At 41.9% G+C, this 72,089-nt stretch overlaps 1 protein-coding gene across 3 annotated transcripts; it reads right to left on the reverse strand.

The window, feature by feature from the left end:
- Positions 1-3,402: 3,402 nt before the first annotated feature.
- On the reverse strand, positions 3,403-47,609 carry CXADR (CXADR Ig-like cell adhesion molecule). Of its 3 annotated transcripts, none has more exons than XM_063347360.1 (8): positions 47,460-47,609; positions 30,158-30,327; positions 29,324-29,528; positions 28,807-28,962; positions 26,645-26,767; positions 26,167-26,305; positions 25,625-25,811; positions 3,403-3,420 (listed from the first exon to the last, which is right to left on the reverse strand). In XM_063347360.1, the coding sequence occupies exons 1-8, from the start codon at positions 47,506-47,508 to the stop codon at positions 3,418-3,420; spliced, it is 1,032 nt and encodes a 343-aa protein (XP_063203430.1). In that variant the 5' UTR covers positions 47,509-47,609; the 3' UTR covers positions 3,403-3,417. The 3 variants fall into 3 exon arrangements, with proteins under 3 accessions (XP_063203430.1, XP_063203422.1, XP_063203411.1); XM_063347352.1 differs by lacking the exon at positions 3,403-3,420 and adding an exon at positions 11,028-11,603; XM_063347341.1 differs by lacking the exon at positions 3,403-3,420 and having other exon boundaries at positions 21,777-25,811.
- Positions 47,610-72,089: the final 24,480 nt, after the last annotated feature.

Here is a 72,089-nt window from a genome sequence, read left to right on the forward strand (position 1 = left end):
TTTTCGATCCGTTGCATCTCACTTAACCAAGCCCTGTCTCCGTTCCCCCTCTGTAGAAGACAGACAACCATCTGCCCACCCTTCCATCTCCCAGCACTTGGTTGTCTTCACTGTTTAGACTATAAGGTCTATGTGGTAGGACGGGTTTTTTACTGTTTGCCTGTAGTGTCTAACACAGCCGGGCCAGTCTGGGTTGGAATATTTAGACTCGACCCTACCATAAGTATAGCAGTTGCACGTTATTTGCTAGTGGTAAGAGTAAACATGTTTAACGTTTTAACCGAATTAGCACCTGAAAGAAGAACATTAGTAGGTTTGTGTTTCACTACATTCCTATTCCTTAACTACATCATAAGGGGTAACAATATTGTACGTGTGTGTGAGGGTTTTGTATATAAAATCTTGTGGGTTTCTTTTACTTTTCATACTTGTTTCACCTTTTTAATCAAATATTCCCCCAATAAATTGCCCTTTTATTAAATAATTCCAGCAGTTAGAGACTAAAGTGGCAAAAATATCAAATATCATGAGATACATTAAGACTGCAGAATTTATCACTTTCTTCCTATTTGTATGTACCATGTCATAATCAAGAATGTATAACATCAAAATAAATGATTAGGGAGGAAAGTTTTGTCGTATGTTTTTTTTTTTCTCATCAGTTACGTAGATTAAGTTAACATTAACTAAGCCCATAAGATAAATCAGAATTACAAACTGAGAACAGAGGAGTACAGAGGACAGTAATATTTTCAGATTTCAGAAAGTTTTTGATTCACGGCTAGGACACTCTGCCATATCTAGCGAATACACAGGGTGCTGGTGTCCACTTGAGTTTCTGGATGAGGTACAGCAACAATATTAACAGTCATTTAAAAAACATTGATGTTACTAATTAGCTTGAGCCTAATTTTATGAAGCCTGTCAGATTTCTTAGATGGCTGTATGATACATCCAGCAGAACTGAATATTGGCAAGAGGCTATTAACGACATTTCTCTCTTCTGTGGCTGCCAAAATACATTGAAGAGTCGATGGAGATTCCTTACAGTAACTTCCAAAGAGCAGCAGAAATGCAAACCAGCTTCCCATTGCAAGCCTTGCTGCTTCTGTAGCGAAACTGACTGAAACTGATGCTTTCATAATGCACCCAGGTTAGATCTCAGAATCTGGTCAACACAGATTTCCATAGACAACTAGAGTACGTCCTTTGCATCGCTTTTAATGAAGCTGCAGTTTTCATTCTTAGCTACATCTCGTTGCCTGAGCAACAATGGTTTGGATTCGGCTTTCTTTGTTTTTCGATCCTACTCGATCAAATTAAATGGGGGGAAAAAAAAATCATCATGGAGTTCAGCAAAAAGGGGAGTGCTCTTCTAGCCTCGCCTCCCTTTGATTCGATGCCTATCCTGTCCACAAGTTGTGCCCCAACAGAAATAAAAAGGAAATGAAATGGGTACTTGCCACACAAGCTCACCGGCACAGGGCTTGATTAGCAGCATCCGTAAGTTATGGCATATGTTGACTCTAATAACGAAAGTCACTTGACCAGGAAAATTAAAAAAAGAGGAGAGAGACAGGAAGGTGAAGAGGGGAAAAGGAAAGGGGCCAGCAGGGAGAGCAGCAACAGGGTCCAGGAGGCTTAGGAGGCTCTCTCCCATGCAGCAGTTAGCAGTAATGGAGATGATGATGCTTTTTTTGACATGCTTTTCCTTTGGTACTATATGCCAGCTCTTACTAGCCCAGCACTCGTGACCAACAGTCACATTGAGGGATGTGCAGGGGCTGGAAGAAGGGGCCTCTCTGGTGAGGTTACCTGGCCTGTGGGAACCCAAATGAGAGGCATAAACAAGCTTCACGTAGGCTTCCAAGCAGTCTTCCATGAGCGCTTGCCTTTCATCCTCTTAGGCAGGAGTCAAACTGACAAGCTAAAGACAACCACAGTCTTATTTGTGGTTTTGCTTTGTAAATCTTATTTTTCAGGGCTTGTACACCAGAACCATTTTGTCATGCCTGGGTTGCTCACAATGAAGATGAGAGATGAAATCTGAGCAGAATAACTGTTTCTAGCTTTATGTTTGTGTACTGTCAATTTTTTTCTCTTTCTTTTTTTTTTTATTTTTCCTGAGGAGAGAGTTCAAATGGAGATTTTCTGAAAGTGTCTGTTTAAGATTAACATAACAAAATTAGGCCCATATATCCAAATGAAAATCTTTTAGAGAAGGCTTTCTACCGAGAAACATGTTAAGCTTGATGTTCCCTTTCACTTCAGAATAAATTAATTGTACAGAAAGAAAATCAGCCATACGCAAATGCAAAGCTTGTTACATCCTATGAATTTCCACTGTTCCTTAAAAAGACACAACAAGTAACAAACATAAAATGCATTTCCTACAGTGCTCACTGCTGGATAGAATTAATGCCAATTACAGGGTTATGTTAACATCTCTGGGAAAGCATGAATAATACTGAAGTTGGGAAACACTTTTATTTTGGTAAATATTAGCTAATACTTAGACATTCTTAGATAAAGGAAGAGACAGCTTGACATCCAGTTGCTGTTATACTAACTTTAAATATCCAGCCCTGTTCTAGTATTATGTAAGCGTTGATGCTCTCCTAAAGCAAAATCATATAATAAAATTGGGAAACCACCTCAGGGAGTACGTATTTGGGTTTATTATATAGCTATATAAGTATATATATATACACATCCATATAAAACAGAGTATCCAATATAAATAAATATGTATATATTTCCAAAAATCAAAGAGTAAGCTGTATATCTACAAAAAAAAAATTAAAAAATAATGAGGAACCACAACTTTAGCAGCAAAAATAGTCAGATAAGCAATCATAATTGCTTGAGATCTCAACTTGAGTTTAAATTTTTTTTTATTAAATTCTTTTTTCCCTGCTCAGCTATCAGTTTATTATTGATTCTTATCACAAGCCCCTCTTCAGTGATGTACTCTTGAAATCTCACTCTTCCTGAATATGCACATTCCCTGTACATGAATCATCTCGCAGCAGGACAAACCTAATCCTCATTCTTCTGCATGAAAGCGCAGTGCCAAGCCAGTACATTCAGGGGACACAACGGAAGGGAAGCCGCCACCAATAGCAACATACAATATATCGTTTACATTCTTCTATACATTTTCTTGCTTCAGGCAAACCACTGACATGCCAAAATCTGACTTTTTAGTGTAATAGAGCAGGACAATGATTTACTTGCGTACAATGCATTTCGTGAATAATAATAGCATTATTTTAGGTCAGATAGATAACAGTTGGGATTATTCTCTGGCTGAAGAGATCAGTGGAGCTAGTCCTAAGAGTCAGGCAAAGTGTCTCTGAAAGCCCACGCTTTCCCCTTGGTCTCCTGGAGCTCCATCCCGTGAGAGCCACTTTCCTGCTACTAAAGGGAAAAAAAGCAAAACACGAGTTTTCCATCTGCAGCACAGGTAGCCAGGGAGTCTGGGAAAGGTAAATAAGCACACTTTTACAGGAGACTGTGCCACCAGAGGGCATGCAAAAACCTCTCGTTCATGCCATCGGGATCCTCCCCTGGCCTATGCCACCGGTGTCCCCTCTGGCCCCAGCCGTGGGTGGCACAGGAGCCCAGCGTGCCCATCTGATGCCTTCCTGATGCTTCTGGCACCCCCAGAAGCGATCAGCAAGCCAGAAGGAAGCTGAGATTGCCAGGTCGCAGGGTACGTACGTACCACCAAGAAAGACAGGGCAAAGGTCCAGTCCCTGGACTACAGCTTGTCCACCTTGATTCCTTTTTATAACAAAGTTGTCTCGAAGATAACAACTGGAGCATTCAAAATTGTAGTAGAAAATTAGCTTCTCCCTGCCCCCATCCCAAGCAATCAGAGGTCCGGTGCTCAAGTTCATTTCTTGCTAGAAATATACATATAACCCAAGCTGCATGGGGGAAGCCATCATCCTCCCCTCCAGTCCCTCCGTGATTCCTTCTGGATGACCACTTTCACTCTTTCAAAAAATAATAATAATGTGCTACAGGAGACAAGAAGGCAGCTTTGGACAGACAGTGCTCTTGGTAGCATGGGTTTAAGAGTATGTGCAGAGAGGGATGTAGGCTGTCCGTGAGTGGCCATATTGCACCGGAAAGACAGAGAGAGAGGGCATTAGTTGCATACATGCTTCCTTAGTCCCCTGTGTGCAGTAAGCATTACTGCTGCACTCTAGAATAAGGTGCTTGGTCGACCCCTGAGCCCCTGAGCCCAAGTGTCCACTATGACGGATCACAGAGCATCTAAGTGTCTGCCAGTGGTACAATCAAGCCACTCAGTTGTGACTGAGCCCTGAACTATGAGCTGCTTGGCGCACACAAGAGTCAATGGGATTAAGTAATCAGGGGACTGCTGTTGCAAGCATATGTTAAAAAAAACCATATTCATCATCAAATAAGCTGATAAAACCTTAGTGAAAGAATTACAAAGTTTCTTTCTTACACGTCTCAAAACTTTATAAATAAAGATTAAATTCTTAAAATTTTCCCTTCTGGTTAGCTATGTAGAGAAAGATGCGTGGCTCTTTGTACTACAAATACGGATTTTTGTATGTTAGCATTTCCATTGCTTCCTACCATATAAACTAGGCCAACGGCAGCACTGCAGAGCTTATGCACAAGTCATTAGAATTTGTATCATGACATCAAGTCAGACCCATCGCTTATCACACCTTTGCTCTACACAGGTGCTTCTGTCCTGGTTTGAGGTAGAACAGAACCAACTTTCTGTTCAGTAATTTTTCTTCTCAGCTAGGCCTCTTCTAATTTTCTGCAATTAACAGCATATTGTGCAGAAAACTCTTTGTTCTCAGAGTGATAAGACCTGTGTTTATAGTTTATGCCAAGGAATGGTACGCAGAGAGGCTCTTGCTTATACTTATTGCTATAACAACCAAGGTCAGCTAACTTTGTTATTTGACCTGCTGGAGGGTTGGAAACAGAAAAGCACGGAGGGGTCGCACCTGCAGGGAGAAGCAGACAGGACAGGTCACCCAAAACTGACCAACAGGGTATTCCATCCCATCTGCCCCATGCTCAGTATAAAAGCTGAGGGACCGAAGGGGTCAGCCTCTTTCTTCACTGGCCGATGTCTGAGGAGAACTCTGTCTGTTCATCTGCCTTTCATTCTGATCCACACATTCCTGACTCCAGATCTGGAATCCAGTTCCCATCCATTGCCGAATCCAGTCTGGGACTTCCCCAGTGCCTGCCGGTGACATCATCCTGGGAGCTTGATAAGGTTTTGTATACATTGTACCTATTTTATTATTTTATTTTTATTTAATTATAAATATTTCATTAAAGTAGTTTAGTTCCTTCTAACCTTGTAAATCTCTGCCTGTGTCCTCCTTCTCCTTGGAGCGAGAGGTGGGGGAGAACATCTGTCCGTTGTCATTGGCCAATCTGGCCTAAAACACGACAGCTTCCTGACAGCATCTCCTCTTCCGTATCTAGATGGAGCAGCTGAAGATGTTGCCTCCCCACCAGCTCCTTTTCGCTGCCAGATAGTTCTGGTGGCATAGTAGAAATTGTATGCACACACCAAACTTAGTCCAGCAAAAATCTACCGCAGCTAATTTAATCCATCCTCAGTAGCTGAAGCCAAAGCAGAGGCCCTAGAATGATAAACAACCCTCAGACAATCAAACACTGGTCATTGAAATACAACCTTCAGAGATGACAAAAGACTTCTTTTGCTTTAAGAAAAGAAGAAAAAAGCCAAAGAAGAAAAAAAAAAAAGTTGAGCAAAATGTAGGATACCTGCTGTATGTCCTAGGAAAGTAGCCACCCCATCTCCCCAGGTCTCTGCAGCACATAGTCCAGGGCGAAAGACCAAGGGCTAGGAACTGCCTGGAAACCCAAAATTTCTTGTAAAAGGCCAAGATTTTGACTCAAGGGAGGGGCAGAAGGGCAGAGAAAAGAAGTCCCCCACCTCAGCTGTGGTTTCCCTGCCCAACAGCTCTCTCTGAGACTAAAACGGCCTGGGATGGCAGCCAGCGCTGCTGACTATAGAGGTTCAACTCTGTGGTTTGGGATTGCACGCTCACAGCTCATCCAGGGGACGACGGCTATGGACCAATGCTTTGCCTACACAGTGATGATGACTGGCAATGCTTATTGTTCATGGCAGTCAGTCTAGTAAAATTTTGCTCTAAGGCTTGAAACTAGTCTAGATTCTTCTGAGAACTCCCATCATGGAATTCTTTAGTTCCCAATTTAAATTATAAAATAACATGAAAATTTGAATTTGAAAGTATGAAACTTTTCTGTCTGTCATAGGACAGGCCTCAGTGTGTTAGGACTCTGTTTCTTAGTTTCAGCAACTCACATATAGCTTCCTTTAAGGAGTTCTGCAAGGCTCGCGCACACTTCACTTCCATGTTAGTGCATGATGTCAGATTTATTAAATTTTCCACCTTCTCTTCTGTTAACCTCAGGAGCAGGACTATCAGAGCCTTTGGAAAAGTTTGTTTTCTGGTAGGAGGACTGCATGGAAGAAAGTTCAAAGCTGAGAAAGATGTATGTAAAGGGAATATGATTTTTCTGCAAAGACAGGAAATTCTTGTTGTATTAATGGTGCCTCAATCACGAGGACAGAGAGAACAGCCATTGGCAAGCTAGACACTCAGAGATGGTAAAGTGCACCATGACCCAGTGTTAATGCAGAAGGCAGTAATGCCAGTATTATTTTCTTGTCAGACAAAACTTTCATGTCTGCTATTGTGATAATTGGAATTAATGACCTTTACTTTGTAACTGGGAAATCACTTAACCAAGAACACAGTACATCCCGTGCATTGTAAACATTTTTGCATATTCAGTATCAGCTCAGGCTCCTGCTCACGTCTAGCTGCTTCCTGAACATTAATGCAGCCTGCATTGTATTATATAAGGAAGCAATTCAAAATAAATTACTTGAGATCCCTAACGTATTACATTTTCCTGTAAACAATGAAAGTCACATGAGGAATACAAATGAACTGGAATGAACCCCACTAAAGTTGTAGTTACTCATGTTAAAATCCACTGAGATGGGCCTCGAGTATGAGGATTTCAGCAAGCAACCTTTGAACATGGCACCAAACTGTTGTGAAAAATGGTGGGTTTTCCTTTTAAGTAATGGTTTCCCTCTTTACCTTCCACATCTTACTGGAGTTGAGACTGAAGCAAGCTATTCCTCTTATTCAATCCATCTATATTTTCTAAGGAACACAGGAGACCTGGGGCCTGCAGAGAGAAATGCAGTGCCAGTGACCCACCTGCACGGCCACTGAAATCAGAAGTGATTTGCCCATGTGAACCTGTTTCACAAGGTGCCTTAGGGAGAGACTCGGAATTACTTCGGAATCACATAAAATAGCTGCGTATATTTTTGCAAGCTCATAGTTGAAGACAACATCAGCATTATCAACTACCATCTTCTCTAAGTAATAAAAGAAAAGTGGCAGCTGCTGCCCAGTCAGTGTGCTTTGTCCCATCACTGACTGGAGCAGGATGCCCTGGGAACACGCTCTGGATACCTGTGGACACCGGTGAGGGTTCGTATATGCGGTAACTAGCAGGATGCACGCGCAATACAACACACAACACAAGCTGTGCATCCTGTTCAGACCAAGGGGCAGGACAGGAAGCTAGAGGTGCCTGGAAACATCAGTCTCAAAAGCTGAGGTGCCTGTAGCCTTCCAGCACCTTCAACTTTACACGGCAGCTGAGGATCACCATTTTTTGACGCAGAGAGAATTTGGGCACGTGCATCGTTTTCACAGGATCGCAGAAGAGCTGAAGTTGGAAGCACCTTTGAGTTCACCCGAGTGCCTTGAGCCCTTTCAGTGCTGCTGCAGAAAGCAGTCCTCCGCCTCTTCCTTGTACTTTGATCCTTGTTCCCACTTTCACTCTGCCTCCTTCCCCTGTTGTCAGCACAAACACTGGTGCAGCCACCTGGTGAACCCAAATGACAAACGTACCTGAGCCAAAACTACACTACAGCGTATGTCAGTAATTTTAAACTATATCATGTCTCTGATGTGGCTCATGGCAGCTGCACCAGTGCTTATGCTGACAAGATAGGAGGTAGCCCAAGGCCAGGAAAGAAAAGCCAAGAGCCAGACAGGCTGGGCCAATTCTTTCCATAGTGTGCTGAACTCCGACATTCAAACTGCATATGCTAGAGTCACGGTTTGAGGCTTCTTAATTTTATGCAAATCCTTACGACGATATAAATTAAGGCATGGATACAGCTGGAGCGACGTGAAATTGCCTTGCGCTGGCATAGATTTTCCCATTTTGCATCCCTGTTGCCTGTAGGGCAAAGTTTGAATCTGAATCAGCCCCGAGACCATGGGAAAGTTCACCCGGTGAACTACCTGGCTCGCCCCAAACCCTAGCCAGCGAGCGAGACACCACCGGCGCAGCCTGAACCCACACAACCAAGCTCGGTAACAGCTTGCAACATACATTTTCCAAAGCCTACATGAAACCTAAAGGCCCACATGACTGCAAGGTTTGGTAATAACAAAGAGGGTGAGTGAGAACGGATGAGCACAGAGCCACTCTTCAGACGTCTGTAATTATATTGGCTTTTGGAGAAATGAAACTGAAGTGGTCTCAAGTAAATGGAGTAAGGTATCAGCTTGATCTAACAATTCGCATTTGACTGAACACCACATTACGCAGGGATGGCGGGAAAGCACTGCAAGTAGTTTATCTGCTTTGCGGGAAAGATGCAGGCTACTGAGTATCGGCGACATTTAGGCTTTGTCTGACTCTCTAGGTCCAGGCCAGTTAGCTTGCATATAAAACATCAGATGAGATACTTTTGGGTGTGGACTGGAGCACAGTTACCAAGTAAGTACCTGCTTGAACTTTCCTATGAAAAGCAAGCCCTGGCAAGAAGTTCAGGTATGCGAAATGCACTGCTGCTTCTCATTTAATAGCGTTGGCACAAAAGCCAGGGTGTTTTCCACGCACTGACCATGCATGGCCAAGCTATTATGCATATTAGATACAAAGGATAAACGGTTGAAAAATTCACCTATAACCAAGTAAAGATGCTTCCTGACATCTACGATCAGTCCTAAACAGCCACCAGGTCATGATAATCTATACGGGCACGACCTCCAGGCTTCATTATTGTACCTCCCAAGCCTGAGAAAGGTGGCAGAAAGCAGACTGAAGGACAGACTCAATCTTCAGACTTTCTGTGTGGCCTCAGAGAAGCTTTCAAACTTGTACCCCGCTTACACCACAGCAACACAAAGTTAACAACGCTTACTCGGTGACCTCACCGGGGCAGAGTTCTGGCCCAAATACCCAGCACACGGTACCTTTCAAAAGACTCAGTATTGGTATCAGGACACCTGGTAAGAACATGTGGATTAGCCACGCAACTCATTAGACAGATGACAAAGTAGTTGTCCAGTTACAAGTTTCTTGAAGAAAAACTATATGCAAATTCCTTTCCAAAATGGACACACATTTAACTTCAATGACAGCATTTGTGACTTACCTCTTTTTTACTTAAAATATATACACATTAAAAGCTAATTTAGGTAGGAATTTGAGTACAAAAAAGAGTTTATTTCACTTATTCCTTCAAGAACATACTTTGGTGCATCAAGTTTTGCAGATTTTTCTGCAAAAGAGAGTTCTTCTACAAAACTCATATTTTAAACAACACTATAAGCTTGCACAGTGATTCCTACCTTTTTCCTCCCTTCCTAAACAACCCGCAATTAAGCACTTAGCTGATGGTGATCATTAGGGGGGAAAAAGACACTTATTCATCTTATATGGAGCACACAGTAGCAAAACAGATAAGCTACATCTATAAATCACTACCTTCTGATTAAACAGGCAGTTGCTGGTTCTTGACCAGACAACTTTCATACTGATCCCAATGGAATTTTACCCTGATTAATTACTTGCCAGATTCACTCGCAGACAAGTTTAGGCAGCATTGGAGGCAAAGGAGAGAATGAGGAATGTAATCTTTTGGCATAAAAACAAGAGCTTCTTAAAGGCAAAGTATCTTCCCTGTAATTATAATATTGAACTGAAATTAGATTTGGAACGATATTTTTTTTTAAATTGGCTACTTAAAACATGTGACATTTAGAAAGCATCCACTCATTTTTACTAAGAAGATATTACCATATCCTTAGATGGTTTTACATGTTTTTTCATGTACAGGGACAAAACCAATCATATGGAACTTTTGGTCAAAAGCATCTGAGTTTGAATTTATTCTAGCATTAGCTGCGCACTTCTAAAAACCAGAAGCGAAATAAATTAATAAGTAGCATATTTTATCAGCATTATAACCACCAGTTTCACCGATGGATTATATGGTTGCCTTCAGAGCACAGCATAGCAGGTATGACTGGATTAACCTTTAAATTAGTATCTACAGATCTACAACAGCAAAAAACCCAGCCTGGTGTAGTGGGAGGTGTCCCTGCCCATGGCAGGGGGGTTGGAACTAGATGGTCTTTAAGGTCCCTTCCAACCCAAACCATTCTGTGATTCTATGTGCACATGTACCCATCATTTCTCAAGAACACAGAAAGATGTAGTTGATCAAAGACAGGTTTAATTTTGCATATGTTTGCTGTTAGTTCCTAAATGCTGGGGTGTCCTTCAGCGTGCTCGGATTTATGTGGACTGTGACAGATAAAAAAATGCCCGAGTACCAGCGGGGTACCAGGCTCCAAAAATTAATTACTATGCTCCCATCGACGGGATCAGTCTACAGTGGTCTCATCTTTACGTGGTTAGGTAGATCAGTGTTTTCATTCGGAAGTGAATCCCCAAAGTCTCCACGCAGGAGGAGGCAACAAGTAGCCCGTAAGTAGCCTGGTTTAAAGAGCGCGCTCTTCTTCCTCCGGTCTCCTGTCGGGTACGTTGGGGAGCAGAAGGCATGAGGCAGTGTACAGGCATGAGTTACCACAACACCTGCATTAACAGATTATGCTGAAGCGCGTGTGAACTGCAACATTCAAGTACTTTTTATTAAGTGTTATAAAATATACACAATCTCAAAATACAGCGCATTTCACACATGGGTTGTAAGACCTTGCTGGTATCGCTACAGCATCGAATAGGTGACACACTTCCCATCGAATCAGCAGGCCAGAAAGCTAGGAAAAAACAAAACTACTCTATTTCAGATTACAATCTTTTTCGAACGCCCCACTGCTTAAGGCTATATTTTCTACGACCTGAGTTGATTTTGTTAACCTCGTGAGCTTTTGAATCTCCGCGGCGGTGGGGCAGAGAGGAGTGATTGTGCACGCTTTTCACAGTACAGAACTAGCAAGAAAAACGCTGGTAGTCGCTTTGTAAACTCTGCATTAAAAACACGTGAAAGAAAAAAATTGGTACTTACAAAACCGAATACAGCCTACTTAAAAATCTTGACTCTAAAGTGAGAACAGGTAAAAAACCAGCACTTCATTTCATAATGTACTTCAGTTTCACCACACTTGAAAGTCATGCAAAACATGATGCCTGTTTCTTCATGTTTATACCACTGTTATGTCACCAATCTTGTGTGCGATGTCATACTATAAAAAGAAAGAATATCATTAAACTTTATTAAAAAGAGGCTAGCTACTGTAATAGAGAGTAATTAAATGCATGATTCCAATCATCACCCAAGTTATGGTCACTCAGATTAGTGTCTTGCAGAAAACCAGTGCAGTGGTGTAGCAAACTGACTCCATTTACCAGTGGACTTTAAATGACTGTATGCTTAACTTAATAGCAAATTTTCAGTATCTTCACATAGGTTATATGATAATCCTCATGGACTTTCCAGGGTGTACCTACTGCCATCAATTTTTCAAGTATCTGTTAAAGCCTGCTTAGATGTCTCTCTCCTCAGTTTCATACCAGTAACTCGAATTATCAAAGACCCACACATTTTTGTTGTTTACTACAAACACTCCGTGTTCTTAAAGAATCCTGTGACTCGCCCCAATCTGCCGCTTCATTGTTTCACTGTTTCCTTAGAAGTCAGTTCTAGTTCCTTGACTATTTTTGTTTACTTTTTCTGGGGATACTTTCTTGCAGAAAGATAGTAAAAAAATACGTCATCATTCCAGTTACAGTTCTTTATCAGCTCTGTGTTCTTTGACTCAATATTCCAAGACTGATATTGTAAAAAAAAAAGGGTAACTAAGCATTTTTGCTACCACTCCATGATGAAAAACTGCCTTTTCTATATGCTGCCTGTACTCAAACTCTGCTGACAGTCACCAATATTAATTTTCCAAACGTGAAATTAATTTTCCCAACAGAAAACAACTCTTCCTAATTAATAATCCACAAACATGTATGGATATGTTGCATTTACTGGAAACATCTCAATTTTCTTATTCCACCATTTCAGCTTATTACAGGCTTTTGCATTATTATACCAGTCCTCACAGATTTTTACAACATGCCTCAATGCCACAATAGTTTCTCCATAAGACCAGTAATTAAAAAAAACTGACTCAGGCTACCTCTGTAACATCGCACGTTCTTCCCTGCAAACTGTCACGTTGCAATTAGAATTACACATCAAATAAAACCTTCCAGTTGCACGTGACAGTAAAAATAATCGAGTACCTTCACAAAACCTTGCTTGGATGCATAACTCAAACCAGTACCGAGTACTGCTTAGCATTAAATCACCACATTTGCTTTCTATTTAAAGCTATTATCTAGCACGAGAATCTGTTCTACAACATTGTCCTGGCTATTTTTTATATACTTATTCTTTTAAGGAAGGTAACAATGTAAAAGTATATTTTCGGGATCAGTTATCTAACATTTCCTCCATTGTGGAAGATTTTGGCAGCTTTGCTTATTTTTTTTTATCCCCCCCGCCCCCCCCCCCCCCCCCGGAACTTATTTTCCACCCTAACCTAATACGTTTATCTTCAGCTCTAGTGTCACAGGAACAAGAACCCCAGTATCAGCCTGAAATTGTACTTGATCAAATTAACTGATACTCTGTAAGAAGCACATTAATTGGGACTGAACACTGAGGCGAGAGGTGTCCTTTCTGTCTGTACTCCCGTCTTTGCACCACAGCTACCGCAACATTCCTATTTCCGACCTCTTGCATCAATAGCTCTCGAACAGATAACTAGTTAATAATTAGCAAACATATGCCTTCCAAATAAAGATTAAGCTGCTCCCCTCACAGTTCATCCTAACCCATTCCATTGGGAAAGCCTGAAGAAACAGAGCTCTCACACGCCAAAACCTTTATAAATTTAGCTGTTCTCCAGGATAAGGCAGGCGGGTGAGTAGGGGCTCCCGTAACGACGGCTCTCCATCAAACACGTCCCGTTCGCTGCCTTTCATGAATGAGTCAAAAGACAATTAACATACCCTACTTAAAAAAAAATATCTGCTCTATGTCACACAGAGATGAGCTGGGATGGGGTGAGACCTTTCGATCCCCCAGATGTTTGGAAAAGCCCAATCTTTTTCAAATCGTATGCTTAAAGGAGTTAGAAGGGCAAAACGGAACAAACGCAACATAATCCATTCTCCTTCGCCTGCACTGCCCTCATACTTTCACTCTTGATTTTCTTCTTCTTTCCTTCTCATCTAAGCAAATCCCTACCCAAACAAACAAACAACAAACAAAAAAGTAAAGAAAAACGCAGCCTGGCAAGTGAACCCTAGCATGCAGCTAGAGGTTATGTATGCAACTGTGATAAAGAAAAAAAAGAAAAAAAAAAAAAATCCACCCACCAGTGTTGTAACTTATAAACAAGATGTGGTAACTCTTTTGGATCTCACAAGGAACAATATCAATTAATGAGAAACTGCTGTTTCCCCAGGTACTCACAATCATAACCTTATTACTTTTTAAGCTGGAAAAACAGGGGCCAGTCTGAAAAACAATGTATGGTGTATTTAGTTTAAAGTGCCTAATGACAGAATCACAGAATGGTGGGGGTTGGAAGGGACTTCTGGAGATCATCTAGTCCAACCCCCTGCCAGAGCAGAGACTCATAAATGAGTGAACTGGTTGGGAACAAAAACTGTGACAGAAGAGATCAGTAAAAGGAATAACCTTCCACAAAAGCATGTTCAATAACAACATGTACTATAGCCAGAAAAGGGATAAACTGTCTAAAAATCCATCCTGCTTCAGTGGCAATATAAATCCAGCGATCAGAAATAAAAAGGCAGCATGTAATAGAAAGAGGAAGATCAGCCGTGAATGTAAGAGGGAAGCTGCAGGCAGAGAAAAGTTGTATTAAAAAAAAAAAAGAGTAATAAGTAATTTGTTGCTGACAGGCCCAGTGCAATGAAGACAAGAAGGAGTTTTATATGTCTCTCTATATGCCTCAGCCTGCAGCATACACAACTAGGCACCTCCAATATCAGTAATGATGAAGAGGAGTACTCAACACATCTTGATTCTGCATTTGCAAAATAAATGGGATGAGTTCCCTCACCCTGAGAACACTTCCCAACGCGCTAGTAGCTGAGCAGCAGGGAACAACAGGGTGGCGAGGGAGCGCCGAGTGGCCCAGCTGAGTGACGAAGGACACCAGCCCGGGTGGACGCTCTCCTACGCGCCACTGAGAGGAAGGAGAGAGAAGCCGCCTCCTCCCGAGGTGATGGCAAGCTGGCGTCCGAGCTGGGATCTGCCACAAAGCCTGCGGAGGAAAGACGCTTCCCCTTGCACTGGCAGTGGGTTTTGGGGGATCTTTCACCCTCAAGAAGCTGCCTCATGAGATCTGCCCTACTGTCATTTTTACTACAACTTGAAATACCCAGGTAGTGCTAGAAGTACTGGAAGAGTAACTACCGTCAGGATAGTATCAAAAACCAGCAAGCAGCAGGGGAGGAAGACAGACAAAGATGTGCTGACCAAGGCAAGTATCTTCAAATACAGGTATTTGAAAGTCTTCTGTGGTTATGAAAGAAGTGAAAATAAGTACTAGATGGGCAGCTGGTGAAGACTGAAAAGACTCATCAAGGATCGCTTTAAAAAAAATGATAGTGCAATGGGAAACTCTAGTTCCAAAAGTCCCTGAAAGTCCACAGAACTATCTCCATTCTAACAGATGTGGAAGCCGAGGAATAAGGGGAAGATGCCAACATTTGAAACAAAACCAAACAACTCGCACAGCTAAACCATGACAGAGCCAGGACATCAATCCTTCACTTCGCTAACCAGACCCTCTTGCCTTGGCATTCTTTTGTTATTGTTATTATTGTAGGTGAGTGATTTTCTGTTAGCCATTTTGAACATTAAGGATGTCCTAAGCTTCCTTGCATGTTCAGTAACTTCCCCCCCGGCCGCCACGTACAAACTGTAAAGCCGGCAGCAAGTTAACTAGTTAATATGGTTGGCACAGACATGGAATGTTGTCAGAATAAAATTCACATGTGTAATATAATGACCCAATTTTCACTGTCAGTTGGATACCCCACTCGGAGCGCTGATTAAAATCCGAGCTGCCCAGGTAACACCAGGGGCAGGGAAATTACGCTAATTCAGGCAACAAAAAAGGACTGTTGAGCATAAAGGCTCTAACACCCCTTCCAGCTCTTTCATCTAGGAATAAAGGATTTTAGTGGGGTGTCTGAGATTCCTGCCTGCCCACCTAGTTCACGCACTATTAAAAAAAAAATCATACTGATACACATATATTTAAATAATACACCTAAAATACTTCAAGTAGCAACATAACCTTGATTTTAAAAACATGTAATTCATGTTTAGAACTTCGATGCCTTTCAAGTATGCAAGTCTAGCGTGATCAGAACTGTACGTTATCTGTACAAGAATCACAATTTTCATTGTCTTGTTACTAGAAGAAAACCAACAGATACAATTACGATGTGTTTGAGGAATGTTTTTTTCTTGAATGAAGTGCAAATGAAGCAGCGTCCTTGGTGACCTTCACTTCAGTCTGAGGAAAATAGACATTTTAATAATTAACTCTAAGCTCTGATTCATACAGGTCAATTAGGCTTCAGTTACACTTTTCTTTTGGTAAGTCAAGTGCTGGAGCATGTCCAGAGGAGAGCTACCAGGCTGGTGAGGGGTCTGGAGACCAGGTTATATGAGGAGAGGCTGAGGGAGCTGGGCATGTTCCGCTTGGAGAAGAGGAGGCTGAGGGGAGACCTCATTGCCCTCTACAACTACCTGAAAGGAGGTTGGAGAGAGGTGGGTGTTGGCCTCTTCTCCCAGGTGAATAATGACAGGACCAGAGGAAATGGTCTGAAGTTGCGGCAGGGGAGGTTTAGATTAGATATTAGGAAGAATTACTTTACTGAAAGAGTGGTCAGGCACTGGAACAGCCTGCCCAGGGAGGTGGTTGAGTCACCATCCCTAGAGGTATTTAAGAAACGTCTAGATGTGGCACTTCAGGGCATGCTCTAGTGACAGAGATTGTAGGGGTTTTTTGTGTGTGTGTGTATGGTTGGACTTGATGCTCTCAAAGGTCCCTTCCAACCATGAAGATTCTGTGATTCTATTCTAAATGAAAGGGATGTAGAAGTATGTACTTCCAGCCTAGCGATAGTGTGCGTATAGGTAATATAAATATAGCGTTCCTCACCGCAACTGGTAAAACCTATCAAAAACTACATTCATACCTCAGCAGTACATTTCCTTTAGTGATCTCTGTACAGTTCACAGCTTTTTGTCAGAGTTTATACAGAAAAACATCTTAAATATGATGCAGATTACAATAACCATTTTCTTACCTAAATTATTTTCCTGGATAAGCAATAAGGAAATAACTTTCCGGCACCTAAGAAAGTTATTTTGCTTTCTGTTGGAAAACCTAACATTTAGCAGAGCCGCTGGGTCGCGTTGAGCCGCAGAAGGGGACACAGGCCACCCAAGTGCCAGCTGCGCGAGGGTGGTCAGTATTGCCAAACACAAAATATATTGCTTCGTTTCAATACAAAGCACTCATATTTAGCCATAAAATGTTTTTTTCCCAAGTGGGCTGGAGACGGCATACATTTCTTTTGAAGTTCTGTGCTTTAAACGCAGCGAGTTCCCCCATCTTAAATAGGGATACACGGTCATTAAATTAAAAAGGTTACCTAAAGAGGTCACACAAGCCACAACTCAAGTCCAAAGCGAGAGAAAGAGACGTTGCAATTCTTAAGCAATTTCGTATTGAATTAAAGAATATAAAGACGAAACCAGGGCAGGATCAAACAGCTCATCTGAAGCTGTGTCCTTTTAGTAAGCTGTAAGTTTTCTTGTGTACCAACAAGAAACAAGGAAATACATATTAAATTGTAGTAATTGCAAGCTTTCTTTTGTATTTTACAGCTCTTACAGCTTAGATGAACTGTTTCTGCTCTTGACAGTTACAGGATTGGAAGTGACATGGAAGGGCATTTTATTTATCCGGATAAGAAGTTCAGTGCTAGCAGCCACAACATAAGCTTTTTGACATGTTCCACAAACCACCAGCTGTGCCCCAGAGTTGTCACCTTCTTTGGCAGTCACAAGCAATTCAGTAGCTTCATGGATTACCACCAGTTGCCTTTATTTCTGGTCTACGGGTAACAGTTCCCCCCCACCTGAGTTATTCTAGTAGTAAATGGAAATCTACAGTAATAATTTTATCTTGATTTCCTACAAGTAAGGTACAGCACAAGTGTTTTGACTTTGGCAAATTTCTTTCAGAGGAGGGCCACAAAGGTGATCAGAGGGCTGAAGCACCTCTCCTATGAAGACAGGCTGAGAGAGTTGGGGTTGTTCAGCCTGGAGAAGAGAAGGCTCTGGGGAGATCTCATAGCAGCCTTCCAATACCTAAAGGGGCCTACAGGAAAGCTGGGGAGGGGCTGTCTGCAAGGACATGTAGCGATAGGGCGAGGGGCGATGGTTTTAAATAGAGCAGGGTAGGGTTAGGTTAGACATTAGGAAGAAGTTCTTTACAATGAGGGTGGTGAGACACTGGGACAGGTTGCCCAGAGAGGTGGTGGAGGCCCCATCCCCGGAGACATTTAAGGCCAGGCTTGATGAGGCTCTCAGCAACCTGATCTAGTTGAAGATGTCCCTGCTTACTGCAAGCGGGGGGGGGGGGGGGGGGGGGTGGAAGGGTTGGACTAGATGACCTTTAAAGGTCCCTTCCAACCCAACACATTCTATGACTCTATGAAACACCACCCGTTGGGATGACTAGTGAGTGAGTCATCTGTGAGTCGCTGCTGGTGGCAATCAGGACACCTTAAACCCTGAGAATGGATGCTCTGCTGCACACCAATTTCTATGAAATTTGACTAATCCCGACTGCTGTTTCATGAGTAAAACATTACCAAGTGATATGAAATAAGGATTCAGGTTCCTGTATGGGACAATAGTTTCACTTAGAAATCACGGAGCAGGGCAAATCGTACACTCTGAAAAGGTGTTACTTCACTGTGCAACAGTGGCTGGCCACAAGAAACAAAACCTCAAGTCTCTTTCCTGTTCACACAGAACGTAATTTGCAAAATTGACATAATTGGAAGCTATTACACTAATGGTCCTAAATTACTTTTATAGCTCCTTACCATCTGATTTAGTATTCCTCGACACCACATTCTGAATGAGCTGGTACCTAACCTCAGTGCCCACTGCACCCCTGGAGATGTCTGTGCCCAGAGCACCAAGAAGCCGTGCTGTCACCACCTGCCCTGGCTGGGGCCTTCAGGAGACTTTAGTCTACAGTTTCTGTTTCTTTATATAGTAGTGTTAGCAATAATGTAACCAAAACCAACACATACAGAAATTACTTCATAGTAGGAAGAGTACAAAACCCTGCAATTTAAGCGATGAAGATATGCTGGCTACATATATGCGTGTATATATATATATATATATATATATATATATATAAGGAATTCGAAATGCAAAAAGGTTTTGCAGACTGCCTGAAACCCCCTACATCAGATGCTGCTGGAAACCAGACCAGAGAAATACTTCAAGGAGTTAGACAGTTCATTCGTGTTTCCAAAATACGGATCCCTTCTATAAAATTCCCCACTAACCCATTAGACTCGCCGTTTTCCCCTCCTCATTTCGCAATTTGGAAAAGTACTCCAGGAAAGAGAGTCCGATACCCTTCAGACACGGCACTCTGCTTCCGTCCTGCCTCCCTGCAGCTGGCAGAACCACAGCCTCCAGCCCTGAGAAGTGGGACGACTGTCACTGCATCACACAGCCTTTGGACATGCTGCCTCCAGAGGTTTTTCCCCCACCCCCAAAGAGAAAAAAAATTAGATCACCAAAAGTAAAACGATGTGCTTTCAGATGTTAATGTCTCTTCTAATATTGCCATGTTTTGAAATTGTTACATAATCAAATTGTGTAACCAACACGCTCAGCTTCTTTATAGAAGTTCTTCTACTCCCTTCCCCTCCCTCCTGCCATCTAGCAATCCTGACATCACACAGCGTTCCAGTGGAGGAGTTGTACAACTTTCTTAATGGTTCCTGAATAACGTGCTGGAGGCGTCCTTCATCTGGGTCAATGGTATTAAAAAAAAAAAAAAAAAAAAAAAAAGGAAATTTCAATGACTCCGCTGAAGCACTAGAAATGAGGACCCAACCCAGCTAGCAGCTTCTGCCACTAAACCCCGTTGACTTTGCATATTCAAAGCAACCTGAGCAGCACTCGACAGCCGAAAGTTGAAGTCTTTCAAACCTAGAGGGTGATACTAACATTGACTTACAACAGGAAAATCAAAGGATCCTTAAAGGATCCCTATTTTCAGAAACTTGACTTTGAATGGGAGTCAAAAGCAATCCTCAGGGCCAGTTTGCTGCCAGAGTGGTTATTTTATAAAATTAAAGGTTCATATTCTTCTCCTGATAGCTGAGCCTGTAACATTCTGCAAAAAGCAAGTTAAAAAAGCAACAGAATCATCGTAACATGAGCAAACACATTATTTTTTATATTAAGGAGCAATCACCTACAGTCATCCCACAAGTGTAAAGGTAATTTCAGAATAAGCTCAGACTTGGAAAGATAGGCAGCCTTCATAGCTTGGTTTTGCTCCTTGCTCAGCTATTTTCTTCACAAGATCTTTTGGCTTTGTTTTACACACGAGAAAGCAAAGCTAAGTCGCCGGCATTAACTGTTTTCTAAAACAGCCTAACAATTAATCGCCTATCAGCATTATCAGAGAGCTTGAAAGAACCCAAGTTTCTCCAGCTGAGAACAGAAAAACAGTAAGCTCAAAGTACACGGTCAAAGATGTTCAGAGAAAAAAAACAACCATCAAGACAGACCTTTTAAGAAGCTTTATCCAAGGCACTATCTAATACATATATAAAAAGACTGCAAAGGTTTTGTAGAACTAGCACACGATGAGTGCCTCTGTTCTTTCAGGACGCTCTCCAGAAAGCACTAGCTGATTTGCTGGAATTCCCACGGACAAGCTGGAGATACTCAGCTTCTCTGATTCACAATCATCTCATCTCCAAATAAAAGACCTGGGGCAGCTGAGACACAGCAGTGCCGCCTGTGACAAAACTGCCACCTTAGGAGAGGACAGAAGTCTTGAGCTTAAGTCTTGACATTCACGTTAAAAGGGTGTAGAAAGGTTTCTTAGAGCTCTACAAAGAGACAGACCTCAACCTTAATTTTTTATTAGGTTTCCTTTTGCATTTAAGCACAAATTTTAATTTGAAATAGAAAAAAATCCTAAAGGTTTTTCCACTGGTAGTCCATTTAATTTCATATGCTTGTGCACATATGTATCAAACAGATTTTTATATATACACAGAGAAGTGACTGAAACATCTAGCATGGCACAGGTACACATTAAAATATGAAAATATGCATACATCATAACATATAAAGATATGCATACATTATGAACAAATATAAGCTAATTAAGCCTCCAATGATACAGGTGGCATTAATGCAAACAGAGCCCGTGCCAGACTTTGTTACCTAAAACTATGTGCCCAAGACGACACTGGAGAGGTTGCATTAACCTCAGGCAAAATTACAAGGACAGTAATCAGTTGGTTTGCAAGGCCAAGGGGCACGGAGTATCTCAAGTCAACTTCGTTTGAATCAAAAAAGATGCCCATTAACTGACAGTACAGAACCAGGCAACAACACGCTTTGAGGGCTGTAAACCTGGTTGTTTGAATTTTAAAAGACAAGAATTTATCCCTTTCAGGAATTTTTGGTTCTACCCAAGATGAAGGGGGATGAAATTTAATCGGAAGTCCCTTTCCAGCCTTATGTTTCAGAATAACTGTTGAGATCACTCCATTATGTTTTCAATAGCAATCACTACATTTGTGTATCAACCATTAGAAACCACAAATAAGTGCATGTTTTAAAATACCTAAAGTTCTACTTCCCTTAGAAACTAACAGGGGGGAAAAAGCAAGAAATAAAATGATTAATGCCAGCGTGGTATACACAGCCATATTTATTAACTCACTTCCAATTACATAAAGAGAAAGCTGAAGCCATACACGGGTGCTACTTTAAAATAAAGACAGACTACTGTTTTCTCCAACAGTTTTATTTCAAAAAGTACACAAGTCTGTCATGGAACTACAGCATTTTAAAATTTTGGATTTTGTTTTTACAAATTCACTCACAATACTTGTATTTTAAAATACCATTCCCCCAAAAGTGTGAATATAAAACCTCATACTGAAATTCATATCAATATTCAAGTCCATGCCTTGTGCATGAGAAGTGTAACGTAACTTCGTAACATTTTGGATTCCAGGAAATATTATTGCTCCAGTTTCAATTGAGCTGTGCCTCAACGCTAGAGGACCAATAACGAAAGGGTCCCATAAAGCACCTATCAAGTGTATAAAACAAGGTGTAAGTGACACAAGAAGTATTGACTGGAACAAGATCTAAAGTGATCCAGAATATACGCTGTTAAGAACAAACCCAGAAGCTTATCATGGAAACCAGCAATATACAATATTCAGCATTACACAAAAACTTGCAATTAAGAAGTCGTACTTGTACTACTAAGCAGGACGCATACATCTAATACGAATGCGACTATCAGAGTTGATAAAGATGTATGCATTGTACATTTCTTTCAAAAGTCATATTTTACCCCTCCAACAAGGCATTTCTGTGCACTACACAGTTTTGGAAGAAGTATTCATTTTTAGGTAAGGAAGTTTCACACAAATATCTTTAAATATCCATTTCAGAAAGTTTATGAAAATGCTTGTAATGTATGGACAAGTGTTACGTAACCTCTACAGCATTACAAGTCTAACACTTTATTCACACCATGCTAAAATTGAGGGGTTTCTTCTATATATAGTAGTCCTCAACAGGCAAGTTTACAGTCATGATATTAACTAGAGGTTTCTTGAGCTCACTTAAAGTATTTACATAATGGTACCCCCCCCCCCTTTTTTTTTTTAATAAAATGAGACATTAAAAATGCCACCTTCTAACTGGTATATCAGCTGCCATTACTTCCTAAAAGAGTTCTCTTAGCAGAGCTATCTGTAAGATCGGACACCTCACGTGTTTAACCAGTTCATCTCCTACACAGCTAGAAATCATTGCTAAACTATAGTAGCTGCTTTCGAGAATCATAATCCAGTGTAAGTGAACAATCTATTGATGAAAGAAATAAATTATAACCGTGTTATGTTTTCATAGTATAGTCGCATCCATTCAGAAAGGCATGATGATAGCAACTTGAGGCAAAGCTTACCCCAAGTCAGAGGTTCTTTATTTCAGATAAGGACTATGTCAAATTCTGTTTCTTTTATTTTCCGTGCAATTACATAAATAGACAGACACTGTCAAGGCTGCTAAGCCTAACAGCTAGGCTCTGAGGGCACATCACGCTGTCCTTCTGTTCTGTCCATTTATTATTTTGTACAAGCTGACAAAGCATTAAGCGTGTGTAAACTCTGCTCTGTAGGCTTTAGTGAGATAGGTTTCTGTTCTCGAGTGTCCTAGGGCTTACCTGACTCTAAGTACAGGGTCTCAGGCCAAACCAAAAGAAACCAAAACCAAAAGCAAACAAACAAAAAACAAAAACCACATCTAATCTCACGTATGTCCACAGATGGCTAAGAACCAAATTCAGCAGGTTTGTTGCCTGGTTGCTTAGGTTTATAGCTATCTCTCAGTCTGTGATTCTGTTTAGTTTTGTACTCAACTTGTATTTATAATAACTATACCCTTTTAATTAAGGAAGGCCTTAGTTTCAAGGTAGACAATCAGTGCATGATTAAAGTCTCGGAAGTCTCTTCTATCACAATAATTGGATGCAAGACAATGTCTCCTCATCTACTGTTCTTCATAAGCATACGTTTGGCACAGTTACTAAACCTATTATTTACCACACAAATAAGAGTCAATCACCCATCTCATTGGTACAACTGAACAGTTTTCAGGAATATAAACACTTAGATTATGATTAGCAATTGAAGGAGTAACTGACATTTTGAAATACAGAACAATACAAAGAGAGAGACACTGAAGTCACATCCAAAAATAGGCATGAAGAGGTATAAATAGTACATAAGAGTCAAGAAATCAGATCACAGTGTCATGTTTTAAGAACTGTACCATCATCTAAGCACCTGTTCGAACAGTTAAGTTTAGGCACCAGAAATTTCATAAAAACTTAAGTTACAATCAGGCAAAGTTTATTGACAAGGCACACATGAAAGATAAAAAAATCTGATCTCTAACAGTATCAGTTTACAATCTAAAAAAGTCCCAAATGTGTAAAATCGTAAGTCTAGAATATTTAATAGTCATTCAAGTTTCTAAATTCAGTATGAAGGGTACGTTCTTTACATTAATAGTGCCAGTCAGAAATTGTGCACCTACCTACAGATAAGACAAACATTTAGTAAGCCAAAGAATTTATCACAGATCTAAAAGCAGCTACAAAAAAGCAGACACTAAACCTAGAACTCTAGGGAAACGTTTTCTCTCACACTGTTGCTACGTACAAATAATCCTCTAACATCTTTCAACAGGCTATTCAGATATTTCCTTCATCAACATCAGTGCCACCTACTATATGCCTTTAGAGTTTTCCAAAATACCTTGCAGTTTAACATCTATAGGTAAAAAAAGCCAAAGGGACTCCCTCCCACACCGCAGGATGAAGAAGAAAGCAGAAAATAGGAAGGAAGAAAAAAAAAAATCCACAAAGATTCAAACTGCACTAAGCTTTAAATCCAGCTTCCACAGGTATATAGTATCAGTCATCCGAAGCTATCGGAAGTCCTGAAGTATGCGCAAAAGTAAGATAAGGAATTGTTCTGTTCCTCCTGTAATGCCTTAGATTTGCAAAACTGGGAAGAAGGGGTTTTAATCTTGAAACACGGGATTTGTATCGACAATTCCGGATAACTACTTCCTCTCAGATTCTGGCTGCATAGAACTCTTGCTCTTAAAAGTCTAAATGTCCGTTTATAATATTTAGTGCTGTTGAAGAGGCAAGGAAAAATGAGCTTTAAACTCCTCGCAAATTCATGCAGAAAGATAATAGCATCTTAAGTAAAGGCTAACTACTGCTTACATGTATATGGAGGAAAAGATGTTTCCACAGTGATGTTAGAGCAAGAGGACAGATATCAAATATCAGTTACTTAACAGTGTTCATTAAAAACCCATGGAGCTTCCAGGTAATCGGTTTGGAAAAAAGAGCACTGCCTTGGAATCTAAACAGGCTTTGGAAAATGCAAGGTACAATTAACTTAAAACCTGTATAAAGATACATATTCATTCTTACTGTGACAGTAACAGTTGATCTATAGATTTTAAAGCTTAGGTACCACTACCAACAACCCTACGGGACCTCTTGCATCAGATAATAATCTGACATGACTAGAACTAGTTATTACAGAAAAACTAACGTTTCAAAGCGCTTGCAAGGTCTCCTGTCACATTTCCACTCACTGAAATTTTAAATTCAGAATAGACGCATTAAATTAATTGAACCAATCAAATAACTGGCAGCCCCTGAAATAAGAGCTCAAGATGTGCTCCAAACAAACACTACCAAGTTAAAGAACTGCAGAAATAGTTTGAACAGAATTCAAAGTCATCCTCAGTACTTCAGCCCCCTGCAACTACATCAGACAGTGGCAGAGTTCAAATATTTCTGTTATCCCAACATTGAGGATAAAGTTTCAGGAACTCTGAGAAACATCATGGTCTACAAATGAAATGCTTTTGTTACTTCTCACTTGTGTCTCGCTGTTACATATTCAGAACTGCACATTAGCTGACAGTGTCTCTTCAGCAACCTACCAGAGGTCCAAATACCTTCAGTGTCCGATATTTAGGAACTTCAATGCTTTTAGCAAATAGTTCAACTGTCATATACTAGTAAGTTTAAAATTAAAAATGAGAATTGGTGGCTTTTCACTAACTCATTCAGTTTCTTCAAGGAAAATTGCATGCCATTGTTTAAATGAGGGGTGGAACACAGTAGTTTTCTCTAATACTTACAATGAACACGTAAAAACCAGCATTTAAATTAATAATATTTTATACTATGGACCCGTCTTTGCTTTGTGCTGGAATCATCACAGGAACAGCTCCCATTCTACTTAAATTAGGTGCAGCTACCTTTGAAGGTGCAAAGGTTGGGTTTTGACCAGGAGGACGTTCAAAGTCTTCACTTGGGACTTGGCTATACGGAGTTTTGGTATATCCTTCCATATTTGAGGGAGACATTGAACCCAGAGAAGAACGATTGCTGCCTATGTAGCTGCGGGCTGTTGAACTGCGACTTTTTGGAGGTGGAACATCTTCTCTGAAATAAATAAACAAACGGTCGCAGAACAAAAGTTCAGTCACCATTACTATGTGGGAGCTTACAAAAACAAATTTTCTGTTTGTTTCTTTTTATTCTGACACAGTAGCCAAGAGGCTCACACGTTAAGTTAAAACAAATTAAAGCACTCATGGCCCTGAAAATCTTTACTGAAATTACACATGACTACCCACACCATATTCAAAACAAAGTTCTGTGACAAGCTGTTGGTATGCTAATAAACTTTCCAGATTAAGACAGAAATTTTGACTGTTAAGTATCTTACTTGCAGAAATACATATTTAAAAGTTAATCTTCAAATAATACTGCTCTGACACTAGAGCTATGCCGTTACCTGATGTCATGATGTACTTCTTTCTCATACTTCTTCTCTCTGTGTTTCTTACAGCAACAGAAGACAAGAAAAGCCAGTACAGAAAGACCGAGCAGAGTTCCTATAATAGCTCCAGCAATTATACCAGCTGTATTTATAGCTAGAATAGATAAATAACAATACTGTTTGTCAAGTGTCAAATTTATATGACCAACTTATTTTCTCTTAACGTTAAAACCAGTATGTTTACACATGATCCAGGTTAATAATATATCACTGAATCATAGAGGGTATGCTTCAATCGCATGCATTTAAAACAATAATAAGAGTTGCAGCTTTCTGCATAAAAAGCAACATTTTGGAAAGTAAAGACTTGAAGCAGCACCCATCAGTTACAAAACAGGATTTGCCTTCTTAACCTTTTAGGAGTTTAGAGAAACAGGATTATTCAGTTTTAATACACAAAACACTATGTGACCGTTACACAGCAAACACTTACGAGGGGTGACATTCAGCTCAACAGAACATTCATCTGTGCCAACTCTGTTTGAGGCAACGCAATGGTATGTACCAGAGTAGTCTTGAGAGGCATTTTTCAAGAGAAGTTCCCCTGTATTTTTATCTACAAACAACAAAAGGTAGATGTTTATCGTTTTCCAAAGTTTATTTCCACATTCAATACTACATAATTATTAATCTGGAACATAGATGAAATACTAACTAAAAAATGCCATATTAGAAATATTTAAATAAAAACAAAAGTCTGTCTTGCTGCAAAATACTATTATTTGTAAAAGCCTTTTACCTTGAAAGAAATTTACTCCACAGCATTTGACTTAATATTAAGCCTACAAACTAATTGCTCTGTCAATGGATGGGAACAGATGCTTAAAACAGCCAATTCTCTCATTCTAACATAGAATTCTAAAAATCAAAATATTACCAGCATCCCCAAAATACCACCTCCTCTTCTTTCCGTCTAAACTGATTCTGAAAAACCAACTCAGATGCCTGCAGAACCCATGAGGTGGATCTAACCTGAACACAGCCCTCCAACGGGTGACCAATGAAGTCTAGCTATACTGACAGCCCAGGAAACAATCAGTAAAAACACAGTTACTTCCCCAAGGTTTTCAAAGCCATTGACAGCTACCTTTGTGAGATGCTGCAATGTGAACTTCAATCGGCTGCAAAAGACTACATCACAGGAACAAGGCACCGCACTAATACTTAGCTCTCCCTGCTGAACAAGTTAGGTAGTGTCTCAGTTCTTGCAAACATGCTCAGTGTCCCCAAACTTAACACTCACAAGCCCAAAACAAACATTCTTTTATCGAGTTACATGCCACTTCTGCGTACTTCCTCACTCATTATGGCCCAGCACTGATACTGTCAATTGATTTTTTTTGTTATCATAAGACAATTTGGCTTGTGGAGAAAGAAGGGTCATAACAACAGAAGCTTAAGGCCTTGAGTGGTACAGGGAAGGACATTAGTGATAAATGTTCACTGTCAAAACAAAAAACAAGAGATGTCAGACAGTACTACCAGGAGGCAAGTTCAAAATGAAGAACAGTATGAGGTTCTTCATATGTGATTTTTAGACATACTGTAATCTCGTAGAAACTCTAAAAGTTTAACGGAAACTGGAGAAGTTCATAGAAGTCAGTTTTTGTTTCTTTTAAGTCAATTAAAATGAAGCCACATCTGAATTTCCTGAGGCATAAATTACACGAGGATAGGAGACCCCCACGAGGAAGAGCCATACAACTTCTTATTCTCTCTCCGCTAGACATACACTTTTGTTACTCTTAGACACGATACCACTTTGTCCTGTATGTTCTAGACAACCTGAGTTAAAATATGTTTATTTGAAAGCAGATTCTTAAACTGCTTCATCTGCAATGAAATACCACCGTCTCAAGGTTTAAGGTTTCGCAACTACAGAGAAGATCAAAAAGAACTGGTAATGAGCAGTACTTTTCCAAAAAATGTTCCAGAATAACTTTCACAAAGCCAAAACTCACCAATTAACCTTCTACAATGAAGTTCTCACAATAAAAATACAATACCACCACTATAATAATTTGGAATCCATCAGTTAAAATTCAGAATATATAACTCTTTCCTTTACATCAGTTCTTGTAAGAAGAGGGCAAGCCTTCTCTTCTCTGCTACTCTTGACAACTTTTCTTCTAAAGACACATACCCCTTTTCAAGCAAGTTCGGTCACTTGATCAGGAAGGGAAGACCTCAGTTCAGTCTCTCACAAAATTCAAGCTTTTATCTCCACTTCCCTGAGTACAGCTCTAACCACTAGTCTAGACTCTGTTCTGACACTTTCCTACTGTCCGCTTGAGCACAAAAGCGGCCAACATCAGCAAGCAAGAGAACGCACAACACTGAGGCACAGGTGAGCATGACTCTGCAGCAAAATGGTAAGAATCTCAACTTAATGCTTGAAACATTTCCCAGTATGACTAAAAAGAAATAAAAAACCAACTTCTTTTAAAGTCAGTTTTATCACCCAGTGAAATGACACTTATCTTGACTACTCTATACTAATATCAAGTGTGAGATGCCCACAAGTCAAGATAAGCCAAAAATATGCATGCAATCTTTCTTAAGTATATGAGAATAATAAATAAAGTTCAACAGTACTCAGCGTCGAAGTGGCAGGAAGTTCCTGTCTGCCAGATACTCTCCTCCAGTCATAAGACAAAAGCGGGGATCCTTCTTGTGATGCACATTTCAAGGTAACGTCTTTTCCAATCTCCTGTGATCCTTCAATGGAACATTTAGTTCTTGCTGGCTTTACTAACAAACAAAGTATGACTGAATTAGTGACAGCCACAATCAAAATGCTTACTAGTTGTGGTACAGTAGGTCAGACCATTTTGCTAGAGACAAAGCTTGTGCAACAAACCATTTCTATGCATGGAAAGATTTTCTATGAAATACAAGCCAGGCATAAAATTTTTTAAAATTCTGAATATTATTCCCTTCATCCCCCAGAACAGAATGATGTCCACCCCTCCCAAAGCATCAATAATGGATGCATCATCATAGATTCAGTATGACTTTCCCCAACAGAAGTTTTGATTTTAGACATCAACGACAGGATCAAATGAACACATAAAAAAATGCCACTGAAAATTCAATAAATGCATTATCTTACCAAGTACAGTCAACTGTATTTTTTGGCTTTGAACTCCAGGTGCCTTCTTCACTTTGCACTGATAGGTGCCAGTGTCTGCTGCCTTTAAATTCAGGATATCCAATGAACCATCACCAGATCTGGGATCAGGATTAGTAAACTGCATCCGCCCAGTCATAGCAGCATAATAGTGATTATAAATCCTGTCTACAGCATACATAATTATCTATTAAAAAAAAAAAAAGAAATATGATTCAGAAATCCATTTGGCATGTAAACAAACCAGAAGTATGACGTAGCCAAATATCTCAATCTTCAAAATATCACCACACACAGTACTCTAATAAATACTCCAACCAAACACCTGTCCAAGCAGCAATATATCAGCATTCACTTTTAACTGAACGAAAACTGTTTAAAATTGCTCTAATTTCATTCTGTAAGATCTGTCTACTAAAAGGAGTCCTCTTATTGACAAGGTTTACAAAGAAAGGGAAGGATTAATAACTAAAAGAGTTAATATATTTAGTATTACATCCTCATAAATCAGTTTTCAGTCAGGAAAATAACGCAGGTACGAAAGCATAGTTTGTTTTCTGGAACCAAAGTGTATTTAATTTGAGAATTCTTCTTTAGAAGACAAGTTTATAGTGACAGATTTCTTGATATTTCATACTTAATCTGCTATTCCAAAACTTCCACTATATTTCATATGACTGGTCCTTCAAAGTAATTTAAGATCACAAACATCCCAACCTGAAAAGGTGGAAGTTTAATTTAAAGTCAGTAGCAAAGTTCATACATTGACCTACTCAAACAACTGAATTAACACCATCCAAAAAAGTCTCTACTTACTATTTGTTCCTTCTTTTGATTATCTGCTGGTATCAATACCCACTCAATATCTAGTGGGCCTTCATCTTCTTCTGAGAGTACAAAAGTACATGGCAATGTAACTTTATCTCCTTGTGCTTTTTCAACCATTGGTTGTTCAACTGAAGTTATACTTAGGCTTCTTGTTAGACCTATAAAAACATATTTTATGCTTTAAAAAACACTTCACATGCAGCTTTTGCCATGATTATATATTAGTATATATTCAAATCCCTCATATACTTTTCCTGTATCGAAATCATGCCATTAGTCAGACTTGTCACCACTTAAGAGATCCTGCGCAGTCTGTTACTCAACACAATGCAAAGTCACGTACTGTCCATTTGGAATCACATCCAACAGGCAGTTACATCTTTCAAACCATGCAATTTTTTCTCTACAATTCAAGTCCCATACGAAGCTATCAAAAAATTTTCAGTAGCAGGTTTTTCAAGTTATTAGATAATCACTTCACCACTACTGCCTCACTGTAGAATGAAAGCACGGAACAGCGATGAAGTCCACCAGGATGGACAGAATTGTCGTGAAGTCCCGGGTTAGGGCAAGTTAAGTACCTCTGCCTTAAGGTATAAGGTCTCTTCTATCTACAGGGAGTGGACAAATGAATCCCTTCCAAAAATCTCAATGAGTTTTTTTTAGATTTGTTCACCCCCTCTGGTTGTCTAATCCTGATCTGCATGCCTCTAAGCAAAACACATTTCCAAACAACAAATTTTCCTCAATTCAGCCATAAAGAACAGTCTAGATAGTGACACAAACAGACTTACTCAAAAGGCCTGAAGCAAGATTCCCCCCATTTTACAACAAACACAGGCTTCCCTCATGAAGCGTACAGACCCACACATCGCAGTCAAAACATGGAAAGCTCCCTTTGCTCATTATGCAAACAGGTTTGGCATTTGGACATCCACTGTTTTGTCCACCTTGCTGGGTACCAAGCTTAGATTTTCACGTCATTTTGCACATGTAGGTTGCTGCCCATCATAGCAAGATGGTCCCACATATGTTACCACAGCAACAACAGACACAAGGCCACAAGACAGCCCGTGCGAAGATGATAGATTGTTTCGCTGCATCTGTAGAATCATAGCCTCAGATGAAATAAAATTAAAAACTATTATAAACACTGCATTTATGCTCTAACTTGCGCTGCTGTGCTAGCTCAAGTTATTATCTAACTTGCAATCCTCCATACAGTAGAGAAGCTGTAGTGCACTTCTGCCATACAGATCCCACTGCAAAAGCTATCCTTCTGCCTTATTAAAATGTTGCTCTGCATTAAGTCTGGATTGTCTTCCTGATGTCAAAACAAAGGGATCTTTAACAACTATTTAAAAATGAAAACATTTAGAAAGAGAAAGCACCTGACATGCTAAATACCAGACAAAAGCCTGCAAGAAATTACCTTCATAATTGTTAATTGCAAACATACAGTTATAAAATAGGTAGGATTATTTTGCTTCCTACCATTCATGGTATTACTTTGCATAGTATTACCTTCATTCCAGGGGGGAAAAAACCAAACAAAACACACACCCAAAACACAAAAAAAAACCCCAACAAAACCCAAGAAACATCACTTTGAGGTACAAAAGAGATATAGGTGCAATGTTTCTCACCAACCCACAAACATCTTTTCAAAGATAGTTCTAGCAGGTTTGTATCGCCTCTTTTTTGACCACAATAAACACATCTGAGCAACTAATTCCCTCAAGTCGATAACCCAGGAAATCAAAAGCCTTCATTCTGCAGTAAGAGTTAATCACTGAAGCAGTACTGCTGCTCTGTGACAGCATCTCCGGCAACGGTTACTTTGCCACTTGAAGCTCCACAGCAGATGACCACAGAACACACGTTTGCTTTCCCCTCCCCACGAGGGGACCTGCTGAGGATTTCACATAGCGTTCAGTAATTCAGGTAGGAGGAACACAATGACATCTGCCTCTTCACAGTGGGTAGCAGGTAACGGAACTCATCTTTTGGACATGCTATGACACATCTGTACTACTAAAAAGTATGAAATCTCTGATTTTTAGTTGATACCTGCTGACACACACAACACGGATGAAACAAACTAGAGAAGTGAGTATGCCTACGTTGATTTTTTGACTAATTTTCTAAACAAACAGGACTCCTACTTTCCTTCTCTCACTCTTCTGTCATTACTTGTTCATCTCTCTGACAATTTCAAACAAACACAAAAGCCGAAATAACAGTCCAGTGAAACCAGAAGTCCCTGAAGTTATTAATTTGTTCTGACATAGCTAAGCAGCATTAGATTCTTCCGTTATCTCTTGCCTCTTCATCGCCAAACAACTCCATGTGAGCATAATTTCAAAGTGGACATTACACAAACTGTTTCTCATTCAGATGGCATAACACTGAGAAAGGGACACTGGGAATAGGGAAGAAAAATGATGTTAAAAGCTGGCTGTACTACATTTCAGAGACACACTCCCAGGAGACTAGGCTCCAATAGTCCTGCCTATCACATGGCAGCTTGCTTAAAGCGCTTTGAAAGCCACAAATAGCAAACACTTCAGTCTCGGCTTCTACTACAGCACTCATTTCTCTGATCCAAAATACATGAAACAGCATAGGAACCATAAGTCAAATACAAGCAGAACCCAACAGCCTGAAGTGACTTGCTGGAAATATATCCAACATAGAAGACTGTTACAAAAATTAAAACTTTTGAAATATGAGTAGCACGTTCATGCACATTGACTACACGTAAACCTGTCAATGGAAGATCATAGAATCATAGAATGTGTTGGGCTGGAAGGGACCTTTAAAGGTCATCTAGTCCAACCCCCCTGCAGTAAGCAGGGACATCTTCAACTAGATCAGATTGCTCAGAGCCTCATCAAGCCTGGCCTTGAATGTCTCCAAGACAGAGCACGCGAACCTCAGGATAGCTCTCAACAATCATTCCTGCATGTGAAGCTTGCAGCACACATTAGCTGTCATGAGAGCTACCCAAACATTGGCCTGAGCCTTCTAAGTCTCAGAGATTTTTCATAAATCTCAGTTCCTTTCTTCCTACACACCTCCCAACACCTCATTTTTGTTATACTGGTGCTCCACACTCTCTTATGCTAAAAACACAAGCATATAAAGCTGTTTTCCACTGTCACTTTTTTTCCCCCCCCAACATCAGAATGACAGGAAGAAGCAGCAAGAATCTCAATTAAAGTAGGTGTCAGAGCTAGCTCAGTTTGAATTAAGCATTAGCAGTATGAGGGAGTGGCAGGTAATACTAGTTGGAGATTCCCTTCTGCAGAGGAGAGACACACATCTGCTGCCAGATATGCTGGCGAAGAAGGTTTCAACAGATTCAGCATGTTAAAGAGATTGCCAAGAGTCCTCCGACCCTTGGACTATGAAGTATTAAACTACTAGCCTGTATTATTACTGTTACCACCACTATCGACCTTTTTCCGCACCTCACCCCCCATCACTACTACCTACTCACACAGGCACCCATGCTATTAATGAAGGAGACCTGGAGCAAACCAAGAGCGACTAGAAAACTCCAGAGGCAAAGGACATCGGACCCCAGGTGACATTTGTTCTCCTTGCTGTTTCATGCGACGGGGAAAAGGCTTGTGGAGACACATCCTGCGAGTTAGCTACTTGCTGCAGGACTGGCAGTGTTTCGATTTTTATGGCCACAAATACCCCTGAGAAATAATAACAGCTGCTATGTTAGAGATGGGATGCACTTAACAAAGTAGGTTAGGAACATCCTCATCAAATCTGGTGACAAGCACTTTAAATAAGAGGTTTACCAGGAAATGGTGATGGAAGTTTGCAGTTAAGGGAGGGAATAGAGACTCAGACATATTAAGTACACAGGTCAGGCTGGTGGGAGGAAGAGAGACCTTGGCAAGTATAAAGTATCACCTCAAGTATCTGTACACAGAACTATGACACCAGAGTAACAGAGACACATGGGATAATTCACACATCTACAGCTTTGTCAGGACGCATACAAGCTTTTTAAGAAAGCCAGAAAGTAAAGAAGAGCAGGTGAATTGCCCTCTACCTGAAGGAGCAGCTAGAAAACAAAAAGCTGTTCTACAGGATGGACAACAGGCTGGTTAAGAGCATCGGGGTCAGGATTAAAGGAGAGGTCCATATGGGCAACATCACGGTCAAAGTTTATAAACCACCTGATCAGGGTAACAAAGTCTATTTCAGCAATTCCATAAAGTCTCTAAAAAATCACAGACTGGTTATTGTGGGACACTTAAACCTCCCTGACATCTACTGGAAGGGCAACACAGCAGGACACGAACAATCTAGGAGGCTTCTGGAAGATTTCAGGAAAAAACAGATGCTGTATGGGTCGACCCATTTGATACTTTCTTGGACTTGCTTTCAACAGAAAAAGGAAGAACTTGTTGGGGATGGGATCAACGGCAGCCTTGACTGCAGTGACCATGAAACAGTGGAGTGAGGAAGGCACATCCAGTACAGACCCTGAACTTCAGAAGGGCAGAATTCTGTGGGACCCAGGTCTGAAAGGTAGAACAGCTCAAGAAAGCTGGTGGATAATTTAAGGACACTGCTTCTAACCACATGAAAAGTACATCCCAACACTCAGGGAAAATGAGCAGATCAATAAGCAGCTCTGCCTAAGGAGGAGGAAGCGAGAACAGTCTACCAAGGGAGCAATACAGAAACATTGCCCAGGCATGCAGCGTCCCTGCTAGGGAAGTCACAACCAAAACTGAAAGCACTGGCGGACTTCAGTGCAAGCTTCTGCTTGCACTCCTACTAGCTTCTAAAAGCTTCTACTAGCGCAAGAGCAGTAAAGAATCAAAAAGGAAAACAGGACAGGTGATATAGTGACAGCTGACACAGACAAGACCAAAGCACTCAGTGTTGACTCCGCTTGGAGCAGTAGGTTGGATGACTGAGGTCACGTCCAACACAAACAATTCTGTAAGTGCATTACAGATCTATATGAAGCCAATGCACATAGTGACAAGATGATATTTTCTCCAAGCTTTCCCAAGCCTTGCCTCCTTCAGTTTCCACTCAAATCAGGAAGATTCTTTTCACTCCCCTAGTATGCTCCTCAAAACATGAGCGGATCAACTGTGGCATCTAACTGCTAGTACATGACAGGCAGACATTTTATCAAGCTGAGTGAAGATCTGTATTTGTTTTGGTTGGCAGGGTTTCATGGATAAAATTTCAGACCTTTTTCAGACTTCTTTTAACACACCAGAAAGATGAGGGTTCCTCAAATCAGTTATGCCGATATTCAAAGATGCTCAGCATTAAAATATATAATTTTTAATTGTGTCAAACAAAGCACTGCAAACTTAAGACTCAGAAGCATGCAACAGATCCTCAAAAAACAAGTGCCTACAATCAACATAGAAGTGCAACTGGTCCAAATGCATGTATATTGTTCTCCAAATATTTTCCAAGAAGAACATATGCCATATTCTGCCAGGGCAAACAGAAGAATGAACCTTTGTGACTGGGTGAGAAGAGGTAAGTACCATTCCTCAATGTAGAATAATAAGTATTATCCCTTATAAAGGTTTATATCAGAAGGTAAGAGGTAAATACACATTTTGGAATCTAAGCATTCAGATTTAAGTTTCTTAATGTGGAATAAAATACTCTTTCTCTGGGAAACTGACCCTGATGAGCACTGCAAACTATATCTGCATGACTGAACAAGTCTTTTACATGATTCCTGAAGGGGTACAAACCACTATACCATCTTTAGAGAAACTGTATTTCCTTCTCAATATCTGGGCACACCTTCAAATACCACTCAAGTGGAATACAGCTTAGCAAACTACATTATCGATTTTTTAAGAATAATCTAGGGAAAATGAATTGTTTGATAGAATTTGATGAAAACTGCTTTCTAGTATAAAAGAATCTTCAACAAAGCAGACAAAAAATTAAAATGGAGCAAAGCTTCCTCCATTTCAACACAGATACAGAGCTGTGATGCATACTAACAAATAACAAGGCAAATTTTCATTAGATGAATTACTTATGCATTTAGTATTTTCTTATTTTAATTTAAAAAGTTACAAGTTCAGGATACACTGAAATTCTGGATTGCTGGCTTACATAAATTTAAGCATACATTCAAAGTTGGCATGAATGTTCCTGGCATCAGATAGCACTGTTACAGAAGTGCTGCGTAGCCCAACTGACACAGTCCCTTCCCTAAATGGGTAACAGGGGAGGAAGACCATCAGCTGGGACAGCAGAAGGTATAGCGGCTGACACGCCGAGGGGCAGGAGCAGGGGAGAAGCATCACAACAGCAGGACTGCCGCCAGGTTCTAACTCATGTCTGAAATGGCAATCACTAAGGAGCACAAGTGCAAAGAAGCACAGACTGCTTCTACATGGGGTAAAGAGATGCTGCTGTACTTAAAGCCATACGTCATCCATCTGCAATCTGCAATTGCACAGTACTTCAGCTTTACTGGTAGGCTCTCCAAAAACCATCTTGTTTGCCAATACCTGCTTGTAAACAAGGAATGGCTTAAAATACAAAAATGTTTTTCTTCGCAGAATGAGGCCTTAAGTATCAAATAACAATGACACCCAGAAATGCATGTTAGTGCTTAGAGCTATAAAATTCACTTGAGATGCTTCAGCTTAGACTCTTCTTCCAAATACAGATTACAGACATACCTGTGATCAAATCTTTTCACTTGATAGACTTCAGTCTCAAGAACCACCTTCCCATCACCCACATTTTACTTCCGAATATGCCTCTCATCCACAGTTAATCTCCTACTTTATTCAGCTAGCTCTAATGATATTATAAAGCAAAGTTCCCCAATTCTCTTTCCCACATCCACTCAGAAGTTCTACAACACCTTATTTCAAAACAGGATTTCTGAAATAAATCCCTGCAGAATGAGGGAGTCAAATGTACAGCCTTGGCGAGTAGGGAGTACACACCAAAGCAGGTACACACTGCGGAGTCCCTAGTTGAGGGAGACTTCCCAGTGTTTACTGGTGCAATCCAAGACAAATGTTAAGTCTCCTTCATGGCTGAAATCCCCACAAGAAGCCACCATCTCATAATCTTCTCCTGCTTCCTCACTACACAAAACTTGAGTATCCTCAAGTGATGCCAAAATAAGCCTCTGCAAGGCAGGGTGCTGCTAATGAAGTAACTGGATTAAAAGTTGCCTTTAACTTCACTGTTTTTTCCATGACCAGGTACCTAGGTACCAAAGACCACTTAACCTTCACAGCAACCTTATCTGAGGTAGGAATAAGCAAGAGATGAGGGAAATTAACAAGCAACAGGCAATGAACTACCAAAAGCTAAGTAATCATGCAGCAATGAACAAAACAAGAAAGAAAAAATGTCTCAGCATTACTGCACCTGAGTCTCTAGTGGATACATATCTAAAGAGCAGGTGTGGTTTTAGTATGTAATAATTGTAGAACCCTGCAGAGAATTCAGCTTTTTAGGATAATCTACTGCTGATAATGGCAAATTGAACAGCTTCTTCTAACAAAGAAAGTACTGTCCTGCTAGTATCAAAAGTGTTAAAAAGTTAATCTTTGATATGCTCCACAGACCACATTTTTCCCACACTTGACACTCGGTGGTTATCATACAATGCTCAATACTCTGAACTGTGCTTTTCTGTGAAATTTGTAAGTGGTAAAAAAAAGAACCACAAAACCACAACCAACCCACACCATCTTCGCAAAAGCATCAAGCACTTCTAAATGTAACATTTCCAAAGTTATTGACATTAACATACTACATATCCCTCTACTTAAACCTCAGAAAGCTCCAAACCAAAAAGGTTATGGAGAAGATAAAAACTTGCCTCCCTATACTAGCCTAAGTCCAACTAGGCAGAACAGGGATTAATCCCCGAAGACACAGGTTTAACATTCAGACAAAAGATGTTCACACCTGCATTTCATACCTCCCGGGATAGCGCGCTCTGAGCTGATCGGAGTCACACATCTTAGTGAAGCCCTTCTACTATGTAGAAAAGATACAGTTTATGGAGCCAGAGAAAGTGAAGACAACCCAGGAATCAAAGCACTCACCTAGAAAAGATGATATTTGGCTCCCAGTCCTTGCTCCAAACACTGTCTCCTCCTTCCTAGTCCATTTAGTCCCAGACTAAATATAAAAATAGTTCAGGAAACTAAATCCACAAAGCAATTTCCAGAGAAAAGAGCCTGAGTTTTACATGGACGCTTCATGTTAGTAGACGCAAGATTTTAAATCCCTCTCTTTCATATTTCATCTCAGCTGCACAAAGGTGCTGAGTGACCAAATTCCCAGAGCTCTGGTCTGGTTAAGTTTTCAGGACACTTTTTCCCCAGGTTGTGCAGCTGAGAGACTTACATGCATGGAGGAAGGTTCGGCCATAAGCTACAAAGAGAAGGCTGATGAAAAAGCAGCAGCACTTAAAGCAAAATACATAAAAAACCTGCATGTCAGAATAAGTCTGGCACAGTTCTACCACCTGGATAATCAACTCTGCTGCTGCTGGGTCTCAAAACAGTGAGTTTCTGTTTCCAAAACTTAACTTCTTCTGACTAACTGGAGGGGAAGCACCACTTTTCTGAGGCACATTTACCAGGCAAAGTCTCTTCGCTGTACATAACCAGTAACCCTTTAAGTAACCAGTGTGACATTACTTTAAATCATGGATTTACTTCCTCCCCGCCTATTTCTGACTTTTTTCATCTGCTTCCACAATTAAAGAGGACTCCACTACTAAGTCTGATATTCCTTTCTACTGTCTGATCCCCAGACTCACAGAAGAAACAGCAACCACTAAAATCTGACTGGTTCTAAAAAATGGCACTTTTGCCACTCTAAGCTCACAATTTCTGCAGAACAGCTCAAAAAGAACTATTCCACTTCAGAATGCCACAAACACTACCTTACGGTGACCTGCTTCGAACAGAAGCCAAAGCTGAAGCAATCTTGCATTGGTCTAGCCTGAAAAATGTGACAAAATACATCAATTCAACAATAACCGTTAAGTTACTGAGTATCTACCAGAGTTCACCTGAATCCACAAATCCTCTGTCAAATCACACAAGGAAAAAAGAAACCTAAAACAACAGGAAACGGACTAAGCATACTGCATCAAAGACAGAAAAAATAAAGTGTTCTTTCAGTCTGGATGTCCTCAGACAGCATTAAATAACTGGCTCTAATTCATATAGTACCCATGCTGCAGTTTAAAACGTACAGCTCAATTAAGTTAAAGTTACTCTTCCTTCCAAACTACTAAAAAAATTCTTAAGACTTATATAAACAGAACTACAAATAACCCCAACCCTGCAAACTACATAGCATGAGCTTAATTTCATTCTCAACCGCAATTCACTGAGATTAGGTGGAACAGTCACGCAACCAAGAAAAACTAAAAATCATGGCTAAAGCTTTACTGATCTTTTACTTTTTTTCTTTACTTTCGCTTCTTCCCTGACATCCCCTTTTGCCTTCAGTTTCTATCCAATGTCCCTTTCCAACTGTCCTTGTGCTCCTTACTTGTTCAGCACATTCTTGAAGCTTTTTTGTTGCTAAACCCGAAGTCACCAGCCGAGTATCCTAGCAACTGCAGCAGTTGATGACCTTACTGAAGAGGGACGTGCTTATCAAGTTGAGAGGGGGAGCATTTGTATCCCAGTACTGAAGGAAAGGATACGCTTTTGGGGGAGGGCAACACGAAGGGGTTGGGGGGATATTCTAACACAAATCGGGATTAAGACTAATTTTAAGCATGAGAGTACCGTTTATCCCAATAACTACGGAAAATCGCTGAGTTCTTTTAATGCCTGGTCACGTTTAAATGATCCAGCATGACCTAGTTCAACCTGCAGTATTAAGGGAACGACAACGAGAATATTTTGGATTTGCTGAGGTCCTGCCCTCTCATCTTCCGGCTTGATCCCGTCACCTCCCTTTGTGCCAGTATAACACTTTAGGCAAAAAGGCAGGAACCCGGAACAAAGAGCTGACTCCAATAAAAACTGACACTGCATGGGAAGCTTTGCTTTTTCTCTCCAGGTGGAGTTCTCTGAAGGAGACACCCCCCCCACCCCAAGCACAAGGTAGGTTGGTGGGAGCACAAGGCCAGAGAAGCAGCGATGCTGCCATAGTCCTCCATTAGGATTTGTTTGTGCTGCCAGGGAAAATCCCAGCTGCAGAGAGCAATTCCACACTGCACCTACACCAGCCACGCTCCCGCCAGCTCTCCCAGCCAGCCGCGCAGCCACCCAGTGGTTTGAATCCGGGAACTGGCCCAATAGGAGAACAACATACTCCAAAAAAAAAAAAAAAAAGGCATTTTCTTTTGTATCAGCTGAACGGGCTGGCGCAGCAGCTGCCTGATGCTGCTCTGACACAAGGGAGGGAAGAAGGAACCCAACACCATCACTGGAAGCAGCAACAACCTCGATGGGCACACAAAGTGACACCAGATGTAACCGCATCACATCCGTAATGTGACTAGGTGTAACGTGAGACTGTACCTTCAGACTGCACTTAAGAGCCATTAAGGAACCATTCAGAAATAGTATGAAGAAGTGTAAAATGAAATGAGTGCCGGAGGTTACAAAGACTTTTTTCAGCCAAAAAAAAAAAAAATCAGAACCCAAATCCTGACATGATTTATTCATAAAAAGCCTGCCTCTCCTCTACCCAAGTTCACATCAACTGCATGGGTTGTTTTTGCTTTTAGCCCTGCATGCCACTTATTTTCCCATTACGAACTGATATTGAAGGCTTACGCAGTAACTAAGCAATCAAGTCACACGATTCGATTTTTTTTTTTCCTGCCAATTTGATGGCATTTAAAAGGAAACTGAATGAAGCAGCTCTTTTGCAGTGTGAATGCGTTAGGCACATCTGTCAGTCAATGCATCACGGAGTTAAGTACAATCAAACACTTAACTGAGCAGCCATATTATTTTCACTTGAGTAAAGGGGTTTTGGCTCTTCCAAGCTACTGAACAAGCAATGCTTTTTCCCAGCACATGCACGCTTCACGTTAAAAGTGATTTCATTCAGTAATACAGGGTTGGGTTTTTTGGTTTTGTTTTGTTGTTGCTGGTTTTTAAAATAAAAAGATGAAGCATCACAATGACAGAACTGGCTGTCTGCCTGCTTTTGCTTCCCTCCCTGTCCCTGTCCTGCCCCTCCCCCCATGTAAGAAACAGACAGAAAGGAATAAGCTCAAAGAAATAGAATATCCACCCTAAATAGACACAAAGTTAACTAGTCATTTAAAAATTTAGGGAAGTTTTAAAATATATATACACACACATTATTTTTACACGCCTTAAAACAACCGAGATTAAACATTCCTTGTAGCTTATGCTGTTAATACGTCTAAAAGGAAGAACTGAAAACGCAGGATCAGTGAACATATGAAATTTCAATTACCTATACAAGGTTACTCTGCAAAAGTTAAAACAGTTGTGAATTTATGAAATTCTCATCCTTCCTTCTACGCACACCACATTTCTTGTTGATTAATCACCTTTCTACATATTAAGCGTAGGTTTTAGCTACAGGGCATGAAAAACACATCTATTTAAAAAATGTAGCAGTAAGTGAAACTGCAAAACTCGTGACCATCAAGTACCTTAGATGCTTAACAGCAGCTAAAGGACACCACAGCACTGGTGAATGACTCCAGCCTACAGCCAACAAAGTGCCAAATCTTGCCTCTCTGTCACATCACAAGTTTTGAGTATATGGCCCAACAAGTAGGTGACCAAAAAAAAAAAAAAAAAAAATCAATAGTAATATACTCTACCCGCATGGGTTTCACGTTCCAGCTGACACTCTTTTGTAACAACTCAGAGTCCATCTCACTGAGTTGGATCAGCAAAAGAAATGGGTAGAAAACTGACCGTACAAAAATTTAGTATTTCTCTGACTTTGAAACTCCCTGAACTGGCTCGCCATGAAACCAGATGAATGCCAGGTAAAACACGAAATGGGATGAAAAAAATAATTTTTGAGGTAACATTTAGCCATTGAACAGATCGCCTGATTTAGTGATGTAGTCAGACTCACTGGCTAAGCCAAGGTTATACAGGCATTTCTCACCTATGGGAGAATACTGACCAAGCAGAATGGGTTTCCCTCCTAATGCTCTTCTGCCATCCCTCCTGTCACTCATTCCTGCCCTGAACCAGGACAAGTTGTTGGCAAAACTCTTTGTTTCAAATCCTGCAATCTAAGCTAACTGGTTAAAAAAAATTAATGAAAGTTTTAAGCAGCTTCAACTCAGACCCATTCACCACCCACTCACACAGCTAAGGCAGTCATTCAGTAAAGGAAATGACCAGCAAGGATGCGGGGGCTGCTCACGTTCAAGCCGCTACTGAAACAGGTTTCCACAGAACCACAGCTTCACTGCCACTTACTCCCATGGCAACAGGCTGACATGGCTCTTCTTACAACCATCCCCTGAAAGATGCAAACTAGTAATAAGGAATTCCCTAAAAAGAAAGAAAAAAGACAAAAGAAAAAAAAAAGGAAGAGCCAGCATAAGCTAACTCTGTATTTAGCTAGTGGTCTAGTAGTGACTAAATTGATGGGGGGGAGCATTCATACAAGCTGGTGAGCCACAGCTTGTATGAATGTTTTTCATTGTTGAAACTTCTTATTTATGTTTCACATAGCATCTAAAAGCTCTATGAAATGAACCAGAGATTGCAACAAGAGAATCCCTGCCATTAAAAACTTATGAATGAATGCAAACAACAAATGATTAAATTAGTTAGGAAGTTTGATGAAACCAATACTGCCCCCAAAAACAAGTTCCCTAGTCTGTACGAATTTCCGTAGGCACAGTGGCAAATGAGTTTTAAACCGCTCCAATACTGAGGCAGATTGAAAGATATTTGCAAGGAATTTCTCGAAGCATGAATGGAATCAGTAGCAAAGGATACAAGTGCTTGTATGAAAATGTAATTTTTGTAAAGCAGCGACGGAAGCAAATCCAGCCATTTAGGAGTGGTAGTTTCATCTCTATATTAAGCAGACTCAGCTTTCAAAGAGGCTGTGACAAGCGCTGGAAGTGAAGACAGACAGGAAGCTGAGGTTTGACACAACCCAGGGGAAGCCACCACGGCAGGAGGGCAGTCAGAGCAGACCAAAGTGACAAACTATAATAATCTGTGCAGAAGCATTCTGAATGCATAAAATGCCTTCCAATAAACACAAAATTAGTTAAGGAAAAATGACTGTAATCCAAATCTCATGGTCAATGTCACACCAGTAACTAGTTGATTAACTTACCTCTTGTTACGGTTTTTCATACTTCTTGAAACATTGAGATCTGGGAAACCTCGGAAAGGAGCCCTGAACTTGTGATAACTTTTAATGTTAACAGACACTTAAGAAAAACTTGAACCCTCCAAATTGTTACAATTACTCTGCAAGGGATGAAGCCTACCAGGTTTGGCAATGAAGTGATCATTCCTATCCCAGTCTCTTAACTCCTGTGGTAGTCAAATTTCTCCTAAATTAAGCTTCTGCAAGATCCTGTTGCATGCATAAAAAACATGAACAGGCTTAAATTCCTTATTATACCTATCTGGCAAAGTGCACTAGCCGCCAAATGCTGACTTACCATGTCTGCATTAGGTTATTCTCCTGCATTCTAAGGATAACCACATATAAATGTGGGCAATAACCACAGACTTTTCCTCAAAGCTTACCTGAACTCTATTTTTATTTAAAAGATTAATATTCTATTAATAAAGCATCACACATTGCAGAAGCTTAATATTCTATGAATAAAGCATCACACATTGCAACATTTCAATATAGTACAAAATTACCTCCTACTAGTACTGTAAAAAAAAAAGCCATGAAAGCAGCAACAACACTACAGACTAAAGAAATTCTTGCCTAGTTATTTACCTTAAAAGTCTACTCAAACTCTTATCATCAATTTGAGCATTTATGTGCACAGCATTGCTATATATATGTATATTTTGTAATGATCACCACAGATGTAATCACTTTTTTATACTTACACAAAGATAATACTAATCTAGCTATGTTAACGTTTCATAGTCATTGCAAATTTGCGTTCTGCCATTATACATTTTTAAAAGCTTAACAGCCATAAGTCACTATCTTATTTGTTAGATCAGGATCACAAGTTAGGCACCTATATTTATTGTCAGCCTTCTAAGACCCTACAGAAACTTGAATCTGCTCCAAATGGAATGAGATGATTTCCCCAACACTGCATAACCAGGAAAAAGTCACCAGTATGTACACAGTTCCCCTGAAGTCACAGCACAGGCAAACACACGCTCAGTGCCACTGACGATGAAGATGAGAAACAATAGGCTTTCTTTATATTAGCTCTTGTGATTACCATGCATTCTGGAAAGCTTAGAATTAATAAAAAAAGAAAAACAACACCTGAACACCAGTTGACACATCCATAAGATTTAACAAAACGATCCGGCAACACTTATCATCACAACTGAGCTTTCCTCTTCAGAATTCTGTATTGCCCTTTGAAAAACAGTTTAATATCAATTATCTCAATAAAATATTTGAAGATCTGAGGAGGTACATCATTTCTATTACCCTGTTCCAGTACAAGTTGATGACTTATGATTCTGTCCATTGAAGTTAAACAGAACGTGCATATTTTGGGAATCCCCAGCTACTTGAAATGACTGATCACACTTAACTGCAATACACACCAAATGGCCATCAAGTCACCACAGACTTGGAGTGCATTTTTAGATAGAGAATTACTTTAATTACAAATCAGAAAGATAAAGCAGAAAAGAACTGTTCTCCCCTAGTATCCTGAAGTGCTCAAGGATGAACTCTTCCCTTCCTGCACAGGAAAGAAGTTCCCCATTCAGTTATTTATGACTGTGAAATTGACCTTAACAGAGGGATTAAACCCCTGAGCAGAGTTCGGGTACACTTTCCTACTTCAACACGTAATGGTATGGCCCTGTTGCCTGCTGAAGTTGTATTCTGCAAATTCAAGGTAAGTCTCCTTATTTATAGAATATCGGTTATGTTGAATCCTGTACTTCCAGCAATAGTGAAACAAGGAAAGTGGGGCTTACAGGGGGCAAAAAAAAAAAAAAGCTGTGAAAAGAGCACATAGTGCAAACCGTAAAATACCACGACAAATAACTCTAGTACCACAAACCTAAGTAAAGACTTCAGCACCTAGACAATCTTCCACTGCCAACAGCTTTCACTCAACTGCACACAAATTAGCTTCCTTCCTCTAAGTTTGGTCCATTTGGAGAACTGCAACATACTGACCTCCATTCTCTTAGTGAAAGAAGTAATGTCTACCTGAAACACAGACCCAGAAATATTAACTCAATCTGACAGTGGAAAACACCACAAGCAAACTCAGATGACCTATCAACTCCTATGATACATAGATTATTAAGTTATTTCCTTCAGAGAACTGTGAAATGTATGTCTTTTGGGGTACAGTCATCTAAATAACCATGTAAAAGATATTCTTAATCAAAATACAGATATATTACTTTCTTTACAAAGTAACCCAATTTCACAGTGAAGTCTGAAGACACCTGTATACTTCAGTAAAGATGAAGTGTGAAATTTTGTTCTGGTTATACATTTCATCATATATTAATTATTCCTAGCTTTATAGTATCATAGCCTTTAATATCCTAGCAGTGATCCCGCTCATCTGTGGTACATATAATAATTCTACTCACAAAAAGCTTTTTTTCCACAGATTTAGTTACTTCAAGTGTTTCTACATAAATCTTAATCACTAACCTCATCAACTAAATACTAGTAACTCATAGTTTTTACACCGCATCTCCCTTGTTTCTAACCCTGCTTAGACAAACAGAGTTAATGTAGAACTACCAATATCCTTTCATGCAGGAGACCAGAGTTCATCATTCCATTATAGTGACACAATTTTGATCCCGTAACTTCCCAAAACAGCAGTGATATCAACAAAGGCATTAACATTTCAACAGGAAACAAAGCTGGCCTCCTGACACCACTGATATATGTTTTATTATGAACCTGAACCACCACAGGTGTTTTGTCATCTTTTGTACTTTCACATAAGTTTGGGTCAACTTTAATGGAAACTAGTGGGGTTTTTTTTAAAAGATATTTTTAGGGAATGTTAGCATGGCACTCCAACTGAGTTAATTACAGGAACCTCATAACATCTAATGTTTGAGATGAAAAATATTTGGCTACGTTTTTGTTGCCCAGTCACATTTGGTTTATGTTTTGGTGGGGTTTTTTGTTTGTTTGTTTGAGAGTATCTACCCCTTTGTTTTCTCTCGGCAAGAAAAACAAACGAGTTTAGATCGATCTAACTCAACTCCTTTCCCCCCACCCGCAAATTCTCTCCCATTTTCTCCAGAGAGCTCGGCCACAGCCACCGAGCCCGAGACAGCCCAGTGGCCAGGGCTCTCTGGAAGCCACCCGGCGCCTTCCACCCTCTCGAAACAAGACCAACCTTCAAGTCAGACCCGGTTAATAAGGAAATATCACACGTGCGGGGCTGGGTTTGGGGTTTTAAATCTAATTTTTTTTATTTTTTTTTTTTTTGCTCTTTCACTTCGGTTCCCACCCGTGGCCCTGACTCGCCCCCACGCCCGCAGCGGGCACCGCTCCGGCCCCGCACCGCCTCCCCTCCACCCCCCACCCGCCGCCGCGGGGAGCGGGGCGCGACGGCGGGAGCGACACCGGGCGGGCACCGCACCGCCGCCGGGGGCCGCGAGGAAAGCCTGGCACCCACAGCCCCCGCTGCCACGCCACGGCAGACGGAGAGAGCCCGCAGCGGGACGCGTCGCCCTCCCCGGGAAGGAAGGGGGCGCGGAGGAGGTGAAAGAGACGAAGGGCGGCAGCGGCGCTGGCCACCCCGCCGGCGGGCGGCGAACAAAGCCCAGGTCGGCCCCGCAGCGCCCGCCCGGCCGCCAGCGCCTCAGGCACCGCGCCTCAGGCACCGCGCCTCAGGCGCCGCTCCCCGGCCGCGCCCGCCGGCGGGCAGAGGCCGGGCGGCGACAGAGCCCCCCCGTCTCCCGCCCAGCCACCTCCCTTCTCTCACACACCGGCGGAGGGGCCGGCGCCCCCGGCCAGCGGGGGAGAAGCGGGGCGGGCAGCCGTCCCCCGCCGCCCGTTCTCCCAACCCGGCAGAGCCGCCGCCGCCTCCCTTCCCTTCGGTCCGGTCCCCTCCCCTCCACCTGCGCCCGTCGCCCACCTGCGGAGCAGAGCAGCACGACGGACACCACCAGCAGCGGCGGCTCCATGGCGCGGTGCGAGCGACGAGCAACCGGCGGCAGCGGCTCCGTCCCCCGGCGGGCACCTCCCGCGCACCGCCCAGCAGGTGAATCAGCCCAGTCCCGTCACTTCCGGCCGACACCCGCCCCGGCTCACCCACCACCGCCCCCCGCGACGGCCGCTCGGCGACGCCCGCCCCCGGCGGGGGCGGCGGCGGCACCTGCCGCCGATCTCCGCCCGCCACGGAGCCTGCGGGGCTGCCGCCGCTCCCCGTCCCTGGGGTGGCCACACGCCCAGCCGCGCACCTCGGCGAGGGGCAGCGCCCGCCGCCGGGCCGGTTGGGGCTCTCCGCGCCTCACCGGGGCCCGCCCGAACGTGGCGGCGGGTTGGCCCGAGCGGGCGGGCGGGCGAAGGATGTCGGTGACAGCAGACGGGGAGTCCCGGGGCGCTGGGAGCGGTGGCCGGTGCCCTGGGTGGTTCCCGGCCATTGCCATTGCTGTAGGCACCCGAAAAAGCCGCGTGTCTCCATCGGTCCCCATGGCAACGCGGCGGCAGGGCCTTGGGTCCCCTGGCAGGAAAGCAGCTGCTTCTGGCCCAGAGGTGGGGAACCGAGGGACGGTGGCTGAGGGGACAAAGGGCCACTCGACAGGGGACAGCCAGAGCTGCCGCACGGCGCCCAAAATGGCAGCCCCGGCTGATCACCGAAGAAAAGCCCATGGTTTGTACTCCACGTGCGGCAAAACCCGCAGTTACGTTTGTGAGAAGCTAAAGCCCAGGTTTATTCTCCCCGCTGTGAATTCATTGCTACGCGCGCATCGCTACAGACTGCAACAGCGGAGCTGTGAGCTGGCACAAACGCGCCTCTACGGCTGTGGTTTATTCTTGCAAAGGGTTAAGCTGTGTGGGTACCATCTCCTTTGTTATGTCCACAGCTCTCTCTACATTAAGAAATGGTCCCGAAAAACCAAATATTTACACAAATGCCAAAGCGATGTAGTCCAGATTTTTCAGTCCAAACAAATTTTGAAAGGAATCGTATTACTGTTCCTTGGTTTTCCTTTGATGTCCATAATAAATAAAGGTCAAATACGTTTTTATGTGATTATGTTCTGTATGTATGGGATGAGAGTTTAAAACAGAAAGTTCTTTCTGCCCTTATTGAAAACATTAGATCAAATGGGTAACTACTCATAAGGGTATTTTCCCAAATACTTATCTAAAAAGGAGGTGTTACACCTTTCATTTCAATATAGGATTCCTAGTGATGAAATCAGCGGCGGCTCCATTTTTGCTGGAATAATGAATATGTGAACGTGCACTGACGTCTCTCAAAATGGTTGGTTACTCGACGTAAAGCAGCAGCTTTTACCTGCCAGCTCAGAATTAGCGTTTTGATAAGTAGGGTAAACGCACTGTCATTTTCCATGAGGGTCCAGGTAGGTACTGCTTCCATCTCATAAGGACATGACAATTCACAGTGTCTGTTAGATCTCCTTTTAGAAACAAATCTACCCAATAAGATGCTGGATACTATATGCAAAGCACAGAATTTTAAATCGGGAGATTTCAGGCATTTTATTTGACAGAACAGAATTGTCTTTCCCTTCTATGAAGGAAAGAAAATATTATTCGTACAATATTAAGCTAAAGAAACCAGAACCTCAAAGTGGGGATGTTCAGGTTTTGTTTCCTTCTGTTGTTTCATATGTGCTCTAAAGGCTAATCTGACTGGAGTCTCCTAGGCTGACTGGACGAGCGAGGTTTTTCGCTGTACATCCACTTGTGTCAACACAGAAATTATATACCATGGAAAGTATAATGAGGCAATCACAGTCATTACAGAAAGAGAAAATGATTCGTCATTAGAGTGGAGATGCTCACCCTTCTGTGAAATAAATCCTGGCTAGTAATTAAAATAAATACTGTACTGCATTTAGGAAACATGAGGTCCACACTTTGTCTAGCCTAGGCAGACCCATTTCTTTTAAATCAAAAGCGCCATGGATGCAGTCATGTTCACACTCCTGAACATTGTTCACCTCCTGCAAATTAAGAGTACATCAAAATACAATGTTTAAAGAATAATTGTTTTTAGAAAGCGAAAAATCCCTGCTTCCCCACTGCCGATGTTGGTCAGGCTAATAAGTGTAAAGCTACCAGATTTATTAGAGGATGTGACATTCCGTAGATTTTGAGTGGCCTATACTTCCTGGTACACTAAACACAATGAGGGAAAAAGATAACTGTGAAAATGACCAACGCTGTTCCACTAACAAAGGAAAAGGTCAAGTTCAAAACTCTTTGAACAGATGTCTACTCATGCCAGCATTTTGGATCAAGCCCAAAAAAGAATCCAGGGTGGATCACAGAATCATAAAATTGCCTAGGTTGGAAGGGACCTCTCAGATCATCTAGTCCAACCATCAACCTAACACTGACAAAACCATCACTAAACCACATCTCTAAGCACTATGTCTACTCTCCTTTTAAATACCTCCAGGGATGGTGACTCAATCACTTCCCTGGGCAGCGTGTTCCAATGCTTAATAACCCTTTCAGTGTAAAAATTTTTCCTAACATCCAGGCTAAACCTCCCCTGGTGCAACTTGAGACCGTTTCCTCAAGTTCTCTTTCCTTCGTGAAGGCAGAATCCAGTCAACAAGGAGGAGAGGTCCACTGTGCAGAGGCCTACGGTCCAGACCCACATTTTGCGAATGGATAATTGTTTAGCACGTCTTTTATGGAGAATGCTCTCTCATGCTCCAGAATCTTAAGATTTATGTTAAATAGGGAAAAAATCATTTAACGTGTTCAAGAAAAACTTCAGTATGAGCCTAAATTTATAGGTATCTTGAAATAAAACAATACCAATACAATTTTTATTTTTGTTTAAATAGGTTTTTACACAAAAAGCACAAATTCAGAAGAAATTGTAAAATGAGTTTACAAAATGGTGTATTTTGTAATACGCGGTATATCCAAAACTAAACTTTTCAGAACTTGCAATAAAATGGTTTGCATATTTCTGCAACGTCCCTCTGCTTTTAGCTATCCTCCAATTTCAACTTCGGGTTGGGAATAATTTGTGTTCTTTGCTTTGGAAACTCTTCCTTATCTGCTTGACCTTCCACAAAGTGAAATTACTATTGGTTTGGGGTTTTTTTCGGGGGAAGGGTGTAAGAGTATCACCATAGGCAGGACCTACAGAAACCATGAAACAGAGATCATCCATGCTTGCATTACACAGATCACATGGGACGGGACTGTGCTGCACAAGGGACACGGGGTTATTTTCTGTTTCAGTTTCCATCCTGTGCTGGAGGAGGTGCTGTGGTCAGCCACCCCAGTTCTTGAGGGGAAATTCCCCACAGGGCTATGCGTTTCCAAACAGGGACAACAATATGTCTCAAGAAAGGTAAGGGAAAGAAACAGGGAAGAAAGATAAAAAGAAGGAGCAAATAGTACCCTGGGAACTTTGGATTTCTACTTGTAGGAGGGAGCCGCTCCAGGGGAACCTTATAGAGGCCTTCCAGTACCTAAAGGGGGCCTACAGGAAAGATGGGGAGGGACTCTTTATCAGGGAGTGTAATGATAGGACGACGGGTAACGGTTTCAAACTGAAGAAGGGTAGATTTCGATTGGATATGAGGAAGAAATTCTTTACTGTGCGGGTGGTGAGGCACTGGAACAGGTTGCCCAGGGAAGCTGTGGATGCCCCATCCCTGGAAGTGTTCAAGGCCAGGCTGGATGGGGCTTTGAGCAACCTGGTCTAGTGGGAGGTGTCCCTGCCCATGGCAGGGGGGTTGGAACTAGGTGATCTTTAAGGTCCCTCCAACCCAAACCATTCTGTGATTCTGGATCAGCAGACTCCATTGTTTGGTTTGCTTGGTAATTCAGGCCAGAGCCGGCAACAAGGGAGGCCACAGGGTGTTTGGCCAGGAGAGAGGAGATGGGGTAGGAGGACGGGACCATTCTGTTCAGTAGGTGCAGGCTGCTGCCATTAGGTGTGAATCCGCCTGGAGCTGGATCACGTAAATTGGAGGTGCCGCAGTCCTGCTCTCCCCCCAGCCCCAGTATTCCCACCTGTGCTCTCGTGCTGGCTGGCACTGGAGCTCACTATGCTCCCTGATAAGTTAGTTTGGGAAGCCAGGCTGGCCAAAGATTACTACCTTTTGTTTTCAGGCAGCTGCACTCCCCGAACTGTTTTCCTGCTTATTTGCCTGAGTGCCAGCTGGCATTAGAGAGAAAAAAAAAAACAAAACAAGGAAAAAAAAAGGGGGTGTGGGAGGGAGCTGAGTGGCAGTCAGGGGAAGGGCAGGACGGTGAATTAGCCCAGATCAGTTTCAGCTGCTGTGGCACCACCTCCAGAGCTGTAAGGAGGGGCGAGGTCTAGCTCGCACAACCGTTTTCTTTCCAAAATAATTCTCAGCATTGTTTATGCTGAGTCCCGCTGAGTCTCCGCTGAGTCACAGCGGAGTCTGTGCCCCGCTGTGAGGAACTGGCACTTCTGTACTGCTGAGCTTTTTGGCGTTAGCTCTCCTTATCAGCATTCGTGAAACCAGCCCAAGGCAAATCAGGCTGAAAATAGCAGCCAGAGTGAAGAGATAGTCCACACTTAAGGTCTCATCGGCATGGCTAGATTACAGCGAAGGATTTTGGAAGGCGGAGTTACAGAGCGCTTGAAGCATTCCCAAATAAAGCCGCGGGCGTCCTGTCCTGGCAGGCAGAGCACCAGAGGGGTACCGCATTCCAGTGGCTGGGAGTTGCAGCTCCCTGCTGGGACGGGTCTGGGGGGGTACCGCCATCCTCATCCTCACCCTGGCTTCCACGGGGAGGGCACCCAGGTGGTGCCTCGGAGGAGCCACCCATCTGCACACATGGGGTGACCCACCATGTTCTGCCTTGTTCCTTAACAACCTTGGGCTGTTTCCAATTAAGCTCTCATGTGCTTGCTGCCTTTTAATAATGATAACTAAACTCAATCCATTACTGAGGAAAATAAGGAGAAAAAAAGGAAAAATTAGCCTACAATAGCTGGGGTTTAATTATCCTTAATTTGGGTTAATGTAACAGACAGACTGTCTTGTTCGGAGTTAAAATAACAGCTTTCACATTTAGCACCGCAATCAAGTGACAGTTGCTATCAGGGTAAAATTCACACCTTGCTGCGCTCCTCTTTTGGAGTGACAATTTTTGGCAAAGATGTTTTAAGAGGGCAGCAATTTACACTTTTGTGTCGCTGTGATATTGAAGTTTAGAAATATAGTTTGCCTCAAATACTTTTCTCTCAGAGGTTACTTGAATGTTTGCATTGTTTAGACACAAAAACAGCAGAAAGAAGAAAGAAGGAACACTAGTTCCCTAGCGGTGGCAGTAAGAGTTGACCCAAACTTAAGGCTACATACTTACCTTGTAAAAGGGAAGCAAAATCTGTGTAATATAAGATAGATTTTGTTTGTTTAAAATCCCAAAGAGGAATGCATTGTGTGATTCATCTTTATAAAAATATTAGCGCTACACATCTTTTATTAGCTATATATCAGAGTTTTATTTGTGTTCAAACTTCCATTGTATATGTGCATGGCAGTAAAAGTGCAATGTCTGTTGGTTGGAACATTAATTCAATTGACAATACAGATCTGTCCTGTAGCAAACTATTTTTCTGAGCTAACATTCACCACACCTTGATTGGAGAAAACTTCCCTTAAGAGGAAAAATAGATGTGATTTCCTGAAGTGATGAGGAAGTGCCTCTTCAGCAGCTGATATGAAGATTTGCTGTCTCCACAGGAGGTGACATGCACATTCCTCTCCCCTCTTTTCTCTCTGTCTCTCTCTTTGCATTGAATTTCAGCTGTGACATTTGCTGATGCCTGTATGACAGCATTTCACAGAAGCACAGTCCCAGTCCCCTCTCCCCACTGGGAGCTTTGCAGTCACGAGACTTGCCCTTGCGCCAGCTGTGATAGTTATCTGACAACTTAGTGAGCTAATTTAGCTCATCAGAGTAGCAAATAATTACTCCCCTCCACTTTTTTTTATCAGCTTGGTTTACCTGCAGAATGGATTACTGGCCATTGCTGGTGACACAAAAGCAGCCCAAGCATAAGCTAAGAGGAGGTGAAGTTGTAAGAAAGGGTTGGAAGAACAGGCCCACGCTTGTTGGTTGTAGCAATAACTAGTTCTCAGCTGCCTCATGAAATTCGGCCTTTAGAGTGAAATTAGCTGTATCATAGGGCAGTTGTGTTGAAGCGCAACTACACTTGTGAGAAGTGCTTCATTCCCACTCCTACAACTGGCTGTTTATGGAGGGATCTCAGCATGGACACCCAGCATCCATCCAGGGGCTGTACCCCTAACATGGACCTTTAAAATTACAGCCAAAGAGAGCAGTTACGTGCTTCCTCACAGGGTTAGCGTGGCTTATGCTTGGTTTGGCTTGTGTTTTCCAATCGGAGCTGCTCAGCACTGGGGGGGATTCTTGCATGGCCAGGCTGGAAATGATCCTTACAGAGCTAAAAGGCCAAGGGAAATATGGAAACCCATAAAAAGGCTGAAAGGGGCACTGTAGAAGCTGGCATCTGTGGATAGAAGGAGAGTGTCTGTAGTATGTTTTTCTAGTGCCGAGAAAAAAAAGATCATCTTGTGAGAATCGAACAGGCAAGACTAGGAACAGGATCTACCCTTGCACAGGAGAGAGAGGAGAAACAATATCTGAAAACCAAGAGCATTCATGAGCAAGGAGCAGTGGGAAGGGGTTCCTCCAGCCCTTCAGGGACTACAGTTGAACAGGAAGATAATCACAGATATGCCAGAGGCAATGGCATTTCATACCTAATCCCAAAAATAACTGTCAGTTTTAATAGTGCAGAACTAGTAGCTGATGGTGTCTTGGACTGCATCATGAACTTTCAGAATATTTTGTTTGTGCAAGGCTTTTATAAATGGTGCTTTAGCACTTGCTAACCTCTTTGGTGTCTGTATCTGACACTTAAGGCACCAGTGACATTTTCTGAACTACTACTCAGCTGCCACTGTCCTACTAGGCGGCCCAGTTTCTCCTGGTTGTCACTCCTGACGTTGCCCAGTCACTAGCAAGCTGCTCAAAGCCCTTTCCTGAGATGAAATCCCAGAACCCCTGAGGCAAGATCCTCTATAATCAGGGGAAATTACCTTTTCATACCAAGCTTGAGGCATAGGTGTTAAGTGGTATGAGGGTGACCGGAGTGCACAAGCCTGCTATGTGGTATTTCTAGTGACTGCCTTAACAACTGTGTTGTGATACAACCATTAGCTAGCGGAAGAAACAAGAAGGTGCATTAAGATAGGAGCCAACTGCATGTAATGCTCACTTCATCCGACATTCATTTGCTTATTCTGACAGTGAGACCAGATCCCACAGGCATGCCCAGATCACTCCTAACATCTGTGGCCTGCCAGCTCACGTGCCTGAAGGGTTGGGTACAGTCCAATGGTGGATGGAAGAACAGAGTGTCAGCACAGAAGACAGCGGGAGGAATAAAACAACAGGGCAAAAATAAGAGATGGGGAGTGCAAGCACAGGATGGGAAAACAAAGTGTTTTATCTCGTACTGGCAATCCAATCTGTGATAACTGATGTAAGGCAGGTGTTCATTGCTAAAGACCTCCAGAACAGGTAGGCAGGTAGGTGCCATTTCAGGTCCATCGGCTAGTTGTACAGAGTCAGTTGCTTAGATGCCACACACTACTCATCATCCCACACTTCACCTTTCACTCTTACCCGTGTGAGACACTCTGTGCTCAGCTGGCTGCTTTTCTGAAATATTTCTTGCGTAGGTGTCTGATATTCCCCTTCCCCAGGGAAGCCTGGTTAGTTAGCTCAGGGCTGTCAAATCTGCTTGTCACAGGAGTGTAGGTGTTTCAGGGTAACTGCAACAGTTCCTACAGCCAAGCTGCTCAAACGTATCTCAATGTTAACTGCTGTTGTTTCTGCCAGAATAGTTAAATAACGCTGAGGGTCTGTATGTTGGGGCCCACAGTTATGAAGATTTTGATGGTACCTCCATCTAATACCTACTGTCACTATATGTGGTATCATTGAAGAATGGCAATTATCGCCAATTTGTTTGAAGCCTTGTGCTGCTTGGTCTTTACTTTTAAGGCATCAGCTTCTACAGTAATGAAAAACAGAACTTTCGTTAAAAAAGAACAAATATCAGAACCTGTTTGCATCTGATAGACTGGGAAGAAGACCTGCAGAAATCACAGAAAAAAACCCCACCAAATAAAAATACTCTTTTATGAAGAAGATTTATTTTTGTTAATGCAGTCTCAGTATTTGGGGGTGTGGAGAGAAGGGATTTACTTACAAGTGTTTGGTTGGCAGTACTACATAATAGGGTTTCATAGCCCTTTCTGAGATGGATGCCACCTCCTCCTCATCATCATCATTTCCACAAACTCCTGCCTTTTCTGGTTAATCCCCAAGCTTGCATCTTCAAGTTCCCTTCCTTAAATTCCATTTTTTCCCAGGTGGACATGTATCCAGGATACATTTAACTATGGCAATCCCTAAAATCACTAAATTTTGTCTAGTGGTGCCTAGGAGCTTGAGAATCCCGAAATTGCTGTTGCGAGCCACTTACAGATGTCCCTGCTCTAAATTATGCTGTGTATCAAGGGGGTTCTGCACAAGCAGACAAATGGATATGACAGCCTAAATAGCTAACTGCGAGTAAAATAGTCATACCGTTGGCCCCATGTTTCTTCTGCTTCCATTGTGTTGTCCTCCATTTCCCTTATGTTGGCTACTGATAATGTACCCTGAGAGTAGGTCCAGCTGACTGATACCTTGGCAAGCGCAGCACAAACCAGCCTTTGCCCTTCATTGCTTCCCTCATCGCAGCCACACCCGCTGGGTACGGCAGGGACTTTGGCCCAGGAAATCCACATTTTTTATTCCAGAGTTACATTTCTGATTGTCCAGGTTGGAAGTTCTGGAAGAGCCATCCCCCATGGAGGCAAAAATAAAGGTCTAACAACTTTCTGTACAGAACTTTCTGGAAGGGAGCGTGTGACTTGGCTGGTTGAGATAGCAATGGACGTTGCTCACTGACCCGAAGAGAAGCCCTCGCAAAGGCGCAGGTGTCCTTTGTTGAGATTTTTCTTCTCTGCCCAGCGCATTTAAACAATATTCTGTTGAAAGGGAGAGTTCCAGTTTGTGTTCCAGGTTGGCTTGGACATGTTTTTTATGTTCCTGGATCATTTAACATCACACCGCTATAAAATCTGTAAAAATTTCACTTGGTGAAGGTTTTGGGTTGTTTTTTTTCATGGGGCTTGGGGGTTTTTGTTTTAGGGTTATGTAATTTTCCTTCCTACTGCATAAACAGGCTTGGTTAGTTTCAGTAGTGCATTGTAATTACATTAGCTCAGGAAAAAATGCTGACTGTGTAAGGAATACATATTTTTACTGATAACAACCTTTGTAATGTCTTGCGCAACTATTTACAGTGAAACCTGTTTTAAATGGCCTCCCAGAGAGCCCGTGAAAGGTAAGTATTTGTCCAGTAGAAGTAGCCCCTAACTGGAAGTCTAGCACTGTTAACCTAATGGCAAACTATAATAATGCCTTTATGTATTGAAAGTGGCACTTATTGCAGAATTGTGGTGTACATGAGGACATCCTGCAAGTAGTCCTCTACAAAGAAATGAAACTACTTTTCAAATTCTGCTATTTGGGGTTTTTTTCTGGAAGCATTTTATCCCTTTCCTCCATGGTTTCAGCTTATTGCCTCTTGTTAAGGCAGATTTCAGTGCTGAATGTCATCCCGAATTATATTTTAATCTTTCTTCAATTAGTGAAACGCTCCAGGAGGATGAGCAAAATGTATTCAGGAGTTCAAAGCCAAATGGCATGATGTGGAGAGGAGAGTGGGGAGGCAGGACAGCCAGAGTCTTAGCTTTGCTCTTTGTTGAAATCTCTGGGCAATTTGCTTTATCTGTCTGTTCCTCAGTTGTTTCATCTGAATAACTGTATAATTAAATATTTGCTTGTCTGAAAGGGACAACGCGAAAAACTAAACTTATACTTGGCAAAACACTTTGTCCTACTCCTTCATACAGGAAATACTGGAAATGCAAGAAATGCTACAGGTGCTACAGTGTCCATTTTGTGGGACAATTTAATGCATTTTATGACCTCGCACTGAAAATTCAGAGATCTGTTTACAGTACAGGGTGGTAAAGGCTTTTGCTCGGTCTGCAGGGACATCGGAAGAAGCAGTCCTGGCCCTTCCCTTCCCCCATGCTCTCACTGCTCTGTGCTACTCTGCTGTGCTTGGGCAGTGTTCATTGCCTTGCAGCCGCTGGGGAGACGGGATCAGGCAAATCCCACAGTTCAGGAGGAGGGAAGGAAGCACCAAGCCAGGGTAGATGAGGGTTGGAGCCTGCCTCTTTCAGCAGCAGCAGCAGCAAACTTTGAGATCAGCTCAGCTGTCTTGTGAAACCTTATCTTGAGACGTCAGTATCTATGAAAGCTATTGATACTTCACCTAAGTAAAGGTTGCAACAAAGTCCTGGCACTGCTGGAATGAAGGGCCCAGGTCCCACCATCAGAGCTTCTCCATGCAAAGTGTGGCTTCCTATCAGCCCCCAGGCAGCAGCTTGGGATGGCTTAGGCACCTGCCAACACAGCCCTGCTGGTGGCACCGGCCATCTCTACCTGCTTGCTGCATCGGTTCCTGAATCACTCACCGCTGGTTATGAGTATGCATATGAGGATCTTATCGCTCTCTACAACTACCTGAAAGGAGGTTGTAGCGAGGCAGGGGTTGGTCTCTTCTCCCAAGTAACAAGTGATCGGACAAGAGGAAACGGCCTCAAGTTGCACCAGAGGAGGTTTCGATTGGATATTAGGAAAAATTTATTCACAGAAAGGGTTATCAAGCATTAGAACAGGCTGCCCAGGGAAGTGGATGAGTCACCGCCCCTGGAGGTATTTAAAAGACACATAGATGTGGTGCTGAGGGACATGGTTTAGTGGTGGACTTGGCAGTGTTAGGTTAATGATTGGACTCAATGATCTTAAAGGTCTTTTTCATCCTAAATGATTCTGTGATTCTCTGATCAACTTACGTGTTCCTGGCATCATCGCAAGATGATCATTTTTGCAAAAAGACAAGGATGACAATGTGGCTGGGATTATTACATCAGCTAAAGTGATTGTCATTTTAGCTAAATCTGCTGTTAAAAGACTGTCAAAACTATGTATACTATTGCTTGTTTGTGCTACAGCAGTGTCCGAAAGCTCCAGTTATGAATCTGGCTCTATTTCACTAAGTATGCACAACAAAACGTTGATCTGTGCCCTACTTAATGTCTCTACTCTGTTCTCTGAAGCTAGTGGTTCTTTTTAGTCCTCCTAAAGACGCACAATTAAGCTATCGGAATGAACCCAGGTATTTCAAGAGACATTCTCAGTGAAGATAAGGTACTTTAATATTACCACAAAGTAATATTACTCAGATGATAATTGATCTGGCATTGTAACCTCATGCCAGGTCAAACATGATTGATTTTCAGTGCGACTTTATTTCATAATAGGCCGTTCTTCTTATGGCTGTAGCCTCCTGGCATTTTATATTTTTTTTTTGCTGTCATTTAAGATGGTGCTATTCTGAATGTTTTTGGTTTTCCTCTGTCAGAGATTACTGCTCCAACATCAGAAGCAGCAAACCAGCGAGTGTATCCACACCTCACCTTCTCTAGTTTGGAAATCCATCAAGTCAAAAAGCTTTCAGCTCATCAGCTTCAGGATGAACTGCAGTGACCAGAAAAGGGAAGGAAGGAGAACCCTTCTTTTTGTTCCTGCTGTTGCCTGACATAACTTTTGGCAGCTGGAGGCTGGGGTGGGGTATCTTAGTGGATGGAGTGGGGCAGGACACTCTATAAAGTATCTTTTTTATTATTATTATTTTTAAGCAAATGTTTATCATTTGCTTTGGCTGGCCTGCAGCTAAGTATTTTATACATGGCACCCCTTAGCAGTGCAGTCAAATCAGAACTAAACCCAACTATTTATAATCTTGACCAGAACTATGGAGAGTACACCTCTCTCCACAAATATACTCAATACCATAAATGAACTGACCGTTTTTGTAAATAACAAAACCAAGCAACTCAGGGTATAACATAGGCTTGTAATTTAGTCAATGTATGCAAAAAGTTAAAAGACATCTAGAGAGGAGAACTGCTAAGTGCCTCTAAGGTAAGCATGAGATGGACAGGAGGACGTGGTTATGATACAAGTAATAACACCTAACTGCCTACTTACTAGCAAACTATTCATGTTTCCTGGGAGAGAGAGGCTTTAAGCAAGGATGTGGAATAAATGAACTTAGTGGCCTTACTTTTTTTTTTTTATATATACTTTTTTTTTTTTGTCCTTTGATGCCAATGAGGATCAAAACAGAAAGGTGTTATGGGCAATAAAAGATGATGCCACCAAACAAAGCAGAGGCCAGAAAGGTGAAAAGATTGACAGGATATAAGAAAATATAGATAGAGCAGATCTCAGCTAACACAGGACCAAATCAAACGGTATTTGTGACATGGTGGAAAGAAGGAAATAATGCAGAGACACAAAAGCAGAGGTGGTGTGGTCAAAGTGATGAGACTGGAAGAAAGATGTGTTTATACTGGAGTTTAGAAAACAAGATTGTATCTGCTAAACTGGGGGAAAAGTGATGGCAGCAGATTATCCATGTGACCCTGCTATAACATAAGAAGCAAACACTTTTTAATTTAAGAAAAGCTTTCCATGAAGTTGCACAGCAACTTATAATGCAGATGCAATACGCCACTAGTTACTTATAATGCAGATGCAATACGCCACTAGTTGAAGACAGGGAATAAACTGAGCCTGAAGTGTGTCTTGGGCTCTGGAAACTGCTGTAGTGCTCTCAGGACCGGGATAAGACTTTGTGCCATCTCTGCCCTGTCAGATCCCTTTCCAGATGCCTTACGCTTTCTTCAAATAAAATCTATTGCTTTTCTGTGTAGGTGTGTATCTTTTAGCGTATTTTTGAAGTGGCTAGTACCTCTTCAGACAGTCAAAACAATCCTGGTGTTTCGATGGACTTATATTTTGTTTCCTGGATTTAAAGTGAAGACCACAGAGTGTTCCCCTCACCAATTTGTATTGAGGTATCTTTGCCTGTATCATGTTCCGCTCTCTCCTTGCTCACATACAAATGTGAACTGGGAGGCCTGTTATGAATATTACAGTATCTGTGTATTTCCCAGCACACAGCAGTTACTCTCACCAACCTTCAGGATCTCCGTGGCCACCGGTAACAATCTGTGGCTGGCAAAAGGAGTGTTACCTATATGCAGAAGAAAGATTTTTCTCAAGACCTAGTCCAAGACTCATTCCACCGGAAATACTTCAAACTTCCCCGTGTTGTCACAAATATAAACCTTATTCTTTTCAGTACTTTCTTTCTTCAGTATCACAGTTAAGATATATATTTACTAAAAAACCCCAAACCAAATAAAACCCCTCAAACGCTATTCTTTCATGCCAGAGAGGAAAAAAGTTGAGCCAGATGCTGATCTTTATGTTTCCACTGCTTATCTCTCACATTTGTTATCTCTTATATTTGTAATGGTTATAAAATGAACAAGTACCTTAAAGCCGAGCAGAACACAGCCATGCTAGAAACATCAAAGGCTGATCAGGTTGGAAACAGGGATTAGGAGGTTTTGACCCTTGTTTTAAATGCCTTGGAAGCACACTATGACCCTGTGAAATTTCCCCAGATGGAAAGAGCTGCCCGTGTGGTGGTTGTGCCACCCGCTGAGGACCACCCCGGGAGACGGCAGGCTGACGGCTCAGAGCAAAGGCTTGTCCTGGGATTTCCAACGTATCCCATGATGGTTATCCCACCACATCTCCCTCTCTGGCCACTGTAACTACAGGCGTAGGATTCAAGAAGACACTTTAGAAGAGACAGGCCTCACTCTCTGGAGGTTAGTTAGGGTATTGACGTTTGACAGGGGAAGGTTGTTATGGTTTGAGAAAACCCATAAGAAGTTATTGTCATTTAGACAATTATTCTATCACCCAATGACCCCTCCCCACCCAGGAAGGGGAATCGGGGAAAGCAAGGAAACCTGAGGGTTGAAATTTAAATAGATTTGATAGGATAAGACTAAATAATTAACAATAATGCTAAAGAGCCATATTAATCCCAATACTAATATAAGATATACGAGGATTATACTCAGCCAATTCTATCAGCAGGGAGCTGTGCACTCCCAGCAGCGGACAGCAAATGTCAGACACTGTGAGCGCTGCGGCTTCGGGAAGAAGGGAAGGGCTCAGGGGTCTGGCACCAGGGCAAGGAGTTCTCTGGACCGCCGCCATCAGAGAGACACTACGCAGCAAACTTTCTAACTGATATAGAATGGGACATTCATGGTATGAAATAATGCTGGTGGCCAGCCTGGGCCAAATGCCCAGGCCTCGCTCCTCCTCATCCCTGTGCCTGGCAAGACTCGAAAACACTGAGGCCTTGAATCCTACATAGCCTAGCTGGCTAGAAAGTAAATATTTCCAAGAATTCAGACACTAGAGTCTTCTAAAAGTGCAGTTTTCCCCAGCATTAGAAGAGAAATTAGCCCTGTGTCGCTCAACCCAGGAGAAAGGTGCAGTTCAGTGATGCCGAGCAAACGCTCCCGGCCCCTCAGGCCTTACCCCGCACCACGTCTCCCTCTTCTTTAGCTCACGTCTTTTCAGGAAATTCTGTTGCAAAACAGCCCCTCAAAAATTTGCCTCGGCACCATGGCTGGGACAGTGAGCTGCAGGTCGGCCGGCAGAAGCCAAGAGCAAGAGGGAAGGGGGCAGACAAACGAGGAGCTTCTTAGAAGGGCTGGGGAGCACAGCGTCTCCTTTGGTCGCACCAAAGAAGAGTACGACGGCCGGAGCACAGGAGAAACTAGAAAGAGGAGAGGAGGAGAAGCAGCCTGAGAGACAGGTTTGGCCCCCTTAAAGAAAGCGTCAGTGATATTTTTTAATAGATGCGGAGGTAAGGTGCCCTGTGGTAATCTCTTGTCTTTTGAAACGTCAACCGCAGGCAATACAAATGAGGGATGTATTAATAGGAGCAAATAAAGCTAGACAAATAGTGTTTGACACTTCCCTGCGTCCTCTGCTCGGCTAACTCGGTACGTTTCTACATGCAGAGAGCTCATTGTTACGGATGCAGGGGGAACAATCGCGGCGAAAAGTGCTGCAGGTAAAATGGGGTGATAAAGGCAAACTGGGCCGAGTTCAACAATTTAACTGCATTTTAAGCACTAATAAATTCGTAAGCGCTGGTGAAGACATAATCTTTTAACAAAGTGAGGCAAGTAAACAAATATAAGAGCTAGGTTTGCAGTTACCCTACGGGAAGAAATAAGAAACAACCAAATGAATAAAATAACTCTTTGAGTTAAAGAGCCTGCAGGGACTATTTAAATTCAAGCCAACACAGATGCCAGCTTCAGTTTTTAAAGACCAGGAGGGATGCTTAGAAATGCAAACCCTTTTTTAAAGAAATATTATAATATTCAGAATAATTCATTTAAAGAGCTCCTCTTCTGAAGGCCTTCAAGTTCTTAATTGTGTCTCTGAAGTGAGTGAGGCTATTTCAGAAAAAAATAAGATACAGAAACAGAGAAAAAGATATTGTTCAAGAAGATAATAAAAGGACAGCCTTTAAAAATCTAAAAGAAGCCCAACCTTCCAAAAAAAAAAAAAAAAATCCAGCACACACAAATAATCCATTGCATGCAAAAAATAGCAATTCTCTGATATATGAATAAAACTGTGGTGCTGCTTAATTTGTAAATGTAACTTTCAAAACAAAGGCATGCTCTAATGATTTTTTGTTGTTGTTGCTGTCATCATTAACATGGGCAGAAAGGATTTTTTTTTAAAAAAATGTGCCTGTTTCTTTACATTAGGAATTCACGGTCTACAAAAAAGGCCCTTTGGATTTTCAAATTCATGTTAAGAGTTCACAGCAAATATTGCTTTAAAGTCTGTTTTCTTCTAAGAATTAGTCAACATTTTTGTCACTTTATAGTGGCACTCTAATTTGTGCCAGTGTAACTGCATTCACACAAAAAGCTACAGTGATGCAAATGCTCTTCCCCCGCCTCCTCAAGGGCCTACGTTCAAAAATTACCTTCCAGACAAGACAATTACACACAAGACCAAAGGCAGGGAAGAAGGAGCATTTAAACTAAAAGATACATCTAAAAATGCAGGCCTTAGCTATACATTGTAAAAGAAACAAAACTAAATAATTATATATAAAAATCCAGAGTGCTTTTAAGATTCTGAAATGACTGAAGCAGCGTTGCCAGCATGAGCTAGTTCTGTCATGAGCTACAGCAAGAAGTGAAAGGTGAAAGTTACAGCCGAAAGTTACAGCTCTCTTCCAAAGTAACCTTTTTTAATACAAAAAAATGTGTTTTGTGAATTTCAGAGATCCAGAGAAGTGCTTTCTTCAGCTAAAACCAGAAGTCAAGAAGTAGAATCAAACCTGGAGTAAATCAAAGTTAGAAAAAAATGAATGTAGGGCAGCAAGAAAAAAAGAATGACCATTAATACATTGGATGGAAAAGTGGAATTAACCTTGGAGGAAAAAAAAAATTAGCTGAATTTCTTTTTTTTTTTTTTCCCCGGTCTTTTTTTGTTTCTCTTTTTCTGATGGGATTAGTCTTTCTAAGTATTCCATTTATTTTACCAGGCAAAATCAAACACAAAGAGAATGCGGGGCAGTCAGGAATGTAGCACTTTCACACTGAAATCTGATACCACCAAGCTGGATGTGGCCTCCGTAAAGCACTTTTTGGTCAAAGGAGGAATGATTAGCAAAATGAACTCTGAATCACATTTCACTGTGCACGGTTCAGACGGGGAAAAAAAAAAAAAAGGACAAAAAAAAAAAAAAGGAAAACCACAACAAAACCCACTAGCCTGAAAAGGCTACTAACAAACAGCTTGGTAGAGAAGAAGAACAGAATGAAAATAAAATATTCAGGAGATATCACTGGAACAGCACGTTGACTACGTGAACTTATTAAGCAATTTCTCAGATTTTTCTCAGACTTTTCCGCACATAAACAAAACCAGCTCGTTGAGAGCTCCAACATGCAGTAGCTACACAGGGTTTTATATACAGAGATAAAGCTGACCAGACGAAAACTGCAAAAGCCTGCCAAAACACTATCATCTTCTAGGAAAACAAATGGCACAGCCTGAAACCAAAGAACTTCAGGCAAATCCTTCCCCCCTCCCTCCCTCCCTGCCCCTGCACACCCAGACACAGCCTCGGGCTGGCAATTCGGCCATTGAAAAGGTGCAAAATCCATAGAATAACAATGCTGCTATTTTCCTTTGGCGCTGATAATGAGAGATGAGGCTTTCTGGGAATTTTTTTTATTTCCGATCAGGGGAAACAATGATAGCCCTACCTCAGCAGCTAATTAGCCAGCTAGCTTATTTTAACGAAAACGACTGTCTCTGCTGTATGTGCTTTTAGAAATCTACATGGACTAAAAATAAAAAATAATCGGTTAAAAATGCGTTGAGTTAACCACCCCAAACACGTGTCCTGGTAAAAGGGACCTGTATAACGACGTTAGTGGTAACCCAGCATCTAATTACCATCCAGCCAGCTATATCTGCTCCTCCTTCAGACACTCAAGAAAAAGGAGGTCAGTGGTGTGACTGGAGGGTTAACAAACGCAGCCTGCCTCTGCTGTCAAGGGAAGCATGCGAGTACCTGCTGTGCATTATTTACCATGTATTAACCCCCATAACTGTCTTCGCAGCCTCTCACTCAAGCTTTGCCTGCGCTAGCGCATTTTCGGCCCCTCGCTGTCATTGGTAGCGGCTTTCTCGGCTTTACCACTCAGGTACCATTTCTCGCGATTCGGCTAAAATAAGCATCAGCAGAGGGGCTGCTCCTATCAGCCTCCTCCACGCAGCTGGATGGCAGCAGCAGGGCTGTTTGCAATAACAGGAACTCCAGGCATTTGCTCTTTACAGCATCATTAGCACCAGATAACAGGAGCAGGGATGGGGTTTGGTTGGTTTTTCTCCTTTTCCTTTTCTTTCTTTTTTTTCCTCTTTCTTTCTAGCAGTATTACATCCCAGTCCAACTACATTGGGCCCGGGAGAGGTTCGATATGATTCCAAGTGTGAAATTAAGAAGCAAACAAGGTCAGATGCCGCTCACTGCAGGTTTATTGTTATTCCCCACCAAAAGTCACTAAGACAAGCAATAGAGTAAAGGCAGAAGTAGAGGAAAGGCAGAAAAGAGAAGCAGTATTATGGAGCATAGCAAGAGTATAGTCACCACCACAGGCCCGATGATGTCTCGGCGGTCCTCCGGAAGCTCAGCGGCATCCCATTGATCCGCAGTTGATGGTGGTGGGCGTCTCAGTCCCGATTCCCAAATTGTGGTGGGTCGCCGCACCAGTTACAGTCCAGGTAGCCCAGGTTGGTCTGCAGCTTGACCAATCAGCATGACGGTGGCCTTTGCCCAGCCAATTGTCATTTTACGTGGTTGCCGTATTAGCTTTTCCTGTCCCCTTGCTGTTTGGGCAGTGCTTGGCTTCAGCAATTTTGGAGTTAACAACACAGGCTCAGATGGGCCCCGGGCTAGGCAGAGTCTGGCCACTCTGGTAGCCAGAGGCCTACAGCTTTACAGCTGGGGGGGCAACACACCCTCCTCAGCTGATGGCAACCTTGGGTGGTGACTGGCAAGCAGGAGGATGGTCTGCAGAAGGTGCTAGATAGACACAAGCAAGCTTCTTATCGGCCTGCAAGCCTGCCGTCAATTTGCAGAAGCTTAAGCAACCTTTGAGACAATTATTTTAAAGTCCACTCTTTCACAAGCAGTAGTGCCCAGAACATCAGAAAGAAAGAGAAAAAAAGAAGCAATAAGTGGAAAAGTAAAGAGAGATCGGCAATCAAAACGCACAGGAAGAAAACAAAAGAGGAAAGAGACAGATTAGGAGGTGCCGTAAGGAATTAAAATAAAAAAAAATAATAAAATTCACACTTCATTCCTACTGTATGGGGTGTTTCTCTATAAAACTTCAGCATATTGCATACATGCACACATGTTTCCCAGTGTCTGGTGAACTGCTGCATTAGAAAATACTCCTGTCTCAAATAAAATATTAAATCCTCTTGTTAGCTGGATTCATATTTCACTGTGCTATAAACCCATTTAACGATTTAGGTTATGCATTACCATATAAATGCTGAAAGTAACCCAGGACTGGGTGGGTATACCTTGTGTGTACTTTCATTTCATTTAACTGGTTCATCGGATGTTGCTGCTTATTTGCTGCCTTTGTCTGGGTGGAGTCCCATGAGAACTGGTTCTTTCACAAACTTCTCGGTTCTGCTGCTTGTGAAATGCATGTAACTCATCATACAGACGCATTTACTTTCTAAATATACCTCTATGCCCTTTGTTATTCATCCTAACCCAGCAAGAACTTCCTTGATTTATAGGACTGATAATATGATCCTTACATTTAATGGCGATTTCTCATGTTTACAAACTTTCCCAGACAACCTTTATGAGTCAGAACCAGGGATGAAACACAGCTGAGTGAAATTCTGCTGAGCTACTGATGCCAGCCCTGCCAGCCAAAGACACTAATTGCAGTGAAAAAATTAGAAAACATAAAACAGATCAAGAAAAATGTGGACTTTTATTGGACAGTGTCAACATCCTGGGGGTTGTCTATTAAGAGAGAAAGTGTTCTTGAGAGATCAAGTAGTTTTGCATAAATACTTTTTATTAAGCAAGGAATATTTAACATCTTCATGGGGTATATTTGGAAATACTGGAAAACCTGTGTTCAGATTAGAGGAAAGTGTGGGGTGTCTACTATCTGATGGGTAAGAATGGGAATAGATGGTGGGAGGAGAAGAAAACGTTATGCCCAGCCACTGGTGGAGGCAAGCGCAGTACCTACTTAAGGCACAGAGTCTTGAGGAGCGTGGGGGGAACACAGGTAAAAGGTTGCAGCATGGGAGGGTCTGCTCTCAGTCCTGCAGGCTGGTGGCTCCTCCGGACTCCTGCATACGTCCTCTCTGGGCTATAGCTGCTGTGGACCACACCAAATGCTGTTGTTCGTGGAGCAGAAGCTGCCTCTCCACAATTGCCTACACTGCCTGGCCTCCGATGTGAGGTCTCTGACCTGTGGGCACCTGGGCTGGGCTCCACACGTTTTACACATAGAGGTTTGGGAGGTAGCCACCTCCTGCTGCAGCCAGAGACACCTGAAGTCTCCAGCCATTGCCTGGGCAGAGCGGCCTTACCAGGTTTTGATTCCACCTGAGCAGACATGCACGGGTGTTTAACACGTGGAGACCTTACAGTCTACAGGCTCTGCACGTTGAAGCAGTACTACAAAGGGACTAGGTGATGAGATGGCACATCATCTTACAGGCTTGTTTTCTTTGCGCTGCAAAACAGTCTTTTAATGTTGGAAGAAAATGCCAGAGGAGAGATTGCTGCTGGTGGTGTTTCACAGCTTGGCATTTGTTGTGGTTTATTTGGTCACTAGATCAACAAGGAACCTCGCTCTCTATTCTGTCAAAACAACTTCAAGTACAAAAGGGCTTGCTATGAGGAAATGAGTGATAGTGTTTGGGCAGAGATTGCTGAAATGGCCAGTTGACTATACACCAATTAAAATAATCTTTGCTCAGAAGCTCATGTACAGGAGCTCCAAGATCAGAAGGCTAACAATTTGGCCTGTATTAGGAAAATGTAGGAACTTATTGACTGACAGATATGCCCAGTCTAGCTTCTGCACCGCACCAGAAAAGCGGGAATAACTTCATAATTCATATAAATAACGGAACTTCAGGTGCAAAGGCGTCTCTCTCAGTTGACAGTACAACTTAAAGTTGTCCAACTTTCAGTTTAGTTTATCCAATATACTCGTTGACACAGAAAGATTTAATAAGACACTTGGCTGTCACTCTCAGTGTTTTTTTAACAGTTTTGTTCATCAGTTTCCAATTAATTACAAATCTTTATTCGACAAAACAATTTAGTAATTCAGGTGATGGTGGAGTATTTTCAAATAGAATCAGGAGATAAGCAAATCTGGCCAATAGCAGCTGGTACTGATGGGATTGGGGGAAAAAACGGACACACTTAGAAAACGTCTTACTTGGGAAAACTGCTCCGTAAGACTTAACTACTTTGATAACTTTCAGCTAAATACCTCTATCATTCATCTATTGAAATACACTTTTACTCCATTCACCAAAACATCTGAGTAATTAATCAATATATTGTCATGGTTTCAGACTTTTTTGGATTTGACAAGTATGATAATTATTTGTTATTAATTTAATCATTATTCTGACTAGGATTTTTTGTGTATTTGTGATCATCCATACTTCCTCCATTTGTTCATTACTGGAGTAATATTGCAGTGCACGTACCCACACCCATGCTTTCGACACGTTTCATTCCTTGCATCAGCTACACGATGACTTTTCAGGAGAGTTCAGCTGTAGGCCATAATTTGCTATAATAATAAAGTTCAGGGTCAGAAAGCTAGATGTGTGTGGAAGACAGGACTTGACATTTTCAGTGCCGAACGCAAGGCAAGAGAAGGAGACCTGTGGCAGATCTGAAACCTGATGTGTTGTGAAACACCATGAGCGCAAATAAGCAGTTTGTATCAGCAGAGAGCATATGTTCCTTGACAGCTGCCTGTAGATGCCTATGGTTCAGAAGCTATCTGATGTTAGTATCATGTCCTCCTGATTTTCGTCATGACTTTTGTTTCCCAATTAACATTTAGATGTATTTTAGTCCATCGGTTCTTTAGAAGGGCTGATTTGGGGTGGCAGTTCTTCACAACAGCTAAATCCCTGGTTAAAGCAGTAATTCCTGGTGTGCACAGTTGAGGAGGGGGAACGAGTTAAATAAATCATGCAGGAAAATGTATAACACTGCAGAAGTCAATGGAGGCACTTTGCATGTACACCACTGCTGCTGAGGGCACATCTCTCACCATTATTTATAAATGATGTGGAAGATTCCCCTCCAGCAGCGCATTGATTTAACAGCCTATAAACACACACAATGTAATACCTTCTGTTGTTCCAGTCCACAATTAGAGCAAGTTCAAGGACGTAAACCCCAGGTATCATCAGCTAGGCTACTCAGTGAAATCAGTGTGGTGCAAATCAGTGAATTTGCACTACATCCACTAGGAAACATTTCTCTATTCAGCTTTGTGCAAGAACAAAGTATCACTAGGAGAAGTTTGGGACAGAATCACATGGAAAGGCAGTGCCATAACTGAATTATGCCCTGGAAATATGATCACTGGCCATACTCACCAAACAGCAGCCAAACAAAGGCAGACCAGATAGTCCAGTATTTCATCCTGTTTGATAAGCACTGGTTTCTAGACAGTGTTACTGGGAACATAAAGAGCAGCATGTACACCTACGGGCCACTCAGCAAGCACCAGAACCAGGGGAACTTGATTTCCTGCATATTTGTCATATGCATGACCAACCTGGGTGCTTCTCCTGCTGCTGGAGGGTCTTGATCTTTGTCTCTCTGCTTCCTCTCGGCTTTCCCAGGTAAACTCAAACGTATTGTAAGGTATGAGCTCACTCAGCAGCTTCAGAAGGTAATTATTGGAGTCTCTATATGTTGTAATGACACTTACAGCACATTCGTTATTTTTGAGACCTCTATGTGTATCTGTGAAGTTAAACTGGCCAGCCAGCCCTGAGCTACTGTGGAACGGGAAGAACCCACAAGTGGGGCGATACATAGAAATCAGAAGTATTATCACAGAAGGCTTGTTTCTATAGAAAAGCAATAAAAATCAGGAAACTTTAGTCAGTAAGTCCCTGAACCTACGTTCTTTTTTATGGTAAAAAGATACCAAATTCACCGAACTGTTACAATGTACATGTTGTTGATGTCAAATGGAGGGAACGATGTTTTTGGCAATTTGAGAGCTTCCCATGGCATTGATACAACAGCAAATAAATCTTCATTCTGAAATTACGCTAGAATAACTTGATCAAAACCACAAAAACAAAAGAAGGAAAAAAAGCACAAAGGCATGTGAAATAATATAATTTTATATTTTATGCACCCGCACCTGCAGATGGACATATTATTAGGAATTTCATTCTCTTGTGATTAGGTTTGAGGAATTAATTTACCTTTGTTTACAGATGGGATTGAGATTATCGAGTTAAAAGCACAGGAAATGCAAAATCTTATAGTATCATTCAGTTTATCAAGCAGATTTACAAAATACTTTAACTCAAATCCATTTTTTCTGGATGAACCCATCTCTTTTTTTGATTAAAAAATAGGGTTTCTTATCTTTCTTTTTTTAAAAGAATAGAGTTTTAAAGGGTAAATATGGTGTTACTTCAGCTGTTAATATTGCAATTTTAGAGTCTATTTACTTCTAAATGTTTTTAATGGGTTTTTAACGGAGGTCAGAAACAGGAACTGGAAAACATGAGCTATCAGTAAGTAGTTCGAGTTCGGGAATCTAGTTTATAAGTTCCTGGAATAGTGACAGTAGAAAATGAGATGGCAAATGCAGTCCCAATTCAAAATTCCTCTCGTAAAATTCACAGAAATCTATTTGTTTGTTTGCTTCGCCAGCATTTGTTTGTTGCTGAATAGGTCAAGTCCCGTTTCGCAAACACCTTTCACCCGCTCCATACCCATCCCCAACAAAGTGACAGGCAGGCAGGAATGAAGGATATCAACTGGCCCTCGGAAGTCAGTCTCCCAAAGCAGGTGGAGCGTAAGGCAGTGCAGCACCAATGCTATAGTTGTTTTGTTACATCACAGGTCTCACAAGCTCTCAGAAAATTACTCAGAACTGATTGTTTCTGTAAATAAATCAAACTTTGCTGGTTGCAGCACAGAAAGTCCTGAGATTTGAGAAGGCAAAATTTGTTTACACAGGTTAAAAAAAAAAACAACACAAAGACAAAAAGAAGTTATATTTTTGACACGTACACACATATATATGATTAATGAAAAAAAGAAAATAGCTTGCTTTATTGCTTCCCTTTGTTAAGGACTTAAAACTTTCTCTCTTCTCTTGGAAAGCAATTTACAGAAGATACAGTCCACGGTGTTTGTGGCCTATATACCTTCCCCTTCACAAGTGGGTTCCCAGCCGCATCCCCTGTAAGCGGTTGGCTGCGAGTGCCAGTGGGTCAGCCTTCCCTCCTGCCCCACCTGTGCCTCTAGGCAGGAGGAGGAGGAGGCATTTGAGACACCCGGAGCAACTTTGCCGCCTGGCACTCAGTGAGCAGGGTTGAGGAGATAGCACCACAGGTTTTGGGACCAGCGTTGATGAAGACAAGAGATCTCAGTCTGCCAGAAGTATGCCCTAACAACTACCTCAGAGTGGTCCTTTCCCCTCCCCTTCCATTTTAGGTAGCTTTGGTTCCTTTGCAACAGCTCAGCAAAAGAGTGCAAGAGGCCATACACAAAATACCTACCAGCCCTCAGGCTAAGATGAGT

The sequence above is a fragment of the Chroicocephalus ridibundus genome, chromosome 1, assembly GCF_963924245.1.
Source record: "Chroicocephalus ridibundus chromosome 1, bChrRid1.1, whole genome shotgun sequence".
NCBI lineage: Eukaryota > Metazoa > Chordata > Aves > Charadriiformes > Laridae > Chroicocephalus > Chroicocephalus ridibundus.

Excerpts from the sequence above, each read along its gene's own strand:
- CXADR (XM_063347341.1), bottom strand. The coding sequence starts at position 47,508 with ATGGAGCCGCCGCTGCTGGTGGTGTCCGTCGTGCTGCTCTGCTCCGCA. Across the intron at positions 30,328-47,459 it reads CGTGCTGCTCTGCTCCGCAG|GTCTAACAAGAAGCCTAAGT; the intron begins GTGGGCGACGGG and ends ATGTTTTTATAG. Across the intron at positions 29,529-30,157 it reads ATCAAAAGAAGGAACAAATA|ATAATTATGTATGCTGTAGA; the intron begins GTAAGTAGAGAC and ends TTTTTTTAATAG.